This window comes from Scophthalmus maximus, chromosome 14 (genome assembly GCF_022379125.1).
Source record: "Scophthalmus maximus strain ysfricsl-2021 chromosome 14, ASM2237912v1, whole genome shotgun sequence".
Classification (NCBI taxonomy): Eukaryota; Metazoa; Chordata; class Actinopteri; order Pleuronectiformes; family Scophthalmidae; genus Scophthalmus; species Scophthalmus maximus.
In genome coordinates this window covers 9,203,930-9,275,053 of record NC_061528.1, presented here as the reverse complement: position 1 = coordinate 9,275,053, position 71,124 = coordinate 9,203,930, and the positions used below count along the sequence as shown (strand labels likewise).

At 44.3% G+C, this 71,124-nt stretch overlaps 5 protein-coding genes across 6 annotated transcripts in view; 2 read left to right on the top strand and 3 right to left on the bottom strand.

Annotated features, from left to right (window-relative positions):
* LOC118283035 (protocadherin-17-like) overlaps positions 1-2,925 on the bottom strand; it is a 13,363-nt gene extending 10,438 nt beyond the window's left edge. The window contains exons 1-2 of the mRNA XM_035604670.2: positions 2,168-2,925; positions 1-1,838 (exon numbers count right to left, since the gene is read on the bottom strand). The exon at positions 1-1,838 is cut by the window's left edge and continues 913 nt beyond it. Of these exons, the coding sequence (XP_035460563.1) occupies positions 1-1,556 (1,556 nt within the window). The 5' untranslated portion in view covers positions 1,557-1,838; positions 2,168-2,925. The remainder of the gene's footprint in view (positions 1,839-2,167) is intronic.
* Positions 2,926-16,797: 13,872 nt separating this feature from the next.
* pcdh8 (protocadherin 8) lies at positions 16,798-20,620 on the bottom strand. The gene is made up of 4 exons (XM_035651425.2): positions 18,026-20,620; positions 17,825-17,895; positions 17,487-17,620; positions 16,798-17,323 (listed from the first exon to the last, which is right to left on the bottom strand). Exons 1-4 carry the CDS (start codon positions 20,387-20,389, stop codon positions 16,974-16,976), a joined length of 2,919 nt encoding a protein of 972 aa, XP_035507318.2. The 5' UTR covers positions 20,390-20,620; the 3' UTR covers positions 16,798-16,973.
* Positions 20,621-42,774: 22,154 nt separating this feature from the next.
* Positions 42,775-47,833, top strand: si:ch211-199f5.1 (protocadherin-8). Of its 2 annotated transcripts, none has more exons than XM_035651423.2 (3): positions 42,775-45,368; positions 45,473-45,674; positions 45,897-47,833. In XM_035651423.2, exons 1-3 carry the CDS (start codon positions 42,936-42,938, stop codon positions 46,208-46,210), a joined length of 2,949 nt encoding a protein of 982 aa, XP_035507316.1. In that variant the 5' UTR covers positions 42,775-42,935; the 3' UTR covers positions 46,211-47,833. The 2 variants fall into 2 exon arrangements, with proteins under 2 accessions (XP_035507316.1, XP_035507317.1); XM_035651424.2 differs by having other exon boundaries at positions 45,476-45,674; positions 45,897-46,210.
* cnmd (chondromodulin) lies at positions 47,640-51,018 on the top strand. The gene is made up of 7 exons (XM_035651435.2): positions 47,640-47,765; positions 47,907-48,050; positions 48,569-48,709; positions 48,841-48,954; positions 49,086-49,239; positions 49,591-49,784; positions 50,328-51,018. The coding sequence occupies exons 1-7, from the start codon at positions 47,640-47,642 to the stop codon at positions 50,553-50,555; spliced, it is 1,101 nt and encodes a 366-aa protein (XP_035507328.2). The 3' UTR covers positions 50,556-51,018.
* Positions 51,019-56,027: 5,009 nt separating this feature from the next.
* Positions 56,028-61,445, bottom strand: ednrbb (endothelin receptor type Bb). Its single transcript, XM_047337507.1, has 7 exons — positions 59,995-61,445; positions 59,781-59,893; positions 59,439-59,643; positions 59,042-59,182; positions 58,797-58,930; positions 58,608-58,716; positions 56,028-57,782 (listed from the first exon to the last, which is right to left on the bottom strand). The coding sequence occupies exons 1-7, from the start codon at positions 60,409-60,411 to the stop codon at positions 57,612-57,614; spliced, it is 1,290 nt and encodes a 429-aa protein (XP_047193463.1). The 5' UTR covers positions 60,412-61,445; the 3' UTR covers positions 56,028-57,611.
* Between the last annotated feature and the right edge of the window lie 9,679 nt (positions 61,446-71,124).

Here is a 71,124-nt window from a genome sequence, read left to right as displayed (position 1 = left end):
TCGTAATTGAAAGAGCGCGAGGCATATATGGCTCCGTTGGTGGGATTAACAGACACATAGGTGTACACTGAAACATCTCCTATATGCGACGGCAGAATGGAGTACGACACTGTTCCGTTTCGACCCACATCTGGGTCGTGGGCCAGAACTGAGCCCAGATACTCCCCCGGGATGTTGTTCTCAAGCACCTGTAGCACATAAATAGTCTTTGTAAAGCGCGGCGCATTGTCATTCTCATCCAAGATTTTCACAGTAAAGGACTTGGTGTAGTTCAAAGAAGGGATCCCATTATCTCTCGCCACTATTGTCACATTGTATTCTTCTTTCATTTCCCTGTCCAGGGGTCTGTCTGTGAGCAGCGTGTAGAAATTGTCATTGTTTTCCTGCAGTCTGAAGGGCACGTTCCCCAGCACCCGGCACTGGAGTTGACCATTGCGGCCCGAATCCTTATCCGTCACCCGGACCAGCGCTATGACAGATTCTGGGGGCGCCGCCTCGCTGATGGCTCCTTGTCGGACAGAAACAAAACTTATTATTGGCGAGTTGTCATTTTTGTCAAGCACTTTGACAGTAATTTTACAGTGGCCTGGTATCGGGTTGGGCCCCAGATCCTTAGCCTGCACGTCAAACTCTATGATTGGATTCTCCTCATAGTCAATTTCCCCCTGGACCTTGATGATGCCCGTATTGGGGTCAATGGAGAACAAATCTTGGATTCTCTCCGATGCATATCCAGTGAAGGAATAGACAACCTGCCCGTTGCTCCCCTCGTCTTGGTCCGTGGCATTCAAGTCTATAAGCACTTTTCCAGGCGGCGAATTCTCTGGGATCTCTATGACATAGGAGGATTTCTCAAAAACCGGGCTGTTGTCATTGGAGTCAGTCACCCTGACGTTGATCTGCATGGAGCCTGATCTCGGATACTCCCCGCCGTCGATCGCAGTGAGGAGGAGGGTGTGATGACTCTGATCCTCTCTGTCCAGAGGTCTCTGCACCACCAGCTCGGGGTATATCGTGCCATCACCCCTCACTTTTAAATCCAACGAAAAGGTATTGTAATCGTCTCTCGTGACCTGGTAGGTCTTTATCCCATTCTCCCCAGAGTCCGAGTCATGGGCAATGGTCAGGGGGAAGCGTGTGCCGGCGGCCGCGTTCTCCGAGATGTCAATGTTCACGTGATCCGAGGGGAAGCCGGGCGAGTTGTCGTTGATGTCCTGGATGTCAATCTTGATCATGCATATCTCCTTGTCGTTGGCGAACACCTCCATGGAGAGCTGGCACTTGGGGTTCCGCCGGCACAGCGTCTCCCTGTCGATCCTTTGTTTGGTGAAGATCAGTCCACTCTCCGGGTCCACGTCCACCAGGTGTGGTGCGGAATTCTCCAGCACCCTGAAGTTGGATTTCTTCCCCCTCTCCATGGCCCCGTACCCGGCGTCTTTGGCTATGTTGCCGATGACGGTGCCCGGTCCTTGCTCCTCCGGGACGGAGTAATTGAGGTTTTTCAATGTCAGGGCTTCAACCCACAGCAGAAGGAAGATGGGCACAGAGAGACGCATCCCTTCAGCTGGACGCGCGGTGCCGGCAGGCGGAGAGGAAGAAGAAGGTGAAGGAGGAGAAGAGGAAGAAGAGGAAGAAGAAGGACAAGGAGGAGAAGAAGAAGAAGAAGAAGAAGAAGAGGAAGAATCCTCGTTGACTTTCAACCTGTTGATTACTGCGCAGACCAGGGAGACTGAGCCCAAACCCCCGCACGCGTGGCCGGGACGCCGATCGATCCGTGCGCCGTCGTCTCCTCCTCAGCGGCTATATGATCATCTTCCACATGCCACGACGAACTCTTTCTGTAAACAGAGATGACCACGCGACGACACACAATGCATGAATTAAACATCGAATTCAACATAGTGCCCGAGAAAATGCTTTTGTTTTTCCTCCCCCCCCCCCCTTTCTCTCTCACGGGGCGACTTAATGAATAATCGATGACTATAAAGTATTAATATTCCCCACTGCTTCCAAGGTTAAAGCGTTCTCGGATCCTCCGTGGTGAAGGTTAGACCCGTGGAGCTCACAAAAAGCGCATTGCCCTCATGCGACATCTACACCTACAAACACTGACATGCCCCTTTCCTCAAAAAAAAAAAAGGAAAAATGCAGCATCGCCCGATGTTACCGTTCACAATGCATTCACTTTCCTCCTCCGGTGCGGCACACTGTTGCATATGGGCTCGTTGCCGTGCCACAAAGTGGGAGAGAAGCAGCTACTCGCGTCCAACCTCCTGCGTCCCCGTCACTCGAGAGCATCCGTGGCACGGCGGCGACTTCTTTGGCCCGACGGTTTGTCCTATGATCAGTCCAATGATAATCCCATAATCCAGTCCAATTGGAACCGGTGCTCTTACATCCTGCATTCGGACAATTGCTCGTCTGCCACTGCCCCTGCGATCGGGAGGAGGGAGGAGGGAGGCGGAGGGGGGGGAGGTCTCGGGGAAAAGAGAAAGAAAAAAAAAAAAGACCAGGGGTGCGAGGAAGATCTGAGCTGATCAAAATGAATCGCTTTTCCTCCTGCGCTCAGTTTCTCCCCCTCTCTCTCTCTCTCCCTCTCTCTCTCTCTCTCTCCGCGTCAACTGTTGCAACCCGCCGCCTGCTCCCTGAGACCCGAGCGGAATCCTCCCGGCGCCGTTACAACCGACTCCGGCGCATCGCTCGGTGCATTGAACATAGTTTTCTGATCGTCCTCCAGCAAATGAGTGACCGGTGACAGATCTATCTCGCCGTGAGGGGGGGGGGGGGTTCTCCGATAGGTCTCTCCGGCAAGATCGCATGAAGAAGGGCTGTTCTAGTGCTACGTGATTCATTTACTGATGTGCGCGCGCGGAGCACAGCAGCATCAGCATCAGCAGCAGCATCAGCATCAGCAGCAGCATCAGCAGCAGCATCAGCACCAGCACCAGCACCAGGGGGAGCAGCGTGCTGGAGGAGGTCGCTCCTCTAATACGTGTGGATGAGAAGCGGGGATTATGAATAGATCGATGCAACGTGTTGAACTGGGATGTAGTAAGAGCAGCGAGGGCTTGACAGGTGGTCGAGCCCAGGGAGGAGTGGATCACATGGGCAATTTGGTGTGGAAAAAAAAATGAAACTGTTTAAAGAATAACCGTGGGTGTATATGCCCCCCCCCCAGGTTGCTTTGCTCTCAGTGTCAATGGACATCTTTGAATATCCACAACTAAAGATTCTTATCCGTGATGAACCCCCCCCCCCCCCGCCACACACACACACACACCACCTGTCTTTTATATTAAACCTCTTTGTAACCAGTTTTTTTTCTTTCTTTAATCCTGTCACAAGGTAAAAAAAAGAAAAAAGAAAAGACAGACTGTGTACACCTTTATGATAATATCTGTAAAGGACATGAGAGAATTGCTTATTCTTATATAAAAAAAAGGCTTATTTCACAGCACAAATATCACAGCTGTTGATATAACCTGACTTCTATCACACTTGGCTTCAATAGCCTATTCACATCAATCTCATATCTCATATCGAAAAGATGGACTGACATTTAGTTCACTTACTATTTCAACAATATTTTCAGCATTTGCATTTCTACTCTCACTCGACCGGGTGTCAGTGGCGCATCTGGCGCCTTGGTGATGCCGGGCATGCCTTCTGCTGGAGCCATGTTGAGCGGAAGCTGTGTCAACATTAGCAAGATCAGTGTGGCCCAGTTCCTCATTTAATTTAATGTTGCCCGGGATCTAAATCAACCTTGAGTCGTCCCCGAGTTCATTCCCATTGTCTGGAACATGGCTGCTTTCCTCCTCTGGGGAGCATCAACTTTGCCTGGCCCCAGTGCAGCCTGCATAAATTGGCCATTTCTGCAGGTATGAGATAAGGACAACAAAGGGAAACTAATTATCATTCAGTCTATGTTAAAACCCCAGGAAAGGATTGCTATTGACAATTGTGTCTGTATTGTCGCAGTCATACCATTTAATACTTGAACCCTGAATGAGATATCCATTATAAATAGGCCACATCTCAATGTGTGGCTTCAGCTGCGTTGTTTTTCGCAGAAACTAACGACTTTGTCACAGATAACTTCCTCTAATGACTCCACTGCACCTGCCCCGGAACGGTCCGCAGTCTGTGCTGCTTTATTGGCAGTAAAAAAAAAACACACAGATGCATCAGTTGTTTCATGACAAATGGATTTCTTTTTTTACCTGAAAGCACATTATTCTGTTGGTGTAAAAATCAAGTCTGCTGTAATTCCACAGACGCCGTAATGACAAACAGCAGCTAGGCTCATTTAAGCATACCCACAATATCTTGGCATCTCTTTCACTTACCACTCTTCGCGGGCATGATTAGAAGTGAGATTAACTTGTTTGTCATTCTGCTTTTGCGCCCCTTTGCCGGTTGCACCACACCTCAGGCTGCACACTGGAATACTGATGGTGGTGAGTGGGAATGATGATCAGCACCAGCAGCGGAGTTTTTGCCGCAGAATAGATGCATGAAAGAAATGCAAGTGGGAACGAAGTTCTCCGTGAGACACTGTGCGGACATGAGAATTACACGGACACAAGAATGTGTCCGGAAGGATTGGTGAAGGGTGACACAGGAGCTGAACATTATCCTCACTGGTCATGAGGAAAACTTAGTTTACTGTAACTGAACACATAGAAACAACACATCATATCAAGTCAATTGATTAAATACTTATCCCTCTACAAGTATGTTTCACGTACCTTGTGACAATAATCCATGTACATGCATAATCCATGTGTCATGAGTTTCATGCATTAGCATCCTCAGTCATTCGTCCAATTCACTCAACACAGACACACACACAGACACGCACACACACAAAGCCCTGTCGGTATGAAGTCATACAGAGAGTATTAGTTCTATGTGTCAAAGTTCCGAGAAATTTACCCCATGAAACTTCTGCACCACAGTGGAGGTGAAGGGAATTTCAATTTTGCTGCTCAGAGAACTGAGGAAAACACATTTTGAACAACTCATCAGAAACAATTTGCCAGTTACTGTTACAATTTCTTTGTACAATCCGGAGAACATGTTGCCCCCCCCCCCCCCCCCCCCCCCCCCCCCACACACACACACACACACACACACACACACTTTCTCAGTAGAAAGTATAGTTCAGATGAGAACTGGGCACAGAGGTCTGTGAATTACCCAGAGCGACGCAGGACATTATTCATAGAAAACTGTGCAGTTGCCGCATGCAATTTTTTTCCAATGCTTTGACCACATAAAAAGCATAAAAAAAATGAAAATCAATATACATCAATTTTGTCTTGGTGGTGACAGAATGAGATATTTCGAGAATGCAGCAGATAAGATGGACACTATCTGGTGAAGTGGTTGTTCTCTCAACCACTGGTTAAATATTACTTTGGCCAATCTGTGTGGTGGGAATTGCGTTTTTCTTAGATTAAAGAACAAGTGTGATGACATTTTATATTTTATCTTGATGTCAACAAATTGCTCATGAAAGAGCAAAACCAATAATGAATTGATGTTACGAACAACAATTGCTTGGATTGTCAAAGCCTGACATCATTGTCCTGAGCCTAGAGATCTGTTGATGACTGAAATTTATATAGATTTTTTCCCGATTCTGTTGTGGTGACAAATCACTGCTTTTTTTATGAGTAAATAAAGCACCACATTTGAGAACTGCACCAGACTTGAAGGCTGGTTGGTCTTGCTTAGGCAACCAAAGTAGGCCATGGTCAGTTTTTTTTAGTTTTAAAGCAGAATATATGAATAAAACATTATATTGCACAAGTCAGAACATCATGTGAACAGAAAAATAAATCTGTCCGGCGTGTAGTTGTGTATGTAAACACAATTTCTGGTGGACATTGTTGACGCTGTTGCACTGGGTGACATGTTCCTTCAAGAGGACGAACATGGCTGCTGTAGTTTATTTTTAGTGCATCCTATAAACACCATTCAGCTGCCATAACTCACTAGCGTATCAAATACTGAATGCATTAAGCCACAGCTGAAAATAATCCCCAATAAATACCCTATTTAGTCCTGTTTGAGTAACGTTTACATCAACTACAGTACCCCGGCTGTTTTAAGAACTTATTTAGCTTTTTAAAAAATGAAATAGGTTTTTATTGTTACATGTTTTAACAGTAGGTGAGGTGAAATGCAGGTTGGCATAAATAATATAAAATGATCTTTGAATTGGCTTATTGTTTTGGTGAGCTGTTAATAACAAAATATATAATACAGTCAGGTTCAAGTTTGGTTATTACACTAGTGAACTGATTTGTCTTATTTGTTCAAATGTAGTTTTCAAGGTATCTTTACTGAAATGTAATTAAAATCAAATCACACTGAAACTTGCAAGTCAGTCTCTCTGCTGTCTAGCTTCGTCCCCTTGTGTTGCAGGTAACTGTACAGCATCTAAAAAATAAAAGAAAAACATGCTTGTGGCACTACATATGGGACAGAAATCTTCTGATTTCGTTGGATTTCTTTATCCTGTTTGACCAGATACTGGCCTTTTTACCCATAACCAATGGTTGACAATCAGCATGTCGGTGTTGCACATCCACCTTTACAGGTGGAGCTGCTCGTCTGACTGTGGATGCAACAAAAGCAGCCGCAGACGTCTCACAAGCCTTGTTATCATGATACATGTTGAATAAATTATTTTTTGTTGCAGAACAGCTGTGGATTTGCATGTAAATGTAAATCCTCGGTGTGCCAGTTCCCTAACATTTCAATTCTAAATCAAGGAGTCAAGCCTCGCTCTCGTGAGTGCATGGGTTAAAAGCGGATGTTTTTTTGTTTGTTTTGTTTTTGGAAAAAGAAACTTTCTCACACCCCAGCAGCTAAAACATCTGTCCGCCAAATTCTATGAACTGGAAGGCCTGCAGTCTTCATAGCATCAGCGGTGTTTCAGTTTAGGCTCGGTGAAATGGGTTTAGTAAATTTGGAATTGAATCTGCATTTGAGGAGAATTGGCCACGAGTGTGACTGTCTGACTGACTGATTTATCTCTTTAAAGGGTTTATGCTAATATACATGTTAAAAAAACTCACAAATGACCTGCTCATTAATCAGCCTGGAAAACAAGCATGTGATACACGTCTCCAATCCAAACACAGTGAAACTAGCGAGCAGAATTCACATTCGTTTCACATCCAAAGTTTGAGGCCGATATCATGAATATAATAACGAGAAACAAGAAAACAAACCGCATTAACTTCCCCCGAGGTTCTGCACAGACAACGTGGGAAAGGACGAGTCTGAACATGTAGCGATGTTCGGTGTTACTGTACATGGGAACATTTCTCGCAAGTTTCGAAAATTGCTTTTAAATGAGCCGGAATGTAAGTAGGTCAAACATGTAAAACAATTATTGCTAGGATGCAAAGGAAGGTTTCTCTTTGTCCTGGTTTGCTGGTTTTATCTCCTGTTAACAGCACAAGTTACTACCTTTGTCACTAATTTGGTCTTTTTTTCAAACTAGTGAACACACAACGGTGTTAGCGTCTGCTCCTTGATAGGTGGTAAATGGTGACATTAAAGAAACATGCATTATAAATATTTAGGTGAATATTATTATATGTATTGATTCAAGTAGGTTTTGTTAAGGAATCTGCAATTTGTATTACAAAATGTAAATAGCCCGGGCTGCAAAAACTTAAGTATTGCAGCTGCAAGGAAGAATCGAGCCCATCCTGGAAGAATATTGATAATTCATATCAGTAATGACCTCTTGCTAGACTTCAGCACTCGAAAACTTGCCACACAGAGGTTCCAGGAAAAAAATGTACCGCTCACATTTAACAAGTTCACACTTACTGAAAGTGGCTTTGATGATAATAACAATATAATATAATATAATATAATATTTTAAAGAGTTATATATTTTTTCATCCAAGGCGTTCAACAATTCAGCCGAAGGCATTTTGTTTCTGTCTCACAAGCCTATTGTAACAGAAGATTATGTAGCCAAAGCAACAAGGAGTCGGCGCTGACCACAAATCATTCACCACCTCAACATCTGGTGCTGGTTCGCCCTAAAAATAGCTTGCGCCCTGAAGTGAAAAAGCGGAAGGCTGTATGACATTACATGTGACAACTCTGGGGACCATTACACTGATGAAATGGGAAGTACCCTGAGCTGAAGACTGAGTGAAAACCAAGAAAGAAAAAAAAAAAAAAGACATCGGGACCAAAAACAGACACAGCATGGACCAGGAAGAGGTCAAAGGTGACCGTCCAGGAGGCCGGAGGAAGACGACAAAGGCCGTCCAAACTCAACAGAGACAGGAATGGCGATTTCATCCTGCAATCGTGGGATGACAACTGGAGCTGGAAAACTAAAGCTAATGATAAAGATGATGTCAGTTGTAGTATGCCGGGGAAGGGGTTCTGGACCTCTTTTAATTTTTGGAACCCCACATTAGCCATTTCATGAGTCACCCTGATTTTTCACCTTCTGGGACTTAATGGAATAGTTTGACATTTATTAGCTTCCTTTACTGGAGGTAGAGGGAAAAGATTGATACCACTCTCTACTCTGTGTATTGTGTATGAGGCGATAAGCTTATAGCATGAAGACTCAGTGAACCTTTAACGTTCACTAAATAACACAGTGTATCTCGTTTGTTTGATCTCTACACAAACAGCGACGTGAAAAATCACAGACAAACGCGGTTTAAGAGGGAGTTCACGTGGCGCGGCGGTTTCTTCATCTATTTGCCAAGCATTTTCTGTGCAGCATCCTCACTGGTTGCCTGGCGACCTCGCCGTCATCGTAGCCAAGAAAAAGTCAGTGCAGGCAATTGAACCATTTTTACATCGCTGGTTGTGTAGAGATTAAACAAAAAGACACACTGCATCAGTTAGTGAGCTTTAGAGGTGCTGCTTGATGTATGTTTGGACAGATCTAGTTCTTCATGCTAAGCTAACATCATTTCCTCCTCGCTTCAGCTCCATACTGGTATCAATACGGGAACAAAGTTCCCAAAAAGTTAAACTCTTTTGACAATTATAATATCCATAAAGCCTATGTGTTTATTTAAGTTCAGAAAAATTGTGACAAAGACATATAAATGGCAAAATCTATTTGTATCTGTTTCCTCATATGTACTCGGTATTGGAGAGTGGGTGCGATCTGTCCCACAAAAGATCCATATATATCATCACGATAAATATAACATGTGTGCCACTTTTTATTTTCGGGGCCTCTGTCTAAGTATCGCTGAGCCGAACCTGGTGCGGTCTCACAAAGGTTGTGCCAGATGCATCGTCTCGCTCCAAGCGCAAGTGTCCCACATACAGTGTGGGAGAATTGCTGGTTACACTGCTCTTAGGACTGGCGGAGAAGCAGCAGGTTAGAAAAAGAAAAAAAAAAAACACCTCCCAGGAGAAATGATTCAGGGTATTGGAGAAGCGGAGAGGCGAATAAAGTGAATGCAATTTCAAAAGGGAAATAATGGAGGTCATGGCGTTTGATGTTCCTGTGCTGGCCATGAAAATAACTTGGTTGATGATGGAATCAATCACACCTCCGTGGCACTGAATGTTAATGAGCATATCCATATTTAGTTTTTTTTTTCTTCATTTTTAATTAAAGTTTCAACATTGAACCTAGTCATCCATTACTCCTTAAAGAATGAAGTGCAGCTATCTGCAGTTTGCCGGTTGATATCAGCTGACTCGAGGAATAATATTTGAAATGTGACTTTTTGGGGTTTTGTTTGTGCAGCTCCTCTCGCAGTTTTGTTGAGACGAGATCAAAATGGAGTTTATCCTCCATCACCCGCCAGTCTAGACGAGGGAAATGCTCACTCAATGTGACAATTCTTTGGCGTCTGTACTCAGCATGCCACTACATCTTTCATTTCCTGTGAGCTAAAAATTTACAACTTATCCTTTGACAGGAGGAGTAAACATCTCTAATATGACCCAGGCTGTGATCTTCCAGGGTAAACAAAGGAAAACCTGCCACAGCCTCTGCGATTCTTGACAATCCCAAGGAAAACAAAGCACAGTTTTGTTTTTGTATATTTCATATAGCAGACATAAGTCTTGAGCCCTTGAAAAAAGGGGGCGTTGAAGTGAATAACCACAAAATAAATGTGATGGTGACATTTGTGATGTGGATGATGACTACATTTCAGTCGCCTGTGTCGGGGTATTTGAAGGTGAGAGCCATCGAATGAGCGGCGCTTACGTATTCAGATGGAAACAGTGATAACAGCAGTGTGATTTGGGACAAGGCATGAAATGTCCTCATTCATTCTGCAGTGGCACTTTATCTCAGGCCCGGGAAAGTTATTTGGTATGCAATGGATCAATCACCGTCCTCAAAAAGTCATTTAAATTAACTTCTCGGACAGATATCTATCCAGAAAAAATGGCCGACAGAGGAAAGGGACTATCAGAAAATTAAAAAAGACACGACTCTTCTTTTCCCCGTGTGGAATTGAAACGGACCAAAACTTAGGAAAAAACATCGGCTACGCAAACATGCGGCGGAAGTTCTCGAATGTTTTTGTTTTTTCGTCTTTTGGATGTTTTCCCTTTGGAAGTTTTTCTCTTCACAAATCCGAAACCATGAGGAGCAGACTGTTTCCTCACATACGGGAGTCATCATTTCTTCGCTGACAACACATTCAGCCTTCTCTGACAACCCGGTGCTGCAGTGTGCTGGTGATTGTGTCCAGCAGTATGCCACTGATACGGCAGTCATCACAACCGTGACAGCTAAACTCATTTTTTTCCAGTGAAACACTGTCCAACTTATTAATTCTTAATAAGAACTGAAGGTGAAACCTTTGCGCCAAGTGTTGCTCGATCTTTCTCTCTCAAATTAACAGGGGTCCAAAGTGAATGTTTGATCCTCACTAAATAAAAATAAGCCCGTGGCCATGCAGTGCATGTCTAATTGCAGATGAAGCATCAAATTAAAATGTCAGGGACTACTTGAAGGAGCAGTGGCTACGCAGCTCCAGTGTTTAAATTTATGTTGGAGATCGTACCATTTTCAAGGAAGGTGTAATTTGTGCCGCAGTATTACCCGGGCAACACCATGTTATTAGTTTCGACAATTCTCGGCCATGTTAATGTCGGGAAGGAAGGAACACAGCATGCCACCTAGTGGGATGTGAACAACCCATATATCTCATGGCCAATTAGTATTAGGCCGTACTGTAAAGTGACAGGAAGCTAATTCATAAATACTGTAGCAACATGGAAGGGGTGGGAAGCCATCCACAGAAGAAAAATAAACTGTCAGTCCCATACAGATAGGGGGAACATCAACCAAGCCTTTCCAATTACTCCAAGGTTAACTGTGAACCGCTAATAACTTCAGGGAACCGGAGAAACAAAACATTGTTAGCTAATTACATAAGCAAGTCATTTAGACTGATTGATGCAGCATATTATTCTGTGCTCCCTTTCTGCCTCTCCCCTAATTTTCTCTTGCTTATAGTGAGGCAACAACATAAAGGCTCTGTTTTCTTTTGGCAGCTGTCTCCGTGACGGCCCACATCGACACAATGAGACGCTCTCCCCCTGCCCTGCAGTAAACCACAATCAACTGGTGGACAACCGGCGCAGATTCATCACCGTCATCAGCCGAGGGACCAGAGCTCCGCGTGCGAGCCGCAGATGGAGACGTTCAGGTAGCGATGTGACACTTTAAGAGAGAGGTCGACCAGGGTCTCACCACGTGTATTTATTCTGTTATGAACTGAATTAATATTCCCGTGGTTGATGAGGTGAAGCATTCTGTTTTTTATATAGTCGCCAAATTACAAAGAGGCTTAGAGGGAGATCAGTTATGTTTATTGTTGTTGTTGTTGTTGTTGATGTTTTTTGCCTCTTCTGTCACTGAAGTAGCACTCAGGGTACTCTGTTCAGTCATGCGTGCAATGATTTTTGTTGTTCGTAAAGATGCTTAATAACAGCTCATCCTGCTCAAGCCCAGCTGGGATTTGTGCTTTTGCTGTACAATATTGTAAATATGCAACAACAGTGAAGTGAATGAGTTGTCCCCAATGCCTTTATTGAGCCATGGATATGATTTACAGTAAAATTGGGGGAGAAATGTGGGATATTAATTTCTTTCTGTTTCGCAGAGTGTGTGTGGGTAGGGCTTTTGGTTCAGTGTGAGATAACAAGAGAAGAGCGGAGTATGGGATTTGTGTCAGTGAATCACGTGTAGATGTGCTTCAGCTGACTATTAGAACTAGACGCTCTGATTGCCAGAGCCCCATCAAAGTGAACTCACATTATTGGTATTTTTTTTTTTCTCACCCAGACTTGAATGCAACATCCCCACTAACAACATATTTAAATCTCTTGAAGCGCTTCATGGAATCGTGTAAACCGGACAATGGTCCTGTCGAGGACCTGTCACTGAATGCACTCGGCATAAAGAACGAACACGTCGCAGAAATGGCAGCTGGAATGTTAGAGCACTGACACTTACTCCTGCATTACCTGATGGTATTGTTGAACACAGGCCACCCCTGACACTCAGTGGAACTCCATTAAAACCGATGATTTGTAATGGCAATCCAAAGAGCTCGTGAATTACACTTCCCTGCTTTAGCAGAGGAATATTTTCTCTTTCTAATGAACCAAACCCAACCGCAATAAATCGAATAGGCTGTTTAATTTGTTCACTCACATTGTTCAGTTCACATCTAAGCCACCTCGCTGTATAAACATCCCAGGCCCATATGTGTAAAGGACGTTTGGGCGGCCTGTGATTTCGTTGAGGTTGCATAGCATGATGTTTCCCCCTAGTGGTATAAGAACCAAAATATAACACGGACAGACACTGGTGATATGATTAAGTGTTGCCATAGGATACATACAATACAGCTTCTACTATTAATCTCTCCACCTGCCTGAATCTAGGATTGCCAGACTGTTTGCTGAAACAAAATGCATGAGAATTAGGATTATTATTATTTCAAAAAACCTTGTGCCCAAGCATCACTGCATATCGGACTTTTTTATATACATTTGGGAAGAAACGACAATAACAACGATAATGTGAAAACAATAATGTTTGAGGGCGGAGATGAAATGGCTGCAAGACGCCTGCATCATGTCATCTGGCAACATTTCCTTTGAATGGAACATTTAGACAATTTTTTTTACTATCTTTGATGTTAGTGTCTAACCACTTCTCTCTCTTTTCCATCATCTGTATATGACAACCGATGGCTTAGATATGAAAGAAATTCAACACGTCGTATTAAAGCAATAAATTATAGTCTAGAGAGAATGTCACACGGCACCTCATTTGTTGTCTTCATGTAAATCATATTTGCATCTTTGTATGCTCAGAGGCTTATTGGGGTTTTTTTTCACTTAGAGTAAACTGAAACTATTTCTGTTTTGTGTCTTATGTATTGATGTTGTGTATTTAAAGCTATGTTTTTTTCACATTTAGCATTTAGTGGACATAACTACAGCATGTTGCACTTACATAGACCACATTTTCCATATGAAGTGTAGCTTTGTTGCATTACGATGTTAACAACGGTCACCAGACGTTTGGAGCCTTCGGAAATTATTCAAAACGTTGTGTCTTTAACTTACCAGAAGTCGTGTGTGACAAGGTGGTGACTATACAAATGACAGTGTGGTTCGGAGTTGGAACTTGGAGCTACGGCGAATCACAAATGAGCCGAGTGCAGGAAGAACTGCAGAGGCAGCACTGTGTCAGACCGGGGCTCTGACATGTCTCATGCAGTGGGCAGCTCGGCGGCTGTGATCCAAACACCCAGATTCCCACTTGAACATCCTTTTTTTCTATCAGGCATAAGCATATGGTATAATTTGGCATTGGGAGAAAACAATGCTCTGAGCTCAGATTAGCATAATTTGAATATTTTTTCCGAAAGATCCAAGTGTGCAAGGAATCAGAAGAAAGCATGACCTTGATAGGTGGATTTTAGGTAGGAAGACATTTTTTCGCGAAAACAACACTAATCCGAGTAAGCATATTTTCCCTAATACTGAATTATTATTCTTTTAATTACTTCCAATACTGTACGTGCACTGACCTGGTTAAAAACTTAGAAATAGGTTTGGTCCCCTCCACATATGCTGTTTGTTAAAGTGACAGAAACACATTAGTATGCAGGCGTCTCACAGAGGATAAATGTTGTCTACAACATGAAATTTAAGAGAAATTGTTGCTTTTTCCTCCCAATGTTTTAATCCTGAAGTATCAAGACGTTAATGGCATTAAATGTGATTTGATATAATTACTGGTAAATGAAAAATGTATTAAAAACTGTCAAGTGGAAAACAAATAGTGTGTGTGTTGTTTTTTCTGTATTTTGTATTTTATTTCACATGAGCCCCACAATTCAAGGCATCCAAATGTCCATATCTGCACTTGGCAGTTCAGATAAAGATGAAGATGAGACACAAGAAGTACAACATGTCGCGTTGTGGCCCGAAGCACCAAGTGATATTGACTCAGAGAAGCTCCGTCTTTATCTGCTGGTTATACAATGGGGAATTGTGCCCCAAAGTTGAGATGCCGAGAGGCCATGAAACATAATCACGGTCGTACACTTAGCCATTTTTCATAAACAAACCTAACGCCATCAGGTGCAGAGGCAGGAAAACGACATTTGCAGCTCTGACTCATTTGTCAGCGGACTACTGATGAGCTGAAAAGCAGCTCTAAAAACACTCTCTTTTTTTATCACCTTGGGAGATTTCAAATGTTCTGTGAGAGCCACTGCAGGACATCAGTGTGAAGTCCATTTGGACGTGAATAAACACGGTGTCCGGCAGCAGCGGCTTTTCAAACAGACACACAAAACCAAACCGTGCCAGTGAATAAACCTGGTGGCACAAATTGTCAGGTCATTGCACAACTATTTGACCTACAAGGAGCACATGAAGCCATGATGAAGGGAACGATATTGTATTGACTGATAAATGCATTTTCCCTCTGTGTACAATTGGCTATCTGTCAGAGCAGTGCACATCACTGGGGGCACAAATATGACCTTCTTTCTTATTGCTCGTCTTTTGTACCGTGTGGCCTTGGATCCTCCATGGACTCTGTGCCTAAAATAAAGGCAAGAACTTTTGCCAAACTGTAGTGACTTTGCAGAACAGAAATATCAAATACAAATGGTGGTCAGGTCAGCATCAAATATGGAAATAGTTTTGAACACAATCCTCGTTTCCTGAGGCATATTGTGGAATCATGTGAGAACTCTGTTTAGTGCTTTATAGTTGTGTAAAAGGCATCTAATCCACTCTATTCCCTCTTTTATCACAGCTATCTAAAACCACAAAAGCAGGTATTTATGCTTATGCAAATGAGTACAGCTCTTAGCCCTCTCTCCCTGCAGATGAACAGGAAAAAAAAAAGAATAATGGCTCATGCTGCCATCAGCTTCCACTGATAGCTCTTCCTTGGCAGCAGATTTGCAAAGTATTTATTTTCTCTTCAGGACTGGCCCCAAGACGGCTATTATGTAATGCGTAACAGCCCTTTACTTTTGTCTCATTTACTTCCACACACCGCAGGATCATTTAAAGTGACCTTAAAAGTAATGAGGACATAATACTGTGACAGACTTGTACATGAGAAAATTAAATTTAGCAGGGTGTGAATATTGTTTGAAATGCACATTTTCATTTAGTATCTCAGCCACTCGGCTCGATAGCCGACTCTGAAATGTTGATGAAACACAGTATTAAATCCGTCCTGTGCATTTGAAGTTGTTGATGAAGACCCTTACACTTCCCCATGGACATTGTCCCTTGAATGAGAGATGTATTTAATTGATTTTATTCTGCATAATTTAGTTGCAGACTTTCTAGCTTCTTTTTTTTTGCAACTGTGTGTCCTGGATTTACTTTCATCTGATCCTGCTGCTGCTGCTCTGTTTCGGGAGATGTAAGTAAAACATGCGTTTTAAGACGGAAAACACTGTGAATGCTGTGAAAAATTTTCTTTTTTTCTGCCAAAGCTACATATAAAAGATGGAGAACTAATAACCAGTATTCAGGCTGATGTTTGTCAGTGCTAGTTATGACTTTGGAGCTCATCGATAAATCATTTGGGACCGTGGGCAGTTCGCACTTAACCCACTTACCTTAATGACGGTGAACACGTCTGCAAATATGACAGTGCCGCTATTGACGAGGACGTTGATTTTTTTTAATGTCAGATTGCTCAGATGAAGAGTCACATGAGCAAACTGTACATCTGTCCCATTGGCTATAAGGCAAATTAATGTATGTGCAGAAACTGAACATTCAGCCCTAAAGGCTACAAAAGACAGTCGGGATTTTGTCGGGCGACACAATATGTGTTGTATTGTGTCCTGTAAAGTGATAACAAATCATCGCGAGAGACCTGAAGCAAGTGTGACAGCACCTAGTGTGATTTTTGTAGAAATACTGGTTTATGCTTTATTTTCCACCTCAGCTCTGCTCTCCCTCTCTTCTCATTTGCATGCAAGGAAGTCAACGGTGCAACCTAAGAGTCTTCAAAGCCCGTCTCCAGGTGATGGAGCAGCTTGAGAGTTCACATCTGATCATCTCTTGACTGGAGTTTTGATCATGTAGACTCAAGCTGGGCGAGGAGCTCTACATGTTTACAAATTCATACTGGGATTTCGGATTGGCAGGGGACTTATATTTCATCTTCAAAATGTCATGCTTCTCAATTAACACTGATTCCCGTTGCATTGCGTTTGAGAACATTTTTCACAACAATTAATGACTTTTTTTCTTTAATTAATTACCCTTTTATTGGAAAAAGAGACACCATCATAAAAACACAAAGTATAATGCAACATAATTAAACATTCTGTACATACTCATATATATTTATAGTCAGTTTTAACCAATTTCACAAATATTTACATCATCCAGGAATGTTCTTAATTTAGCTCATTAACAGTTTTTTAAAAGATAGTAGCAACCTCTAATGCCGTAGCCACAGTTACAAAATTTGGTCTCTGCTTGTGGATTTCCGCACCTTCAACGCCGGTGTCATGCTGTTGCTGAGGAAAGTAAGGAGGGAGGGTCCCGGCCCTGGAGAAGTTCTGCACGCCGCTCCTTGATTTTGGCCGATTTGTGCCGTAACCAGAGTCCTTCCAGGAGTAGGGATAGCCGAGAGGATTGTTGAACACCGGCATTGAGGAGAAGCCTATCGTGTACGCGTTGTCTCTGGGGGTCCTGAACCTCTGCGGCGGCGCTGCACAGTAGGTGGCTTGGCAATCCCCGGATAAGCTGTTAGCAGTGCTGGACGAACCTGACACAAAAGTGAAATGGATGGAAAATAAGGATGAGAAAATTGTTGACGCAGACATCCCATTAACCAACATTCATCATTTATGCCATTCTGGTGAATAGTTATGTTTTATACAACTTGTGTGTGTGTGATGTGAAAACGTCAAAACTCATGGAAAACTCACTTTTTAGCTTCGGTTGGAAGGTACTGAAATTCTTCTTGCCTCCATCGCCGCTGATATCAGAGTCACTGTCGTTGAAGTCACTGTCCCCTTTGCCACTGTCCTTCACGCTCAGCTGGTCAGTGTTGCCGATGCCACTGCAAATACAATCAGCAGACAGAGGATGAGCCACCACTGTACCACATTAGCTTGATTATTGATTTGTTTTCTACGTACAATTCCTGTTGCTGTGCTACCAATGTGACGCATGGTGCTTGTTAAGCATTCTGTCTGTTGAGTGAGATTGGACTGTTACAGTTATTCTCCTATCTGAGAGAAGCAAATGCATTTGGTCGTCTTACCTCACTTGCAAGCAGTATTTGTCACCTTGCCACACGGATGTTGGTTGGAAATGCTTGGAGGGCAGGAACATCTGAGGGAACATACAAAATGACAGCGCAGAGCTTAGTTTCCATTTCTGGCACAAAGATCAAGGCGGCACTCGGGAACATCGTATGCATATGAAAATGAAAGATGAGAGAAAGCGGCCGTGGTTCGCTCACCTTTGTCTCCGAGTCGCCGCTCCTCTCCTCGTACAGGCAGGAGTCATCCAGAGACGAGGAGGTCCTCTCGTGGAAGAAGCCTCGTTGACCCGTGTATATGTTTGGTTCTGCGGAGCCGAGCATGGGCAGGGGCCCGCTGGCGAACAGGCTGTGACACACTTCTCTCTTGGCGCCTCGGCCTCTGCCCCCGCGGCTGAGTTTGCACGTGACGACAACTACCACTATTGCAATCAGCAACAATGCACAACCCCCGCTGAGCATGATGATGACAATTAGTGAGCCGTCGAGGATGGAGCCTTCCTCGCCACTTGACCGCAGCACGACGACGACCTGGTCGTCGGCGGGCTCCGTGTCTGACACGACGAACCTGACGGTGGCACTGCTAGAGAGCGGGGACCTGCCGTTGTCAATCACGGCGATTTGAAGTTCCAGCACGTCCCCGATTTCAGATGTCAGCCATTGTTTTAAAGCAATCTCTCCAGAGTCCTTGTTCATGGCAAAAAGCTTGGGGTCACCTTGCACAATTTGGTAGGAGAGCTCGCCGTTCACACCCTCGTCCCCGTCCTCTGCGGAGACACGGAGGGCGAGGTAGCCGGCGGGCGCATTGAAGGGCAGGGGGACTTCGGCCGAGTCATTCAGCAGGACAGGGAAGGTGAAGTATGGGTAGTTGTCATTCTGATCCACCACTCGGATCCTGATTGTGGATGTGCTGGACAGAGAGGGAGAACCTCTGTCTTCTGCTTGGATCACCAGCTCGATATGCTGCAGAGTCTCATAATCAAAAGACCTTAATGTGAACAAAGACCCCGAGAGCGAGTCCACAGAAACATAAGTGGACACCGGGGCCCCGGCCGACACCTCTGAATCTAAAAGTTTATAGGAGACCTTGGCGTTCTTTCCCACATCGGCATCTCGGGCAACAACGGTGGTCACGTACGAACCCGGAATGTTGTTTTCCAGGACTGAAACCTCGTAAAGGGCCTTGCTGAAGAGAGGGGGGTTGTCGTTCTCGTCCGTTACACGGATGGTGTAGTGGCTGACGGTTTTGAAAGGGGGGCTGCCCAGGTCCTCGGCGACCACAGTCAAGTTGTACTCTGGCACCCGCTCTCTGTCTAGCGTGGTGCTGGTGATTATCATGAACGTGTCCCCGTACGCCTGCTGCAGGCTGAAGTGCTCGTGCCCGAGCAGGCTGACGCGCACGTACCCGTTGGAGCCGGAGTCTCTGTCCGAGGTGCTGATCAGGGCCACGAAGCTGTCCGCGGCCGCGGCCTCCGTGATGTAGGCGACCCCGTCGCTGCCGGAGGTCATCGGCTTGATGCGGATCTCGGGCGCGTTGTCGTTCACGTCCACCACGTCGACCACGAGCCTGCAGCTGGACGGCACGGCGCCGGCGCCCAGGTCCGAGGCGCGGACGTGCAGCTCGTACGAGCGTCTCCTCTCGAAGTCGACCGGCGCCTTCAGGGTCACGTCGCCGGAGTGCGGGTCGACGTGGAAGAGGCGCGCGGCCTCCGGCGACGAGTCGTCGGCCAGCGCGTACGTCACCTCGCCGTTGACGCCGTCGTCCGGGTCGAACGCGTGCACCGTGGCGACTCGGTGGCCCAGCGGGGCGTCCTCGTTCAGCTCCACCTTCAGGGAGCTGCGGTCGAACGTCGGGCTGTTGTCGTTGACGTCCAGCACCTTGACGTGCACGGTCATGGAGCCGGAGCGCGCCGGCTGCCCCCCGTCGGACGCGGTGACCCGCACGGTGTACGAGTCCTCCACCTCCCGGTCGAGTTCCCTCACCAGCACCAGTTCGGCGCACTTGGCCCCGTCCTCCGCGACGCGCACCTCCACGGCGAAGTGGCTGGAGGCGGAGATGTTGTAGCGCTGGATGTAGTTGTCACCCACGTCCTGGTCGAGGGCGACCTGCAGCGGGAACCTGGAGGCCAGCGGCGCGTTCTCCGCGATCTCCAGGCGCGTCTCGTTGCGCGGGAAGCGCGGCGGGTGGTCGTTGATGTCTCTCACCTCGATCTCCACGTGCACGAGCTGGAACTTCTCCCGCGACAAGGCCACGATGTCGAAGGCGACGAGGCAGCGCGGGGACCCGGCGCACAGCCGCTCCCGGTCGATGGTGTCCGCGACGCTCAGGAGTCCGTCCACCTGGCGCATGTGGACCACGGAGGAGTTGCTCTCCTGCATGAAGCGGAACGACGTGTGCGCGTCGTCGGCCGGGTCGATCTTCAGATCTCGGGACAGGTTGCCTATCTCCGTGCCGGGTGCGTCCTCTTCGTAGGTGAAGTACTTGGTCGTCGTACAGCGCACAGAGTGGAAGAGGAAAACAAGCGCCACGCACGGTCCGACTCCTAGGATCGTGCACGATCCCATGTTGAGGGGCTACAAAGTTCTGCCCGCCAGAGTCATGCACGCTGCAAAACACTCGCAGGTGGAGTCAACGCTGTGTCCAACTCTGCCTCTGCTGTGGGACTATAAGCCCCGGTATATGCAAATGACCTGGCCCCAGCGACCAATGGCCTTCCACTGGTCCACCAAAAGGAAACCGTCTGTCTGCAGCAAACTGCTGCGGACTCTTTTTTTCTTTCTTTTGTTTGTGTGTGTGTGGGGGGGGGTTGCAAATGGTTGAGTAGATAAACTGATTGTGGTACTTTAATAAGGCTGATAATAGTGTTGCTTGAGTAGATCTGCACATGGCAATTAATTAGCTAATAGACTGTACGTGCCCCATCAGGGAAGTTGAAGTCTGCCTGTTGGAACATTTGAGGGATTGACTGGCTGACTTCTAGCCACTGCAGTCAGAGGAAAGGATGCAGCAACTGCAAGGAACTAAAAAAAGATTACAAGAAGACAAGATCCAAGTCAAATTATAATAGAAGGTTAATTGCTGCAAAACATATAAGTCGAGCTCACATCAGAAAACATTAAAAGCACTTAGGTGCCCCTACATGAGCCTTTGCATACATTACCTCTGCCTTGTGTAAGGTGTGTAAGGTGCGGACGCAGTCGTGGAGAGAAAACAGAGATTCTACATTAAAACACTTTGTCCATGTACAAGTACAGAAACATGATCCGTAGAATGCACATGAAGTAAAAGTGGGAATAGTACAGATTGACTTCTGTTAGCGTTTTTATAATATTTATGATTTAACATGTGAGCAGCATCTTAATGGGGTAGTTGGCCAATGTTGAGCTAATTTGTACAATTCCTCATTTTATATGATTATCACATGTTTTCCATGTAAAATATTACTCTGCAAAGTAAAACATATTATAAAGTATGACGTATGACTTTAGTTGTGACTGAAAAATAAACTACTACATGTGTGAACGTCCCTCGGGATAAATCAAATATCTATCTATCTTTGTCAGACAATGTCAGCACAGTAAAAAGTATAATATTTCCCTCTGAGATGTAGTGGAGTATAGTTAATACATGGATTTAATGCCAATAAGTTCAGTACAATAAACTAAAACTATATTTCTGTGCATATTTCAATGTCCCCACTTACTTTCCACCACTGGATAAAAGCAGGAGGAAACTTGAAAAAACATGGAAGATGATATGATATGATCAGATAAGATAAGATTAATCCTTTATTTGTCCCACTATGGGGGACATTTGCAGTGTTACAGCAGCAAGAGGAATAATCAAAATAGAAACATCAGTATAAAAGTAATAAATAATTCAACATGTAATATAAACTGAAATATGAAAACTAGAAATAATGTATATATATATATGATACAATAAGAGAATATATACAGTGTGAACTAGGATTGTACAGACATTGAAATTGCACAGTGAAGTGAAATTATGTTTTTTATATAGATAATCATATGCAGATATTGGGATCTCACAGTGCTCATTCTGCTCAGTCTGGCATTTAGGCTCGAGACAAAGAACCCAAAACCACAACTCCATAATATTTATTTCAATACTGCTTTTATTTTCTCCCAATCATATCTGCTTCTGCACAATAAAGGAAAAGCAGAAGCCTATCTTCTTTCTGATGATACATATAAAGAATATCTGACTTCAGGAGGATAAATAAGTCAGGAGGAAAAACTAAAGTAAGTGGACCCCCCCCCCCTCCCCTCCAACACACACACACACACACACACACACACACACACACACACACACACACACACACACACACACACACACACACACACACACACACACACACACACACACACACACACACACACACACACAGCTACAGCTCCCATAGTGATAACAAAAGAGCACGAGTCAACCAGACCTTTGTCAACCATATGGGTGATTATCTTGTGCTGATTAAAAGGCGTCTGCAGCCCTTCAAAGGGCTCTCGACACCTCACGACAGTTCGGGTTAAATTTGTTGGAGCCCCCCCCACCCCAAGGGCGCACACAGGAAGGTGTTAAAGCCCACACAATGAAGAGCATCAGAGATATGTGTGACTCTGTGCAGTGAGGGGCGATAAGGGGCTCTGTTCTGCCTTATTTTAAGTGTTAAACAAGACCCAGAACAACAGGCAGTGTTAACAGATAAACCGGAATGTGCAGTATTCTCCCATTGAACTCGGAACACGCTTCAGTCGAACCACATGTGAAGCCGAATGCTCAGAGTTTGTTCTCCAATCCGACAAGTGGTTTTCCCCCTCAGCTGAATCCTGTGAGATGCCACAACTCATTAAATCTAAAGGGGTATTTCGGAGCGCTAGCTGATACAAAACTTAAATCGTTAATCTAAGAAGTCCAACGGCATTGCATCATCACTTGTGCTACTCAACACACCCAGTGAGAAATTATCTTAAACTGCGTTGACTTTAAACTCAAAATGTTGCCTCCGTCTCTCATAATCCACTTCTTTCTTGCTTATTTTTTCAGGCGCTCGCAATCTTTATTTTCACCCCTTATTACCAAAAAACAAGATTATGCTGAACATATGAACAACCAGCCAAAGGGGGATGGAACCTAAGATACTTTTCTGCCACTACCAGACACACAAAGCCTTCCTGACAACGGCCCCATGCTGGCTGGGTGTTGAAATCCAGGATTTTATGGGTGTGAGGAGTCAGAAGGTAATGCAGAATTATTAGCCAAATGAGTTGTTTGCCACTAAGAGGATTACACTTTAATCTTATCAAATGTCTCACGCACTTACCACTTTGTGTTGCAACGGTTTCAAGGTAACAATCAGCTGGAGAGGGAAATATTTCAATCTTAAAATGAAAGCACCGACATAAAGCTTAAAGCCGCAGCTGCACAGGTAGTGATAAGTTGTTCATCTGGGATTTCATACATGAAACCCATACGCTGCGTTCGAGCCTCCAATAGAAGAAATATCATTTACTCATGTCCAGAGTATTTTTCTAATCAGCACATCACCGCAAGGTCACCAGAGGTCCCACCACAAACAAAGCCCGGCTAACACAGGAGTGATACTTGTTTGTCACCAAAGTCAGGTGATTAATGCAGATCACAGCTTGATTAAGACGTGTGTGGTGACAGTAAGAGCATTACAGCAGAGTAATGGGTTTGGCCATCTGTTCTCTCACTCAGATGATTTTAATTAATGGTAAGAATATTGTTAATCTTGTCGTTGGCAGTCAACACCGCACTAATGACAACGGTGGTCAGGAATCAGTCCGATGACATCGTTCGAAGGCCATTTGAAGATTGTTTTTCTCCTCCTCACCCGCCGCCAGGTAGGGAGGCAGGAAAAGCATTTGGTGACTCTGGGAGCAGTAATCCTGGCATATGCCACTGGGAACAAATGTCTCAAAGGCCCACCCTTTGGATAACAGCCATCATGTCACCCGCCACACAAGAACATTGCATTCCTGCTTTTGTTTTTTTTATGTTTTTCATAGTTCCCAGGTCCCCCCCCCCGCTTTTCAGTAAGAAAAAAGGATTTAAGAGAATTCTATTTTTGTAGGTTTATTGTTTTCTCTTTTGATCGTCTCACAGTCTAATTCTGTCAGTCCCGCCGAGGTTATTCTGAGGGGAGTGACTCTGTTGCCACTCTTTGACGTTGTCAAAATATACAGTTATAGCAATCAACAGGTGAACCACTTAACAGTAGAGTTTTATTCATGACTTGTGGTTTGAATGGATTTTCCTGTCATGAAAACTAGAAACACTTACACGCCGAGAAAACGTTAACAAATTAACAAAAACACAGACACGGAGCAGGGACACAAAAATACGGTTATGTGCACAGACGAAACATATAAAAAAAACTAAAACGTGACTCTGCGTGCCAGCTACCTGTGGGTAAAATGTGAATGTAACACTGCTGTATCAAATGACTGTTGTGGCACAAATCTAGGATCATTCAATTTCCAATATTAAGACTGGGTTTGATCTTCCTTTTAAAGTCTCGTGAAGTGTTTTATGGAATTTGAAAATAATCATATGAAAGAAAACGTCGCCTACCAACGCCGATAGAATTCAGATGCAAAACAATGAGATCCATGAATTCTGTTTGAAATTTGATAACAGTACCGAGTGGTTGTCTGGTGTCTTGAACAACCTGTAGATTCCTCATACCAGTGTGTTCAAACATTTCCCCCGCTGCCAAACATCTAAATGGGGCTGTGATGATAACTGTACAACCCTGACGGGAGAGGGACTCGTATTCATGACACAGAATATGAATTTATAACATTTATGCAGGCAGAGACTTTCCTCGCTAAGGCTGGGAAAAACGCGTGCAGTCGTCCTCGGGTCTGCCCCTTATCAGTTTCCTCATCTCACTTTAACCTTAGGTGCTCCAATAAACTGGCGGTGTACATGTCACTGCCCTGGCCGTGAGGGTCATGTGGAGGGTTTAATCTCGGCCATTTAGGCTGTCTGAAAGGCAGATGAAACAAGATTATCCCGTGCTTGGTTGCTGGCCCGTGGTGAGACGAGAGGGCGGAGGCATGTGAGCAGCAGCTGTGGAGGTGCCAAATAGTCAGACTGGCTAGTGGTCTCTGTTGCTTTTGGCACCTCCCGCAGCATCGCAGACACAGACCCCCCCCCCCATCCTCGCAGCTTTCCAAATGATCACAACTGGCCAAATGTTTAACATACTGTCCCTAATCACACTTAACATTCTGTCACAATATGTTCCTGAATAGCTTTTAGGGCCACATAAATCACATTGGTACTTGTTGCCTTGATGTTATTAGGTCTAATTGCCTTTTCTTCCTGTTTGTGTGTGTCAGCTCTGTAACTAATGCCCTCAGATCATCTAAGGAGGGATGATATCTCTGTTTGCACTGCTGCTGCATGTAGGGACATGTGAGGGGCAACTTGAAAAGACATATTTGTAAAACAAAGATCAATTATGGAAATAAATGCATAACATAAGAAAATCATATAATGTCTTGACTATCTTATGATGAATGAATTAGTCTATTAGGGCTGAGCATGAATAGCACAGGGTTTCCCTGTAATTAGATCTCAGTGGACTTCACGTTTTAAACAAATCCAGAACATTAATATGGATGCCATGTAAACACGTTTCCAGGATTTTCTTCATGTTGGCCACAAAAGGCTGAGTCTATTAAGAAATTTGGAAAGACAGATTTTGTTGTTTAAATCTCCTAAAAGCCGAGGCAGATCAAAAGAGGCATTAGTATTCAGAGACAAATCATGTTTGGCTGAGATTCCTCTACCCCCACTCAACTCCTACCAGTCCCCACTGTGTAACTAATGCTCGCTGCCTCAGAACGATTGGAACAACAGTTGCTAGCTGCACTCCATTATGCACAAGCATTTCTGAATAAGCTCTGACCATATGTACAAACAGGTAGGCCACTGTTGCATAGAACATTTGTCATTATGATTTAAGCGTCGAGTCCAGAATGCAAACAATCCAATCTGAACGCCATTAGCAAAATGCCTGCAAACGAACCACGGTGACGAACAAAGCAAAAAAAAAAAAAAACAGGTCTCAGAACGGAGTCCAGTCATTTCAAAACAGGGAGTCGACCCTGGAGGTTTGGATTAAAACCAGGGAGGAGAGTGCCATCTGCAGGTTGAAACTTTGCCATGGTAACATCAGACGAAGCGCAAGGAATAACACATCCTGAATGAGCATGTCTACATTCTACCCAAAAATGATTTTCAGACATACCCAGATCTGTAACTTCACTGATGATATACATTTTATAAAAAAAGATATTTCAAGCAGCTCTGTCAGGAAATGTGTAATGAAAGTCAGGCCGAATTGGAACAGAGACTATCAACCTCAGACAGGTCCAGCAAACAATTGGACTCTACTTGAAATCCCCTCCGCTCCCCTCACAATAGAGCGTGGACTCGGTGTGTGTTTTCATACTTTCCGTTGGTAAAGGATCCACTACGGGTTTCAATCCAATTAGGATGACTACTCCACATTTCATGCTTCATATTGAATTTCACCGCCTTCAGCTACACGGATGAGGGCCACAAAAGATCAGCAGGCCTGCACATTAACCCCCAGTGATATTCTGCCTGTGACGATTGCAGGAGCATATTTGACTTGACATGTCCCTATCCAACTTTCACCTTGATTTTCATTCTCCACGTCACCGCTGAACTGGTCACAGAAGATATACTACACCGCCGGAAAGCTCCTTGTTTCCGTGCATCTGCAGGGGAGGATTGCACACACTTTGCTCTCCACATTGCCATGGCTTCTCGGCTGTTACTATATCAGGTGAAGTAAATACAAATTTGCTTGGTAGTCCAGGCACTGAATAAATTTGATTCTCTCTAGGACGGTTATGTTATTCAAAGCAGGTACGATTAAGTATAACCTCCTTGCTTGTGTGTGTGTGTGTGTGTGTGTGTGTGTGTGTGTGTGTGTGTGTGTGTATGTGTGTGTGTGTGTGTGTGAGTATAAAAAAAAAATATGTGTGCAAGGGTGTGTTTATATGTGCCTTGGATGTGTGTGTGCATGTGTATGTCAATGGTAATGTGTGCCTTTTCAAGGACCAGCTCCCTCCCTCTCCTCATCCTCATCCTCATCCTCCTCCTCCTACTCGTCCTACTCGTTCCTCCTTGAATATATTTCACATCTCCATACTGCCATCCTAGAATGTCGCCTCCTTGAAGCAATTTCCTCTTAGCCATTATCTGATGGGTAAGAACTGTTTCCCATTGGCAGGTGCAGATGACACTTGGGCTGGGCAGGAGCTGGCTGTTAAACGTAGGACTGGCTCCTTACCAAAGCTCCAGTCGGCCCAGTCCTGACAGCCCCCACAGGGCTGGCCACTGGGGGCGGACTGTTGGGCCAACTGGCCACTGAGGGGTGTAATCACTCCCCCTGACATATTTGGCACAAGCCATCCATTTGCTCCGCAACAGAGAGGACTGTGTGAATGACTTGCTTAATCCTGCTAGGCCAGGAGATGGCAACATTGAGGTGGGAGACACAAGCTGGAAAACCTTCAACGCTGAAATTATTCACACTATATAGATTTTAGAGCGTTGACAATTTATAATCAGTAGAATGACAGGAGGTATGATAAAATATAAAATGTGACACAATAACACTAGTGAACATGGGTAAAAGATTACAGCGATAAGTAAACACGATCCTAAATAAGTTTCAGAAATATAGTATATCGCCTATATCAGGGGTTATAGTCATTAGGTGTACACATACATTGTGAATACTGTGTGTTTAAAGGTACTCACTGATAGACAAGAGCTTGTTCCAATAGCAGTGATTCTGCAAAGAGACAGAAAACATGCTCCCTTATTCTTTCTGCCTTTACTTATGATAGTTTACAATTAGGAATGCAAAATTGCAACAAAGGCACTAAAACGGATCCCAAAATGTGTATGTGTGTGTGTGTGTGTCTATGTACGTGCGTGCACGAGTGGAGCAGGCAGATAGATTCATGTTGAGGGGCATCAGCTTAGAAGATGTTTTGTTTCCCCACTGTGTGCCGAGTGCAAAGGAGAGTTAAGGGATTCCAATCTGGTCGTCGAGTCCTGCGGTGCGAAGAATGTTTGGAGTGCGCTTGGTGATAGCGGACTCCATTACGGGGCTGAGTCTCAGGGTAGCCTGCCATTGTGCTGGCAAGCGAGGAGGTTAATCAGATCCCAGCTCCATTATGAATGCTTGCTATTTCTAAAGGGCTCTATGAATAGAATACTGTAAGCTCTCGTAAAAATGAATCTGGGCTCGGTGCTTTCACGGAACAAGGCCTGATAAAGAATAGTGTTGGTGTACATTTGAAGAGCTTCACATCCCCCGGAGAAAAACCAAATTAGTGTTTTATGGGAGCCTAGTTATTAATTATCTGAGATTAAGAAATTCTCATTCCGGCTCTGCGGCCATGTTTCCCGTGCCTGCTTTGTTTGCTTTAAAGGACAGATTAGCTTAATTGATTTCTTTTTAAATAATAAATTAATTTAATATTTTGAGTCATAAGCATGTGCTTTCACAAACTGATTAGTATTTTTATCAGCGTCTTCTCATTAACGCTGTTAAACATTCTTTTTTTATGCACTCTTGTTTCAGCCAAGGACTATAACGCTTTACATGTTGTAATTGTTGATAACCTGGGTTGGCAGTAGTAAGAGGGATTTATTCATGCACGCACGCACGCACGCACGCACGCACGCACGCACGCACGCACGCACGCACGCACGCACGCACGCACGCACGCACGCACGCACGCACGCACGCACGCACGCACGCACGCACGCACGCACGCACGCACGCACGCACGCACGCACGCACACACACACACACACACACACACACACACACACACACACACACACACACACACACACACACACACACACACACACACACACACACACACACACACACACACACACACACACACACACACACACACACACACACACACACACACACACACACACACACACACACACACACACGGCCAGTAGAGGTTGGGCAGGGTCAAACTCACCTAAACATGACTAAAAGGAGGAGGCCCCTACATGATGACACCACCGCCATACCCCCTACTCACACATTCAGCTGTAAATCCTTTAGATTAGGCAGCTGGTGAGTGCTGCTGCTTGTCTGATGGTCCTACAGATTTATGATAGTTATATCCCACTCATATGCTCAAAATTTCAAAGGTTCACACCGCTGATGATCATAACATGGACAATGTCAATGTTTTATTGCTTTTATCACTTTATTAATTTGTTTTTGTCCATTCCCAGATGTCCGCTCTTGTCTTTTTGTATTTTTTTTTCTTTTATTAGGGTGGAAGCACTAAAAAATACAATTTGAAAAGTGCACTATAAATAAAAAAAAATGGATTATGAAGACTACAATCGCATAATGTTTGCCATGAATCATAATCCTGTACTCATAATGTTGCATGTCTGAGTAGAAAAGTGAATGAGGAGGACAATAAGACAGGGCTTTGGGGATCATACAAACAGGAACATTCAGCAGTCTGCCATCAAGACCATATACTCTAACTGTGATTTAGTGGGAAACAAAACTAGGACTAATAGGACAGTTCATACTTCGCTCAATTTGCAGGAAATCTAATTTCTTTGCGAAGGCACAAAGGCTAAAATTCAACTAAGTTTTGTGGAACAACAGAGCACTTATCTGGAGGAAATGTGTTAATGGCCTAGACAGAGCTATTCTCAGAGAGGAAGGTATTTAAGTACTGAAGATGAAGTGAGATGGAAAATCTAATTTCCATAAGAGAACAGGGAAAACAGTCTGTCAGAAGGTGTTTTTTTCCCCTGTTGAATTGTCAGAGTAATCATGGTCGAGCCACAGTCAGGGCAGCAGACTAAGGGGGGGGCATTCTCTCCCAAAATACGAAGAAATGAACTTCAACAAGCACACACACACACGCACACGCACACACACACACACGCACACACACGCACGCACGCACGCACGCACAGCAGTAGATACACATAGATGCAGGGATGCACAAACAGTGCTTAGTCTCAGAGGAGCAGACAGTGAGCACATTATGCAAACAGAGGCTTTGTGTGCATGCCGCCGAATGCGTCTGTGTGTTGGAGAGAGAAATTAGACTGATTAAAAATCAGGAGGAAGGGGGAAAAAAATAATCACAAACTGTTAGATGGATCTCCTAGGGGCTAATTAGTATGTTGAATTTTGAGCCAGAAACACTGTTAAACAAATCTGAAAAAGTAGGTTTGTTCAATTGTTGTTTCCTGAAACCCATTTTTTAAAATGTTGCACATGTTTACATCTCGAATCCGAACCAGTGTTGCACGAGAGCAATAGAAATGTGATCTGCATTTCTGCGGCATCACATTTTTTTCTTTTTCTCCTTCTTCTGCTTCCGCATGATTTATTTCTTTGCCGTAGCGTGGCTGAATGTGAAATGCAAAGGCGTATGAGTTACAGGAGTTGGTATTGTATGCAGTGGAGTAGGGGTCACGGACACTGAGAAGCGGTCAGCGAGTCTGCAAGAATGAGATCAACTTTCATGTTGAAACCCAGGTAACAGTGGAGAACCACTATTTTTCGGCTTTGTAGCAGGAAATGAACTATTGTCAGTTTGTTTCCATTGTGAGGTATGCAATAGAAGGAGTAAAAGAGCCTGCAGGAGCAAAATGAAATGACCCTCCTCCAAAAAAAACAGAATAAATATTAAATTCCATCCGAAGAATAGACCATCGCAGGATGTTTTGTCCTTGACCATAAGCTGAGCCCTGAAGATATTAGTTCAAGGGAGAGAACAATAATCTGCGCCGGGGCCAATTCTGTTCACCTTATGAAAGGAAAATCTGCACATTACCCAGCTCTTCAATCTATCATTTATAAACTTAATTCTTTTTCATGCACCTGCTATCAGCAGTCAGCCAGCCCGTATGAATATATTCAACGTCAGACAAAGGCAGTGAACAGAAGGAGATCTGTTTTATGTTTCGAGTACAGGCAGATTTCTGCTTCAATATTTAAACCGTCTTCCCACAGTCTAAAGCTTTCAGTATACTACTCAGTGTTACTTGTCTTGTAGTCCTCAAGTTAAATAGAACAACGAGGCTTGGTAGGCAGGATGGCCATGACATGACAACTGCACAGACACATAAAGTGCAGATAAGAAGAAAAACTATCAGCTTTCATTCATAATCCTTTCAAAATCTGTCTTAATTATAGAGAATTTTAGGCTAGAAATTGAATGCATGCATAATAGGATTGACAGTTTTCTTTTGTTTCGGTTTCACTGCAACAGATACTGTGTGGATTTCACTGCGATGACCCTGCGGAGAGACCGGTCCAAAGCAGCAGCCCACATGAATTGGTAAACGCATATACACTGTTTTAGAGCACTGTTCGTTACCTGGTGCTGTACGCGGCGTATGGCTCGGCTTGTTGTTTCTAGAGAAAATCGCACGATTGCACACAGTGGTTTCATTTGGCTGCCTCGATCTTCGCTGGGAGCCGGCGTCTCTTTGCCTAAAGCCGGACGGCCGGCAGGGCGGGCATGCACCGACCGAGCTACCGACAGAGCCGCGAGGAATCCGGCAGCAGGTCAGCGAAGCACACCTGTGCCTAACTAACGCCTGTGCGTCTGCGCCTGCAGCGAGAGGAGGACCTCTCAGCACCGAACCAGGGACACGAGGACGTGCAAGAAGAGGTTAGACTTGACCCCACAAGAGGAACATGTATAGGTGAAAAGAACCGAGTCAACTATGTGGAAGAGGAGCGGAGATTTAAACATCAGCGGCTCGTGTAAAGTGACCAGGAACCAGTGTGCAGCCTGGTCTTGATATACCCGACTCAAATTCATCCATTTACCAATGAGTAAACCAATCAATGACCGCTGAAGCGACGGCACAAGCAGTTTTATCGATTAGGTGAAAAGGATATACCTGCAAATTCTTCTTGGTGAAAAAAGGTCAATGCACTCAATCTGATGCGTGACCCAAATCTACCCACCACACACGCCTTCAGGGTAACTGCCAAGTGCCACACCTGGATGGAAGTTGTCCTAAATGTACCCACAGCCCGCCACCAGGAGACCCGAACAGAAGAACCAGTCCTGAAATATTAAAAACCCACAGAGCTAAAAAAAGAAAAAAGAAAAAAAGAAAGACAAAAAAATCCCTATGTAGCATATAATAATCTGTGCTTGACTGGAAATGCCAGGCACTGACAGTTAGACAGGACTACAGCATGAAAGTAAATTATTTCACATGCCCTCTGGCTTGTACATACTGTCTGTTTCACAGATATTCACCCGGCCCAGACACCCACAGGTCTGCTCGTCCTCGGGGCACAGCTCCGGTCTTCACGAATCACTACACAGGAACCAAAGCAAAACACAACAACAACTAACGCTTCGTATTTACAACATACTGCATTAGACTTACACGTAAAAACCAGTGACCAAGCTCCGGTCGGGTTCAGCTTTTTCAAAACAGATTTTAAATTGGTATTAGCCTCCCAAAGCCTCTGAACTAATAGTTATTACTGGCATTAAAAAAAAAAAAACGTTGGTTAGGTCACACGTTGGGATGAATTAAACAATTATGTAAGCTTTCACCATGTAGTTGGTGTATTGTGTAGAACTGACTTCCTTCAGGAAAACACAAAGGTTTGAAATTGTAAATTGCATGAAACGTCCTGCAGCTTTTCCCTCCACACAGTCGTTCACCTTTCCCCTTTCAAAAATTGCTCTGCTGACAATACTGTGTATATCCAAAAGGTAACAATCCACACAAAGACCAAAATCATCAGTAAAATTGCCGACAAGTGTCTCTGTAGCCAAAAGCCCCCAAATACAGCTTTTCTCTCTTTGCAATGATCATATTACATGGAACTATTGTAAACATACAAGTGATGTTCCTTTATCACACAGAACATGGACACACTACAGTTTATTATTATGTTCATGCAGACAGGCACACTGCAGCAGCAGATGAAAACAGTCCCGGTCCACGATACTACTGACTTTGGTTTTAGTAGTTTTCTAAAAACAAGAGGTGTTTTATAAATTGTTGAGCCGAAATTGAAAATTAATCTATATGTGTGTTGATCTGTTTACATAGATTCTTGTCTTGACTGGGAATGAATGGGCTTTGGGCACAGAGCTACAGACACAGTTGTTGATTTTTGTCTCTTGGTGTAGTTCATTGACAATAACGAATAACATCATCAGCCTAATTCATGAAGAAATAGAAAAAGTGGGTTATTTGCTTCATGATTTGGGCGAACTGTCCTACACAGCAATTTCACTATACGTGTGGTTCGATGAAGTTTATTTTGTTGAAATGCTCGAAGCAAATTTCGCCACTGTTGTTTCCTACCTGCACACTCTGAGAACTGCCACAGCCTGTCACCGCGAAAAATCAAGCGGAGAACTTTCTTGTCAGCCTAAATCACGTTCTCTGATGCTCCCCCACGTTCAGAGCCTCTGTCCCGGTTCCATGCTTCCACACAAACGGCTGTGCACAGCGAGTTACCGCGGAATCTGTGTGGTTTGCTCGGGCTATGTGACACGCCGTCACAAGTGATGTGCCGGATCAAACTGACAATTCAGACGCATGAAAGAAAAGTTCCCCCGCCATTTTGTCGGTATAGGGCTGATCAGCTTCGATACTAGTTGGTGCAAATGCTGATGAAGTACTCAAACGGGGCTGGAGGAGCAGCTGTATGAACTCATGTCTGTTTGCCCTCCAATGTTTTCCCTCATAGCTTTTTTTTGAAGAGCACGCAAATCTCCTCAACACCGCAAGACATTTCAAATAAATTCTTCATAGGCCTGTCAAAATGCCTTTCCTCTCCCCTTCAACACCAGCAAGAGACTCCCGTGATCTACTATGAAATGGCCTCATTGTGCAGGGCATCAAAGATTCTCCCGCTCCATCTCCGGGTGTGCTCTGAACTGTGAATTTCAGATTCAGACAGCCCAAGGCCCAAGGCCATGAGCCGCGAGCGCTGCCGAAGCACTCTGTTGCCTCACACATCTGAAATTGGCTGACATGTTTAAGTTTGCTGTACCTTTGCTCAATCTTTGTGGGATTGCTCCGCGGAAACCATGCAAGGCCAAGTGACTCAAGACCTACATGTGTCAGGGCAATAACTTTCCCCCCTTTCTGTAATATTCCTCCACATGCACACATTTTGACGAGATTTATAGTATATGCAGGAAGACCGTTAGACACATCAGCGTGTAACACGGTAATCTGAGGGAGGATATTTGACAGATAGTTTTCCATTCGGTGCTGTAATCCCTTAATATCTTACCAATAACTATTAAGGGTTTAATGTCACCCACTCTGTTGGCGTTTGAGTTGATCCTCTCTCGGTTATCCTGAACCCAGGACACAGCTGAGACTGACTGAGCCCATACAATCTTCTTTAAAGTCTCCTCTCACAGGTCGCAGAATCCGCCGTGCAGGGACAGGACGCTCGGAGGAAGTCACGCCGACCATGTCGGGTTAACCTCCATCCACTTGCTTCTGTGGAATATGAGAGTGAGACACACCAGGTGATGTTCCACCGTCGAGGGGAGAAGTGGGGAAAAAAAAGACAACCGTTAAAATCTTGAAATGAAGGGATCTTAAAACCACTTCATTGCTGTTACACTGAGTGAAGCTTTCAGCCAAATTGTGCATATTCAAGCTCAGACTAAAGTCAGTCAGAGTGTGAAAAAATGTAGATCACACGATCTGAGAGACGGAAGGGGGTGGGGGGGAAGAAAAATCCACATTTTAGAGTCTCCTCAAAAATACCCCAGTTAATTTTTCATGGCTGCACCTTTTAAGAGACATGTCAGTTTGATTTAATGTTCGGCTGACAGTTATTGGTTTTTGGTGTTTACCTCTTATCACTTCAGAAAACTGGGGGAGGCCAATTTATACTCTGGATGCACATAACTCGGCATCAAAAATTAAGATCTTGACGCCCTAGAAACATTATAAAAGCTTTCTATAATGCCGCTGTGTGTGTGTAATTGGTTGTGTTCTCTCTCTCTCTCTCTCTCTCACTCTGTGTGTGTGTGTGTGTGTGTGTGTGTGTGTGTGTGTGTGTGTGTGTGTGTGTGTGTGTGTTAGGATGGCAGGGGCTTTAAAATTTATCAGTATTTTTCTCTATTCTGTGTTTAGACTGACGTACCGTCACAGAGCCCAGAGCCACTCCTAATGCCCCCGTTTTTCTTCCTAGGCCTCATCTGCAGCTTCACTCACTCACTCACTCACTGAACCGCAGACAGTTTGCATCTGGATGATGGAAGTGCGGGGCCCCGGCTGTTGTTTGCAAAAACTCCCCATTACCGGGGCCCGGAGTTTCGCTCTTGTCGAGCCCGAATTTAACATAACAAAAAACAATCAGGCGGCAATAAGTGTTCATTGACGCAAATGCTGGCACACAAAAGGAAATCTTTCAAAGGAGGCTTTACGGTGAGGAAATTGTCTCAAGTGGTTCAAAGGATTTGAAGTGGGAGAAGGGAGGATTGATGTTTGCGCCGCGAGCCCCTGAGTAGAACTGGCCCAGGGTCTAATCAGAGACCAACAAGCCCCCCCCCCCCACACACAAACACACACCTCCACAGCCCCCCTCCCCCCTCCACAGCTCCCCTCCCTCCCTACACACCAGCCATAGGATTTCCCCTCACTATTCAGGGGCTGATAGATGAGCCGCTCTTTGTATTTCACCCATGTACTTTCTTAAATCTGAAAAGCCAATTCATCTTGGGCAAACGCATGAGGGGGAGGGAGTAGAGGGAAAACTTCAAAACTCACCCCCCCCCCCCCGCCCTTGCCAGTGCTCAAGTGTCATTCACAAGCTCTCTATGCACTTTGTGTTTTTTTTTCTCTCTTGTCATTAATTGTTCTGGTGTTTCTCCCCCGTCACGTCACGTGCCTTGACTACAACCGAAATCCTAACTTGGCCATCGTCGTCTCGTCGTCCCCCCCCCCCAAGATAAGAAACAGTCTGCACAAGCTGTTTCGCCGAGGAAAGATTTCGCACAAAAGGGGGAAAAATGTATTTGTTTCCTGATGGACCGGATTAATCTTTGCTTTTCAGGTACAGTCCTTTTCAGACACTGAGGCAAAGAAGTTTATCTATGCTTGCTGTCAAATAGAATTCAAGCATTTAGCCAGCCAGACAAATAAGCAGTGTAATAAATCATCCCCCCTTCTTGTGTGTGTGTGTGTGTGTGTGTGTGTAGAAGGGCATCAGAGAGGCTGCAGTGTGGACAGCCTGTTTGAAGTTTAGGCACTTTCATTACACACATGTCAACAACCTGTACAAAGTTTAATGGTCCTGCAGTGAACTCGGGGGCACATTTTTTACACTCCCAGCAGCAAACGGAAAGCCTATTTTTTTTTCCAAGAAGATTATTTTTCAGCCAGAAATACATTACACACCCGAGTATTTTTTTCCTCTCTCTTCTTCTTCTAATCCCACAGTGTCTCACCGTGCCCATGTGTTGAGAGAAACGGTGTCATGTTTAATTAGCAAATTCTCACAGTGAATGTGGACACCTTGTTGACACATCCATTCCACATGAGCTATTGCTGATTCCTTTGAATGCAATTTACATAATTATACCTCATCCAGCCCTGTGAAGCACACGCCTCAAACACCATGTTGCTCGCAGCAAAACAGCATGGGGAGAAACAGCCATATTAATGCTCGTGGCAAGAAAACACTGCACGTTGAAGCCGCTTCCTCCATCTGCATTATATGAGACATGATGGTCTTTGCTGCATTACAGATACCCCCAACCCCCTCATATAAACACGCACACACACACGCACACACACACAAACACATAACACCGCCTGCTCTTAAAAACACACACACACACACACACACACACACACACACACACACACACACACACACACACACACACACACACACACACACACAGGGGGGAAATCTCAGTGCCTGAGAAAGATGACCTAAATTTCCACAATGCTCAGTACTTACTGTACATATTTAACTTGATCCGCCTTCAGTGTGCAAAACCTATCGCGTCCCACCTAATTTCAAACCGTAAATTCTCATTTAAATGCACAATGTTGCAAAAACGAGACTCGCCAATGGTGAGTGTATAAGCTCTACGGCAACATTCAAAGTCAAACAACACCCGTCCTCCCCAAAGAACAACGACGCATGACAGTCTGAATTGCCGGAACGCACTGTCAGAGGGCTCCTCCGAAGCTCCCGGCATCGAATATCCCTCTGAATGTTGTGCTGCTCATCTAATAACTTTGTTCATGTCTGCTGTGGGACACGTCTGGTGAGACACCTTGAACACTGGGATAAAGCTCTCAGTCCAAACATAAAGGGAGAAATGAAAAATTCACTTGCCTGATTGTCTGCAAACTCCGGGAGCGGAATCAATAAAACATAACATTGGCTCCTCTCTGAGTTTAAGGCCTCCGATGAGGTTTGAAACCCCCATGTGACGTCGGGGGGGCTTTACTCGCGCATATGAAAACACCAGAGTTTTATTTTGATGTTTGAATTAATCAGCGGAGAGCATCCTCAGAACAAAAAGATCTGATGTTGCCTGTGGGATCTGCAGTCATCGGAGATTTCACAGCCCCGTATTTAAAAGCATGTTTTGAAGAACGTATTTCAACAGCCCATAATAAGCCAGGGCGATCCAAAGTGCCTCTCATATCGGGTCCATAAAACTCAGTCGATTTTTTTTATTTTCCCCCTGTAAACTTTTTACTTTCTTTTATGTCCCGATTTATCCTTTTGGTGAGTAAAATTCACTTTCTAAGACGTACATTGAAAACAGTCTAGCAATGTGCAGCGTGTTTAAACGCGGCATTCGAGTGAAGGTCAAACCTCTGCCAAGTGTGTCACTCCTGACAATACAATGGGGCAATTGTGCGGACCGGGTCCACATATGTAGATACCAGCGGGGGACAAAGGACACAGCTAGATAGGAGGGGACGGTGACCCCATTACCGTGTTGTAAAAGAAATCCTTTCAGCCCCCCCGACTCTAAATAACTGTTTGGAGAAGACAGAAGCCGACAGCCCCTCTGCCTTTGGATCCCCCTGTTTCTTTAGTCCTCTTGTGTTAAGCTCTTTTTTTTTCTTTTTTCCTTTTTACGCAGACACGACCATAGCATCTCATCCTCCATCTCTTGGCAAAAAAAAAGGCACACCAGCGTATCTCCCAAAATGTCAACGTATCTAACAATTCCCTCCTGAGCGAAGAAGAAAACACTTAATTGAACACGTGCTACTAGCTTGTGCTGCGGTGTCAGAAAGGCTGCGCGTACTAAAAATGCAACTCAAATGCCATATTTGAATGTCAAGTTAAGACACGGGCAGAATAGCTGAAACACAAAGAGTTGGAGCGAGAGGGAGAGAGGGAGAGCAGCGAGTCTGGCTTCTGACAGACTCACAGTGTTGACTTCTTAAGGCAAGCGATCTCCCACTAGAGCAATGTTCGGTCGAGCTGAGCTCCACCACACTGTAATTTGCCTCCGATTTCTAATCTTTGCAAAAGAATGCGAGAGCTAAGTGCCGCGCACAACTGCAGACTATCATGGCATTTCTTCAGGCACATTATGGACCAGAGTGATTAGAGAACTTAAAATGCAAAGGCATCCCTTGAAACTGAATGCATTTACAATCCCATTAAATATGGAATTGTGTCTGTGGGCAAACAGTAAATTCAAAATATCTTTCCCTGCAACAGTTTTTTTTTTTTTTTTCATACATTTTCCATTTGCCACTTGCTTCCTTCACTCTCTTGGAGAATCTGTTTGAGGCTGTGAATAATGTGCCCCGTAACTTTCACGGAAATTGCTACACTCAACACAACTACATTGCATTAATCACAAAAAACACCATCACAATTTTCCATAAGCATCATGATGACATTTTCTCAAGACTGATGAAAGCGGCGGTCGGTCGCTTTCATTGCAAAAGAAAAAAATGGGAAAAAAAAGAAGTATTATAAATTGTCACAGAGATATAAAATCAAATATTAATATAAAATGTAGCTTGGATTCAAAGTCTTTCCGAGGAAGTGACCTTGAGCTCATGTAGTAGAAGATGTAGTTTTTTTTTAAGTATTATATTCCACTCTCTGTGTTATTATCATCTCCAGCTGAAGAATGTTATGTGAAACTCATATATTTGATAAAACTTGAACCTCTTGCAGGTCATAATGAGCAGAAAATCCATAGATGCAAAAACAACAACCATTGAACATTACATTTTAGACCATCAAACAACGCAATTACATGTAATATGTAAATGAAGCCACGGCAAACTGTGGAATGTGCACAACACAACAGATAACAACCATCTGCTAAATAACCATACAAACAACCATTTACGTATCATAAATTCACATAAACTCCTCCGCGTCCCAGTTCAAACTAATGCCGTATTGTGGTACAATAATCCATCTATCGGCGCAGCCATTTGACCTGGTTTAATGTAATCCAAAGAGAATCGCCCACACTGAATCTCTGATCACCTTTGTTCTCATTAGAGTAAAAATCCGCCCACGTAATGTGGCTCTGAATCCAACTGAGAGGGGAAACATCTGTTTAGCAACCTGTTTAATGAACCGTCCTCGGTAGTTCCCACTCTTCCCTCTGCCGCATTCGAGGCACATTACGATATTATTTTGACACTTTGAAACTGTGACACACTGATATGAAGTTTGTTTTGACATTGAAAAGTCTTATCTCAAATTTTGTGTAAAGACATCCATGGACGCAGGAGAGCGTTACCAACCGGCCTTTCCTCTGGTAAAGGGGCCGTACTTATATAACGCTTATTGACCAGCCAAAGCACTTTACAGTACAAGTCACATTCACCCTCTCCTACACACATTCGTACAGCGCTTCTATGTACAACGCTCTTTCCATCACACATAATTCATACACTGCCCGTGCAGCCGTCAGGGGCAATTTGGGGTTAAGTGTCTTGCCCAAGGACACATCGGCGTGAGGACTGGAGGAGCCAGGGAATGAACCATTGACCTTGTAGTTAGTGGACGACCCTCTCAACCTCCGGAGCCGAAGTCGCCCAGCATGAATACCACCACGAGGCTCACATCTGTGGGTTGTTTCGTCATTGGCTCATTAAACTAGATACAGATCAAGTGCTATGCTGCTTTCATCAGACATGACTGTTGCATCTGGGAACCATGGGCCATGAAAACCAAAAACAATTTCACATTTGAAAATATGCTAAATTAGGAAGGAAACACTCAATACAGCGTTTTTTTTACAGCGTTTGATCCATTGTTATGAAAAAAACTTAGCAGTTTTCAGTCGGCGACGGCAGAGCATTTTTCTCATCATCAATCGAAGCACCTTCACGTTCAGCCTCGTAACGGCAGCTCGAGATAACGACAACATAAAACATTGAAATGGACCCAGTGCTGAATGGGACCTTCACATAAAACGCAGTGAAGAGACCATGTGACAGGGGCAATAAATACATTTTTTTTTTTTTACCTTAAACCGATCATATGGTGAAAACTGTATCCATACATTTTACCCAGCATTACTCAGCATGGAAGAAATATTTTTTTAGGATGAGACAGAAATTGAATTTCATGCGTTTCACTCTGCCTGCATGCGTTCTCCCTATTTGTGCCACTTGGGAACGCTGAACTACGAAGTTGCTGAACTCCAGCTTGTAGGGATCTTCACATTGTTTAACATGCATTAACCCCTTCACACTAACTACACCACGTTCCCTGCAGCCTCGTCTATTGCTGTCCTTTTGGGCTTTTCACGGTGCTCCAGATCAGTATTGATAAGGCTATTATTATTGTTTCAGATTGTTTTTTAAGTGCTTTTCCACACCGGCACGCTGTGGACTAATCAATTCATGAGAGCAAAATGCCCACAAGATGTCATCTTCAACAGCTCTCTTCCACTCAGATGGAGGTTTTTATTATGACATAAATTGTTGGCAGATTTCTATTGAGTTGCTGGGTGAAGAAAAAAAAAACATTTATAGAGAGGTTTTTTTTATTATCCCTCAGTAATCCAGCAGAACAAAGAGGTGCAAAAAGTGTAATTATTCTGAAGAAGAAAATTCACTCTATCAAATTTATTAAGCTCTGCTGGAGATATGACAGAACATCTAAAACGGAAAAAAATGGGCATGCATACACATTTTGATAGAAACCAAATCGCATGGGGGGATTATCTCATTACAGGTTGAAACTGTTAAAATTGTGCAGACACTTAACAAAATACAACAAACAGGAGCACATGTTGCATCCAAATCGGTATTCCTGCAGCATGAGTGACGTCTTTACTGTTACATTTGTTCCCCCCATGAGTGTAAACCGTGTGTAGACTGTGGTGTGTCCAACTTTAGCATTTACACATATATGCAGAGTTCACGTGGCCAAAAGTATTTGAACTCCTGAACAAAGAATGATTTGAACAAACGGCTGAAGAACATGGAATTCGAAAAACCACTGGCTTCAATATTCTGTCTTGAACGCCCTCAGCCTTGGAGGATCTTTCCACACTACATGGGGGATACATGCAGAGATTCGATAGGTCGGGCAATGACATTGGGTGATAAGGTCGTCTCAGAGTCAACATTCCATCCCAAAGGTGCACGAAGGTTGAGGCGAGGGCTCGTTGCAGACCAGCCCACTTCTTCCAGACCAAACAGAAATCCTTCCCTAATGTAAAAAAAATCCTTCCTCTATGGACCTGGATGTGTGCATTGTCATGTTGACAAAGGGAAGGCCTCCTCCTGAATCTGTTGTCAGAGCAAACTGTTCAATCATTATCTACAATTATCATCGCTACATGATATAGCGGTAAGATTTCCCCTTACTGGAGTTAAGGAGTTTTGCCTCTGAGAAATACCCCCAAAGCAAAACTGCACAAAAAGTACTGGACACCCCTGTCCATATACTTTTGGCCATGTGGAGTCATCCCTCCCTCCTGTCAACCTGTGCATTCACGTTCAAGAAAAACATAAATGGCTCATCCAATATCAAAGGGTATATGCCGAGGTGCAAGTTGAATTTAATGTTATTTCAAATTCATAACAGCTGGGAGTCAGGCTATGTCGTCACAGTGGGGGGTCGAAGTCAAAACTCAGGAGAAAAACACATGCGTTCGTTTCCCGTTAATCAGGAGAGGTGGAGTTGATTTTGGTAAAACATAAACAATCTCTTGATCTACAATTTGAGAGAATTTACTCGCTGAGACCTTTTAGACTCGTTGATGCTACGCTTTTTTTGGGGGGGGGTGGGGCATATAACCAAAAGAGAAAAGAGAAAAAGAAGATGCTGCTGTTGTTATATCAAGAGATCGATCCGAACAACATCAGTCCTCCTTCAGACAAGGCTGTGCATGATGATTAAGCTTCTCTACAAATGCGCAGGGCGCACAAAGAAACCTCAGCTCACCATGGAAAACAACAACAACGGAGATGCTCTCGTGGACGCACACACACACACACACACACACCTCAGACAATAAACCGAACATCAAAAGAAGAAAGGGGGCTTTTGCTCAATAAAACCATCACTCGGTAATGGCTGTGGCAAGACGATAAAGAGTGCAGGGACTATCTCCAAGCACTGGCATATCTTTCTTTCTGCCTCTTTCCTGTTCCCATCTTCACATTCTGCAACTTTCTTCTAAAAAAAACCCCAAAACAGGCTTATGGCTTCTTCTTTTTTCTCTCCCCCCCCCCCCCCATAAGAGGTTATTTTTAATTCTAAAGTGAGGGATTGGTCACACTTCGCCTCATTAGCATGAGGAGCTGTATAAACCCCCCCGCCACGGCACAATTCGGGAGCTGTGTCGACGGCGAGGCAACGAGCGCGCCAGACTGGCTGCGCGCAAGCGGCGGCGACGACAACTTTCACTTTCAGCACACTCGAGCTTGGCACAGGCGCGAGCCGCATGGAGAGCTCGCGCCAGAGGTGAAGGGCTCTCATCCGCCGAAGGGGAGACCACCACGACGAAGATGCTGCGGGGGAAACGTGTAACTTGTTGGCGCCGGTGGATTTTCATATTTTGCATGCATCCGCTTTTGTTCCCCTCGCTGGCTCGGTGCGAAGGGAATACTATACGATACCAGACCAGCGAGGAGGACGCGCCGGGCACCGTCATCGGCAACCTCGCCAAGGACATGTCCTTGGGTCTGGCCCACTCCTCCAAGGGCAGTTTCAGGATGATGAAACAGTTCAACGACTCGTTCATCGGGGTGAGGGAGAGCGACGGGGAGCTCGCTGTGGGCCAGCGGATCGACAGGGAGCGGGTGTGCAGACACGCTGCACCTTGCCTCGTCGCCTTCGACGTGGTGAATTTCTCCAAAGACCGCTACCAGTTGATCCACGTCGAGGTGGAGGTGAAGGACGTCAACGACAACTCCCCGGAGTTCCCCCACAGGGAGTCTACCGTGGAGATGTCGGAGAGCGCGGCGGTGGGCTCCCGGGTCCCCTTGGACCCGGCCGCGGACGCGGACGTGGGCTCCAACTACATCCAAAGCTACCAGATTTCTGCCAACAGTCATTTCACCATCGACGTGCTCCTGAGAGCGGACGGGGTTAAATATGCGGAATTGGTGCTAATGAAGGAGCTAGACAGGGAGACCCAGTCGTCATACACCGTGGAGCTGGTCGCCACGGACGGGGGGAACCCGCGCCGCTCGGGCTCCACGAGGATCACCGTGAGAGTGACCGACTTCAACGACAACAGTCCCGTGTTCGACCAGAGCAGCTTCTCGGTCAGTCTGCCCGAGGACGCGCCGGTTGGCACCGTCATCCTGAGCCTGCACGCAGTGGACGCGGACGAGGGCTCGAACGGAGAGGTGGTCTACGGGTTCGGCAAACAGGTGCCCCGCGAGATCCGACAACTTTTCCAAGTGGACAACAAGTCGGGCCGCCTGACGCTCCGGAGCCCCGTGGATTTCGAGGAGAAGAGCACCTACGAGCTCGACGTGCAGGCGACCGACCTGGGAGCCAACCCGACCCCCTCCGCGTGCAAAATCGTCATTCACGTCGCCGACGTCAACGACAATGCCCCGGAGATCAGCATCAGCCCCATGAGCTCCACGGCGACGGGCACGGCGCGCATCAGCGAGGCGGCGGACAAGGACAGCCTGGTGGCGCTGGTCAGCACCTCGGACAGGGACGCGGGTGCCAACGGCCGGGTGCACTGCACGCTGTACGGCCACGACCACTTCACCCTCCGCCGCGCGTACGAGGACAGCTACATGATCGTGACGGCGGCCGCGCTGGACAGGGAGAGGATCGGCGAGTACAACCTGACGGTCATGGCCGAGGACTTCGGGTCGCCGCCGCTGCGCAGGATCCTCCAGTACACGGTCGGCCTGAGCGACGAGAACGACAACGCGCCGCACTTCGGCCGCGCCGTGTACGAGGTGTCCGTGGCGGAGAACAACGCGCCGGGCGCCTACATCACCACGGTGGAGGCGGGCGACGCGGACCTGGGCAGCAACGGCAGGGTCACCTACAGGCTGGTGGACGGCGTCGCCATGGGCTCCCCGGTGAACACCTTCGTGTCGCTCAACTCCGCGTCGGGCGCCGTGCACGCGCTGCGGAGCTTCAACTACGAGGTGATGACGCACCTGGACGTGCACGTCCGGGCCAGCGACGGCGGGTCGCCGCAGCTGCAGGGCGCGGCTGTCATCCGGCTGCGGATCGTGGACCAGAACGACAACCGGCCGTGCATCACGGCGCCGCCGCTGCACAAGGGCGCCGCCGAGGTGTCCGTGCCCAGGGACGCGCCCGCGGGCCACGTGGTCACCCGGGTCAAGGCCACGGACGCCGACGAGGGCGCGAACGCGCAGCTGTCCTACGCGATCGCCGAGGGGGCGCACCTGGGCTTCTCCATCAGCAGGGAGACGGGCGAGCTGCACGCGAGCAGACAGCTGACCTACGACCTGGCAGACAGTGTCAAAGTCACCGTGTCGGTGAGTGACAGCGGGTCGCCCGCGCTCACCTCCACGGCCACCATACACTTGAGTTTCGTGGAGGGAGAGCTGCCCAGCGCGCCTTCCCTTGGCCCCGGTGGCAGCGGGGAGCTCTTTGCGTGGGACACGTCCATTGCCATCATCATTGTGCTGGCGGGGAGCTGCTCCCTCCTGCTGCTGGCCATCGTCCTCATTACAACCATCTGTAGCCGCAGGAGGAGAGAGACAGGGGAGAGTGGGGGGTGCGATGAGAAAGAAGACGTGTCCAGTGTGGAGAAAGTGGAGAGCGGGCATATTGATTCAGTGATTGCCAAGCACAAAGGCAAAGTGTTTGATGCCCCTCCATTTCCGGAGAATCCTCCATTGGCCAGCAGCAACCCACCAGAGGCCCACTGCGAAGATGGCAGGCAGACAGCAGGCCTCTTTGAGTCAAACAGCAGGGTGGTGGAGGGTAAATTAAAGGTAGCTTGCTTTTTGTGCGTGTGTGTGTGTTTTTCAGAGATATTTGAAGTTTGTCGCATTCTGACTGGAGTCGACTCAACAATCCGTGCAACTTTCTGTCTCAGCAGGGTTACTCCACATTGCCAGGCTACGGGAAAGAGACTGTCAGACCAGTAACAATATGGAAGGGGAATTCATTCACCACGATTTCCGCGAGAGACCCCCACATCAGTGGCAAGGACAGCGGCAAAGGGGACAGTGACTTCAATGACAGTGACTCCGACTTGAGTGGAGATGTGCACAAAAAAGAGTCGCCGCCAATGAACAGTGAGTATCACAAATGCACAATGGGAAATAACGATGAAACAGAAATTCAGTTTGGTGTTAAATCAGAGTATGCGAAGATTAAATCCATCCAGTTTAGTCAATATAGTGCAAAATCTGAGCCGCACACCCAACAGATTGCATCTGCTACTGTGATATTTCCCCCCCTCCACTGGATAGATGATAGCTTGATTCAACTCCATGTCCACATCCTGTTTCCCGCAGGTCTCTGGGCGTGTACGAGCGAGTGCAAAGTGTTGGGACACTCGGACCGATGCTGGAGCCCTTCGGCTACAAGGCCCAACACGAGTTTGGCCAGTGGCCCGCACCTGTCGACGTTCTCCAAGACGGCGTCACTTCCCCGGGACACCAGGAGGGAAAACTACTACCCGGCTCACGTGACCAAACCCAGCGGCCTGCAGAGTGTGTACGAAAAGGTCCAACACCAGGAATTTGATTATATACTCGTCGGCCCACCGACGCCGGCCAGAATACAGGAAACGGATGAGATATCAATTCCAGAGTATGCAAACTCTTAAGATGAAAGATCGTGAACTCGTCAAAAGGGATTCTGTCTTTATACTGTACAGTACTTTTCTCTTAATTGACTCTATGTTGGATTGTCGCAGTGTTTTGTAGTATGTCATGTGTCTCTTGGCTCATGTAAGACTGTTCATTTTCTCATGTGTTATATGCAAGATTTTGTACATTAATAATATATTTTTCATAACGATTCAATGTAAAGAAGAATTTTATTATGGATTTCCAAGAGCATGCATTATTATTTAAAGGGCATGACCTATGGACATGTTGGCCCGAGGGGGGGGGGCTCTCTGCAGTGGGAAAACAATCAATATGAAATATTACCATGTTTGTGGTAGATTTTGTCACATTGTTACACAAATAAACGGCTTAAAGCAAATTGTTTTGCTTTCCAGCTACAGTTTGAAGCATTTAGTTATCTGCGTTTACAGGATTCAAATGTTATCTTACTGTCCTGGGGAAAATGCTCACAATAGACACAGAATAACCTCAATTAGCCAACTGAATGCATCTAATTTGCCTTAAAGGCTTATGAGCCACAATGAAATCAAATGGTCCTCCACAGCCACATTGATAGCAAACACAAGTCAGTGTCACATTCTGTTTCGCGGCACGGCGTTCTGTTCAGTGTAGTTACGGTGTAGACTCAATTTGTATGCAAATACTACATTTTTGATCAAATGCTCCAACAATCGCATATTTCCAAAGGTCAAACAGTCCCTTCACCTTTTCTGATTGCCTCCCAGCTTCGCAATTATCCCAAAAAATGTGGTTAAATCTGTTTCCAAGCAACAGCAGCGCCGCACGTTTATATCTTTTCTTTCTGCGTTCCTTCCTTTTGTGTAATAAGGACCAAGTATCCTTGACCAAAATATCTTTCTAACACTTTCAAATCAGGAAACTCACATTTAAAGTTATGTTTTTCTCTCTGTCTTTCTGTGTGTGTGTGTGTGTGTGTGTGTGTGTGTGTGTGTGTGTGTGTGTGTGTGTGTTTGTTTGTTTGTGAAAAGAGAGAGAGAGAAAGTGCCATGCAAGTTAGTACAACATACTGTAGGAATATGAAGATCAAAAAAGTCACAATTCTGCATAGAAGTTTGGCTACTGGTAGAGCAATCTGGCAACCTGTTCACTGCTGACACCTGTAACCAGCACTGGAACTGGAGGAAATCCTTATATCAATAATTTACGTGAGACATCATTGGCATTGCACTATTAGAGGTTAGTCATAAAAAGTATTCAAATATCTCTCTGACGCTGAACTGCTTCGAAAGTCTTGTTTTGGAGTGACACCACAGGATGGCCACCTTGCCTTGGGCAACCTGGACCTACAGGTAACAGTCAGACGAAGAATTTAGCCCAAAGAATTTATATCAACTCCACGTCATTCGCACTCAGACGTCAAAGAGTCCTCCGACGGATAACCTGATGCTCCAAAGAGAGGCAACAGTACTGGGGAGTGGGATTACAGACGACCATCGTGAGAGAAAGACTATGGAAAAAGTACAAAATACCACTAATGGATATGGCTGTTTTGAACACTGCACTCCTCTGGTAAGACGGACGTTAACTTTTTTTTGATTAGAAATGTAAGTAACATTTAAATAAAACTGTAAAATCTTCTTTTCTGTAAAAGTTTGTTTTTCTCTGTGGGTCACTGTGTCTTTTCTTATTTTGCTCACTCCGATCTTCAAGGGACAGAGCACGTCCAGCTCACCCACCTCGGCTCCACTCAGTCGCCTCCTGAGATGTGGGGCTCTGGTCCTTACTGTCGGCGTCGCGCTGTTGTTGTGTGCGTCCTTGGCTGCTCTCCACCTATGGAAAGTCAGCGATAAAAACGTGAGTGTCGACAAAGGGGCCGCGCCGTAGTTTTACAGTGCCTCTTCAATTATGAATATCTGAAAGTGAGCCTGATTGTAATTGTCGTGAGCTTGACATAAGAGATATTTGTGTTGGCAACTGACACTCCCTGTAAATAACCCACACAATTTGGAATTGCATCTTCAAATCTGTCTAAAATAAGCACAAATATACTTTTTTTTTACTCTGCTTCATCCTGCAAGAATTAGTGCTATGTTTATTTGTGTCCTAATGAGCTCACCTGTAGGGCGAACATCCCCATCAAGTGCTGCAAGAGCATCTCGTGTGGTGCTTTGCTCAAATTCTCAGCATGCTGCATCTACACAGGATTTCTGTAGAAGAAGAAGAAACAAAAACACTGTGCAGGGGAATAGTATAAGTAGCATAAAGCTTGTTTTCACCGCGCCCTGTATCTCACTTCTTTTTTGTTTGCTTCAGTGTGATTTACATAACTCGACTAATCAGTCGTTTCGACGTTCCACTTTGATTGCTGCCAGGTTTATAATGTTCGCTACAGCATGAACATCAATGGGGCGGTGAGGGAGGGCTCCGTGGAAATTGATTCTGACAACAACCTGGAGAGGTTTAAAACTGGGAGTGGAGCTGAGGAAGCCGTGGAGATTCATGACTTTGGAATTGTGAGTGAGCTTGTCCTTGTTCTCTCCTACCGAGTTGGTTCAGCTGAGACTTTTTTCTGCATGTTTAGAAAAAGAAAAGAGAAAAAAAATAGCTGTCAGTGTAAACACGGCATGTCTGTGATCTGGTGCAGGGAATTACAGGAATTCGCTTCTTTGGAGGTGACAAGTGTTACATCAAATCCCAAATCAAAGCCAATCTTCCGCACATGGGAGCTCACAACAAAGAGTCGCTAATGTTCGACCAGGTATGTACACACTACTCCATACAGAACGTTGCAAATTGGAGAAAGTCTTGCTGCTGTGAGCACTGTGATTTCTTTTTCCATCTGAGTAAATCAAAGGATGTTAACTTTTGTTTTTTCTCTCATCATTCCAGATGGATGAATTAATGCCGGTGAGGTTTGACGATGGCTTCCTCGTATGGGTCGCAGGAGAGCAGCCTCTAAAAGACACCAGTTTTCTGAGCCAAAAAATCCTGGGTCTTTGTGGAGAACTTCCCATTTACTGGCTCCAGCCTACCTATGCTAAAGGTTGTCTCCTTCCCCTCCCTCCGCCTTTTATGCATTGATACATTCCATCCCGCACCAAAACTGTCCCGCATATTGCTGACATAGTCTTGTCCGAGGAGTTTGGCCAAACACCTGAACATCTCGAGCATTCTGAGCTACATCCGGAGTCGCACACCAAAAAAAGACTCCGGCCCTTGTATTAAAAAAAGAATGATCTTGAAATATGCACGACTGCCTGATATCACTGCTGCTAATTCAATTATTCAGGACATCCGAGGCAGACCCGGCTATGTAGGATTGAGCTCTGAGGACACACATGTCGTCTGGCGGGTGTTGACCCAATACTCTCGCCTCTTGTGGCTGCTGTAACAGATGGGGAGAGGAGAAGGAGAGACACGCAGCGAGCCAAACGGCAGTTTAGCATGGAGGAGGTTGAGGCAGCTGCTGAGCAGAGGGACCCGGTGAGTCGCGCAGAGGACGACACCTCCAGGGTCGTGGAAGAGGAGGAAGGGGAGGGGGCACAGTCAACGGCGGGGTCTGCGTACAATCCCGAAAACCCCTATCACGTGAGTAATACGATCATCAACAACACTGTTTGTGATAAACAAGACTCCAGAGCTGGCAAACGGATTAACTACCAAGAGGCACAAACTGGGGCCTGAAGCAAGCCCTTGAAGTATGAAGTGAAGTTTCCCTGGTTTGTCAACAGATTTTTCAGATGAATACATAACGTCCTTAAGAAGCCAGCCTTGTTAAAAATGCATTCTCACTCGAAATAGAAGTGCACGTGTAGAAATGTGCTACTTCTCTCCGTCAGCTGGGTGGTCTTCGCTGTAGGGGGAGGAGTCCTATTAGTGGCCATAATCACAGGCCACTGGGGTGACTGCTGCCGTTCCGACGTGATGAACTTACGAACTGAAGTGAAAAAAAATTCCCAGCGGCTATAAAAATTCACGTTGCCTCAGAGACCTGCCGTCACGTGTTTGGGAGGATGAGACGTCTTCTGAAAACATTTGAATTGCAAATGTGAGTTTAAGTTTGTTTGAAAAAAAAAAAAAAAGGAAAAGAGACTGCTCTGCCAAAATTAATTTTTTGCTTCAAAACTGCAGCGCGGCGGAGCGGCCGGAGGGGAAGGCGCCATGACCTTTGACACCATGTTAGACCACCAGGGGATCTGCTGCTCAGATTGCCAGCGCAGCTACACTCACTGTCAGAGAATATGCGAGCCCCTGCGTGGCTACTGGCCCTGGCCTTACAACCACAGAGGGTGCCAGGTAGCCTGCCGAGTCATCATGCCTTGCCGCTGGTGGGTGGCGCGCATTCTAGGTGTTGTGTGAGACAACATGCCACATCCGTGAGGCAACATACCTTTATCTTCTTTTCTTTTTTCCCCCCAAAAAGGGTCACAACATTTTGTTGGGCTTTGATTCAGACATGCGTGCAGATATTTATTATTTCACAGTAAAAACCCTCATAGCTACACCTTAATGACATGAAATGCGGATCATTGTGTGTGATTATCTGAAAGGTAAAACAGACTATACAATGTATTTTACATAAACATGTTACATATAAACAGGTGCTCTCTCTTGGTAGGCACACTCTGCTTCTTCACGTATAGCCAGAGTAAAAGTGGGATACATAAATGGCATGTTCCTATTTGCAGCGACAGACTCACAAATGAGCACATTCATTTTTTTGCATATCGTAATGCCGAGGCTTAATGCACTGTACTGTGTATAATGGAGGGTATGGGACTGAATCCAAATGCTCTCCAGATCATGTACCTTTTCTGACTGAATAGGCTTCAATAAATTCTAATTACAGTATATGCTGGCTTTGATGCAGCTGATTTTGTGTGTGTGTGTGTGTGTGTGTGTGTGTGTGTGTGTGTGTGCGTGCGTGCGTGCGTTTGTGTGTGTGTGCGGTCTACTTATTACTCATGTTGTGGGGACATAAATCTGTTTACACGGCCACATTATGGAGACATGTCTTTCTTATGGGGACAAAAATGCAAGTCCCTATGATGTAGATCATTAAATGTCAACGTGGAAACAGGTTGGAAGGTTAAGTTTTAGGTTGAGGTTTAGGCGAGCTAGTTGTTATGGGTTAGGTTGGATTAAGTCTCCAGGAAAGGTAAGTCAATGTAATGTCTTCTGAAGTCATGCAGCCATGACTGTGTGCGTGGGTGTGTGCGTTTGTGTGTGTGTCACATGTTGTTTCCATGGTTCCACAGGGTGCTTTTCTGATGGAACTGAAGTGACAGCAATGGTTGCCATAACTTACATTCACAGCTCAGAATCAGTTTGAGGGCAACGCAATTTGTGCACACTGACATCTGCATTGATGTGATGTAATGTGAGATGTGTGTTATGGCAATAACGGGAACTATTTCCACAAAAGTGACATTTTTATTAAACAAATAAATCAGTCGGGGGTTTGTTTTAAGAAAAGAGGAGGAGTGTTGATGATACCAAATAACGTGATCACAGAGAGGGGCTTTTTTCTTTTTGTGGCACAGCTGTTATTAGGACTTGTGGCGAGGCCATTCTGAAAGCCTCGAAATCAAAAGAAATCAGATTACTATCTCCAAAGCCATATGCCAACTTTCTAAATAATTGAAAGGACCCATGTTGCGATCAAGACAATTTCACAGAGGGTGATCCAGGCACATCAAATTACAACAGATGTGAAATTGCACCATATCTGCCACTAAAGCCACATTGAAGCTATCAAGCAGTGTTGGGAAACAACACAAAGAGATGCTTGTCTCTCTCGGCTTGGAGATCTCTCCTGGTTTTCATGGGGGTAGAGGTGCTTATCACATCTGCAGTGCTGATAAGACGGCCTGTGTGCCTCCGTAGGCTATATAATATTAATCCCTCTCCCACGTCTGCAGATGCACTTAAAGGAAGGTGACAAGCATGACATATCCAGGACCTCCTGATGGCTCATGCTCCAGAGTGCAGCCGCTAAAAGAGCCCCAAGTACCCTCAAGTGATGTAAATTTGCAGGGGGGGTCCAATTTCCATCACAGCGCTGTCACTGCCATGGTCATTAAACTAAATCATCCCGCTGTGTCACACAGCTCCCATTTTAAAGTCCCCTCAATAATGGAGTTATACTTGGACTGCAGATTGCAGCACAACAGTGACTGACCTTAAAGCAGCCACAAGAGTTTCCTATATACATAATTTCATCTTCAGAAATCACAGACGGGTGGTTGAGAGACACCTAGAAATTATGAATTAATCGGCAGACGTTATGGAACCTCGGTTGCACCCGTTACAAGTTCAACAGGTCCGTTTCCAAAGTTAGCAAGTGCCGCTGGAATTTAAATATGACGTGTTATGTGCCTGTTGCTGTCGGCGGTTTCCTTGGGTTTCACTCGGAATATGTTGATACGGCGGCACAAGACAAAGAGCGCCGAGTCAGTGCTAGACAAAAGGAGATGAGAAGCACAAAGCAAAAGGCAAAAAACCCACAAAAAAACACAACACAAGCAACAAGTCAAAATGGCATTTAAACTGAGAAAAAATACATAGCTCAGAACAACAGCAGTATTGTTATCCCGGGGCCCCGTCTCTAAAAAAAAATAAAATAAAATAAAAAAAACTTGTTTCCTTTTACAATTCCTCTCCTCAGAAGAGAAACGTACCCCCGTTGAGTAGAAAAGACGAATGTGTCGGAGGAGCAGCTTCAGCGTGCGAGACAGTGGTGCCTTTTTGTTTGTCTCCCCTCTGGAGCCAAGCTTACCCAGGGAGCCCTGCAGGCCAGGGAACAAACATAGCTTTGTGAGCACTGACCCACTGTGCCCAGCAGCCAGACTGCAAACCTCCACTCCTGTGCTAATAGGAAACCACAGATGAGGAGACCGCAGCGGGGGGAGGCTTTCTCGCATCCACCTGTGCTTTCATCATTGCCCATCAAAACAAGCCAAGGCAGGCGGGGTGCCCTGGTGACCGCTGAATCAAAAGCTTTTCTTTTCCCCCCACCAACACCCCCTCGGCACAAACACTTGGCAGAATACATTTGGGATACCGTAGCTGGTGATTTATTTTGTGGCATGGATTTGTGCTAATCAAGCCTCTGCACCGGACTAGAGCTCCCTATAAACACGTCAACGCCCTGTCATAAATTTGCCTGCAGTTGCCCGAGAGGCATTAGAAGTGTGAATAGGAGTGTGAAGTGAACCACTCTAGTAAACGTGTCCTACATTTGATTGCATGTTTTCCATTACATCCAGACATGAATGAAATAAACAGTAGTGACAGTCCATTTTGCACCTTAACCAGAACACAGAAACCCTTTTAGGCCAGCTCATTATGTTTTTCTGCAAGAAAGCACTGCGATACGTTTATAGATGTTGGCGTTGTGAAAAAAAAAAAAACCTGTTACCCGCAGTTTTGCACCGGCAGTAACAACCCAGGCGCAGAATTTTTGTCTTTTCTTTTCTCCTGAATGGTCAGAAATAACACGGCGGGACGAGGGGGTGGGGGGTTTGGTACAAGGCTTAAATGCTTTTTAATCCCACGGTTGAGTGACCACTCGCAGCTCTGCCCAGTAGTCTGACTCCAGCCTGCCATTTGCAGGTCTCTCTGAAGTTTCTTTGCCATTGGCTCGAGTGTCTCCGCTTCAACCTCTCTCTTTCTCTTCCTCCTATTTAGTATGCGAGCTCCAAATGGCCATTAATTAAAAGACTGCTGGTACAGTACAAAGATCTCTGTCTTGTCTGTTTCACTGAGTTAAAACTGTAAACAGTCCATGCACCTACTTGCATTCAGTGAATTACACTTTCTATGTGATAAAAAAACACAATAGCAATTCTCCTGGGTGACTCAATTAGTCTGCACTCGCCGGATGTCTTTATATTGCACTTGGTTGCACGGTGTCCTCCTACACTCAAAAAAGAAAACCTGTAGTGCGGTGTAGGTCTAAATTGGTGTGTGCACCACTCTTCTTCTTTTCTTGAGGACACACTGTGTGTGTGACAGTGGTTGAGGCATCCAACCTGCAGAGGATGTCACCGGAGGTGGGCTAGTTATCTTTGCGGCGCAGCAGGCATTGGCTCTCCGAGAGGACACTGAATAATCAGCAACATGAATTATCATGCCGCACTCAAATCCTTTTATTCACCCTGTTGGTGAAATGCAATTTTGAAAAAAAAAAAAGCCGCAGCAATGGGATCAATGTGTAAAAGATTTCCCCATCCAAATATGGCATTTGTGAAAAGTTCAGTCATCCCAGGATGTAACCCAGAACGCACACATCCTCTGGTGGGGTGCTTAAAATGAGCTATAGTTAGCTCAAAGCAGAATCAAATCAAGACATCTACAAACTGTGAAGAAAAAAACATCCGCTCCTCCACAAAGCAATGTCAAGAGGCTTGCCACATGAAAGCAGAAGTTGTCCAAAGAGTAGCAGGAAGTACTGACAAAGTTTATGAAGAAAAAAAAGTAGTGTGTTTTTAATCCTCAGCAGCACATGCAACAATGAGGGAGCCCGAGTGCTTAGATATGCCACCCCGGGGGCAGGCTCTATACTTAAGGCTTACAACAGCCTCATTATCTCCCTCAACTCACATCAGATCCTAGCAGCAGTTTGTCACAGGCAGGCTCCTCGCTGCCAGTAGGCATCAGACCAATCCTTCTGCAACACTACTGTACATAATTGCCATATGGACAGCATTTTGAGCCAGACTGAAGACTAAAAAGCCCTCCAGGCAGATTCCCCAGATAACTAAATGAATATTTTATCTCATTTCCATCTAATTTGCACCACATTATTATACAGAACTGAAATTTTTAATTAATTGATAGAACAGATCAAACACAGGTTTACACTTTGATTTTCTGGAGCTGTTATTTTGATAATTTGCATGGCTCTTTTTTTTTCGCATTCCAAGCTTTTTAATCTCCCAGAAATTTCAGCATCTCTGTATAGGAACACTGCAATAAAACATACGGCAAATTAATAACTGTCACCGCACATGAAATGCCTGTCTCGGTTTCGTGAGCAGTTCCAGCGAGAAGTTCTTTTACCTGCCACTCGACTGATTAATTAATTTCACACTGTTTAATTAAATCCACAGTCTGGGGAGTCTGGGCAGCACTGTGGGGAGCCATATCTGAGCCTTGTGTGCACAGAGATTACTGTAGGAGGTCTCAGACACCCGCTCTCCCACTAATGTTGACACTGACGTCACTCTCCTCTGGATACCGGAGCCTGATTGTGTCAATGTCATCCGGCAGTGGTGGGCTTTTACTGCAGGGGACACGAGAGCACGTCACCATTTGTTGATTATCTGTTGACATTTACGTCGACAAGAGGACACACCGGGGCGTTTGGCTGCATTTGACACAAATTAGCAAACGACGAGAGGTGTCTCGTGAAATGTGCCGGCGCGCTGTGTGAACCCAGGATTCCATTAAGACTGTACAAATGCAAAAAAAAATTAATAACAACAACGCCCAAATAGCCGTGAATGCAATTGGCATCAGCGTTAAAGGAACATGATGAACTCTAGTATTCTGTCCAACGCCGTTGCATCCAACAATCAAAGCGTCGGAGATACAGGGACACAGTCTCTCTCATGTCAGAACAGAGAGGTGTACAAATGTGTAGCGCAGCACGCATTACGACTGTGTGGGCTGTGGAGCATGCATTTGACTTCCTCTGTTCCCTTCAAACATATTTTTGGCATCTCCAATCATAAAACACATTTGGAAAGTGGCTCACATCAAACCGTCTTTACAGTACAACTTTAAAAAAACAAGATGTTATTTAAATGTGATTTATTTGTTTTGCCGATTACGATATACTGTATGCACACACAAACATTTTGAAAGGATCGTATTGATTCCTGCCCGTTAATCTGTTGCAATAACAAACCAAAACCAGGTTCTTTGCTTCGCTGCATCTAGTGTTTATATATTGAGGGAAGCAAAGATAATCGATTAGGTACGAGAAGATGGCAGCCTGCTGGTCTGATGTGATGTGATGTGATGTGGAACCAGTATTTCCTTGTGCTCTCTATTTGATGTGCCAAGAGCTATTAGAGCAACAAACACATTGCACAATGGCGGCGATATGAAAAAGTGCATGATACAAAACAGAATTTACATTTTTATATGCATGGTTGGATTTCAAATTTAAATAAAGTTTTTAAATGTGTTACTGTCGAATTTATAATTGAAAAAAACTAAGTTAACTGGGGTTTAAATGGGGCCCTTTTTTTCTCTGTGTACGTATTGACACTGTACGTGGTTGAAAATAATAGAGTGTAGAAACTAAGTTTAACAGTTGAGTGGAGACTTTAATTAGCATCATTAAATATCGGTGCCGCGTCTTTATTGCAGATCTCTTCTGTATGAGCATCACAGGGATATTCAGACACATTTATTCAAATGAACTTTTGAATCTTCACAAACCGTTGAGAGTTGTGTTCTTTACTTAGACAAGGGGAACTTTTAATAGGCATTCCAGCACACAGCATCAAGACAGTTTTGTCAACTGATGCAGCATTAGCTGGGAGAACAGCCCTCTATTTGTGCTTGCCTTGTCCTGTGACAGGAAGACCTATCAGGTGCTCATCTCTACACCCCCCCTCCTCCCCTCGCCGTCTCCTCCTGACCTCATTCTGTCATCTTCGCTTTCCTTCTTCCCCACTCTCAGGTCTTTTATAAAGTGTCTCCATGCATTACACATTTAACAATGCATTAAAAATAGGCCACCATCAATCAGTCATTCAGCGGCGGAGACAGAATCTTCTCGTGGCACCAATTTGATATGTTTCTCAAGGTTCAGGAATGAAAAGGAACGCCGTAAACTCATGGGGAATGCTTATGGGGGAACGTAGCGGAGATGATAACACACATTTATGTGCTAATAATACACCGTATCCCATACAAACCCACCGCCATCATCTTTTTTGAATTCCCAATTGCCTGATTTCCTCTGGCACAGTGTCTTCCCAGAATCCAGGAACAGAATCAGAATAATATGCAGTCGGTAAGCCGTGACAAGATTCCTGTTGAAGGGTGCCAGGTTAACATGGTGCCCTAAACAATGGTTTGAGACCCGTGATGCATGATACAGGATAGGTACTAGGTAAAATCTGATGTAATGGTTGGGAGTGAGTCAAGCCCTGAGGGGAAAATAGTCTGAACAGTCTGACTCCAGGTAGCTCGTGCCAAAGCAGATGTTCAGCTGACGACAGCAGCACAAAAGACAGCGCCGCGCGTTATTCAGAAGGTATTTTGTATCATTAGGATGGCACATCAAGTTTTGCAAAGCCACCGATGCAGCTGCTTTGGAATATGCTTTCGATAGCACATTATACTGTATATTTAATAATGAAATACTGAAGAACTCACAGTTCCGCATGAGTTTCGCTAGCACAGTAAGACGTTCTCCTGCTCGGGCAGAGGTGTGGAAGTCTGCTTGTGAGCTTTGATGTTGCCGCTCTGCTCTGAGGCTTGATCCTGCACCCTGGACTTGGAAACAGACTGCTGTTCATCATGGGTAACAGCTTGAAGAGGTGGACACAAACTGCATAGACATGCCTGAAGGACCACACAGACACACACACACACACACACACACACACACATAAGGGGAGAAAACATATTTACTGTCAGCTTCAGATGGAGAAAATGGCTGCTTGGAAGAACCATTTATGTGTGGCGCACTGGAAGAATGGGAGAGGAAGGAAGTCTTGCTTATGTTGTATTAATATTAATCCAATGTACGAAGCCTTAATTAATTCACAGAGGGCAAATGTTTTATTTCTCTATGGCAGGTGATGTTGAAAGCCTGCTTTGGTTTTGAGTCTTTTTTTTATTGAAGAATTTTTTTTAATCTTAAATGAAAAAAAATTCCATGTACATGCTTTTTTTATATAAACCTTTTTGCAAAAAACATAATTGCAGAAAAGAAGAGTGGATCTTTATGAAATGTGTTGTGCAGAAAGCTGATGATAGCCGAAAGAAATCAAAGTACGCCTCCGAGCGAGTAATACAATGAAGGCTTTCAAATATCTTACCTTGAAAATTGCCTGGAATCTATGTTTTCTTCTTCTTCATAACACATCATGCTGATTCAGTGACAGACTGTCTGGTACATTGCAAAGTGGGTGGGTGTTGCTTTTCTCATTTTGTTCCTGACAATGTTTTTTCCAAACCATTTCTACTTATTACCCCCCCCCCCCCCCAGGTCATCACTTGCTCCAGTCTGGCCATTTTACAGACATGACTCCATATGTCCTTGAATGACACATGCAATAGCTCATTCAACGTGAATCAAATTGTTTTCAACCCCATTAGCTTTGTCTCAAATTTAATAGTGCCGTACTTAGGAAGAAAAAATATAAGAATAACAGTACATCTTACCTTAAAGCATAAATGGAATCGTTTGCTGACTATGTACAATGCAACAGGGTTGATGCACGAGTTGAGTGATGCCATGTTAATGCCAAAATAGTCCAGGACAAGGAAGGCACTGAAAAAGTAAGATGAATATTAAGTAAATCACACAAAAAAGCAAGTACTCAATAAAGGTGCTCGGTTTTTAATGCTCACCTCAGTAGTTGACACCTATTAGGATCTTTCTCATCATATATGGTTGATTTCAGGATCCTGCTCAGGTAAAGAGGCAACCAACAGAGCGCAAACACAATCACCAGGCAGAAGACCGTTTTTGCGACTTCCAGTCTCTTTTAAAGGAAAACATATAATCGTTATTGAAAACTTATGTTCTACTTCAAAAATGAGACAGAAAAAGAGGCTGCGAAATGCATTTAATAGTAGAAAGGTTAATCAATAACCTGCTTGGCGAAGTCGCTTAATATATTTTCCGTCTTTTTCAGCATTTTCCTGGTCATGAGTGTGTAGAAGACGGCGGTCCAGGCCAGAGGCATGCAAAAGTAAAAGCCAAAGAGCCACCAGTCCTTTACTGATTTATAAAACTGTTGATTAAACATGACAGAAGCCCACACACAGTCAGTGATGCAGCAATGATCAATGGTTGCTAGGTTAAAGCATGCACACATACACACACACGCAAAAGAAAAACCTTTGAGACACAAACGTAGGTCTACAAGGATATCTACTACAACTTGTTGGTATCTGCTGGTTATAAATATAACTGTATGCTGTATATGAAATTATAGTCAAATCAAACACGTGTTTCATCCCGTTGCACACCGGAGACAATTACATCACCTGCATGAACTGCGTGGTTTGCATGGGATGAAGCAGACATATACGCAGATGCCTGTCTTTATAGTTCATCGTTATCATGTCGAAGCCGACAAGTTCGGGCACGGCCAGCACAATGGAGACAAGCCATATCAGAGTTATTTCAGCTGCGGTCCACACAGAAACGCCGATGCCTTTCATCCTGTTCCAGGATACCACGGCTCGGTATCTGCGAAATCGATGACAACGTGAGGACTTTTTGTCTGCAAACTGTTAAACATGCAGAGTGCTTATGCATAACAAATCTGTGTCCTTGATGAAATACAGATAGTATAGCCTGCGAGAACTACTTTCTTATCTCCTTACCTGTCAACACTCAAAGCACATAGACTCAGCACGGTAATTCCAACAGAGGTTTTCTGGATGAAGGGGACAAGTTTGCACAGTACCAATCCAAATGGCCAATCTTCTGCCATGAGCTGAAACAAAAGCAAAGGACATTTGTTGTTAAATAAAACTAAGAAAAATGAATGTACGAAAGGTGTGACATTGTTTGTCTTATTGTAGGTGAATAACTCACCCTGTATGCGTTGATTGGAATGTCTATCACAATGTGGATCAGATCGCCCAAAGCGAGGCTCGCAATGAGGATGTTCGGTCCACTTCTCATGCTTCTGTTTACAGATATGATCCTCAGTAAGGCCAAGTTCCCCACAATTCCAACAACAAACACGAGCAGAGAGACCACGGTGTTGACATATTTGAACGCGTCTCTGATTCCAGCTGACTCCAGGCACATGGGAGGGTGTGGGCTTTTTGGTCCTGCCACGCGGGGCGGATGGATTGAGCTGTTGGCTTTCTGTTTTTCTCGTTGGAAAATACCAGGGGAGGCCGTTTCAGAGCGTTCGGTTACAGAGGAGCGCTCTGAATGCTGATCACTGGCCTCTCCTCTGATGAGAACATTTCCCAAACAAAGAGCAAGAACCACGGTCCACATTGTTGATGATTTTTTTTTCTCTTCTTGCCAGCACTGGATTGAAAATGAGAGTGAAAATAATTAGCGCGGCACCTCAGCTCCGCAAAACTACAACAAAAAAGCATTTAGGCGACGCAAAAGGATTTGTTTAGTTTACTGTTCAAAAGGAAACACGGAATACATTAACAGCACCCGTACAGTATGATACAGTGAATTACGCCAGCTTACCTCAGGATGCAAACTCAACTCTGCATGAAATGAATCTCTGTGAAAGCTACAAAACACGAGGCTGCATGTTTGAAGGCCCACTCTCTTGTGGCCGTGCCTGCTATAAATGTTAGAACCCAGCAGATGGAAATCAGGGTTTTATAGACGAAGGTACCGCTGTCAGCATTAATCATCGATTTGTCAGTAGTGACTGTAATTACTTCCCTTGATGCATCACCCCAAATGAAAGGATGGCGTTGAAGGGTATTGTCTGGTGGAGTGAGATCATTGTATAGGCTTCAGTAGGGATATTATTTTGCAGCTGTCCTTGTTGGCTTGTTCGAAATGAAGGTTCAACAGAAAATTGAAACCTTGCCAAAATGTGAGGAGAGAATTTTTTTTTTTTCCACTTAGAGTCACAAAACTTTCATCAGTAAGTCCTCAGTGAATGTGAAGTGATCTGGAAAAGCCGCCCTTCGCAACCTCTATGACATTTTGGATGTACATGAGCCTGATGCACTCCCACTGCCAGGCAACCGCGCTCGAACAGGAACAAAAATGATACAAATGGAACCGTGCATTGCTCAGTGAGAGTCCTCTCGAGAGTTTGCTCCAGTTGTCATATCACGTTTTTTAAACATGAGTCAGTCCTACATCCTGCCGGAGAGATGCCGCCTCTACATCTCTGGAGAGCCCTCGAGAAGGTGATTTCTCCCCTCAACAACTTGACAACCGGAAGAGCCTGGAGGAACAAGAGACATGTGAGGACCAGAACTTTCCCGTTGTTAATATCGTACCTGACAACGACTGCAGCTCTCTTTTGAACCCCCAGATCCGTGCTCCGCAGGCAACAAATGACCTTGAGTGTGCTGGCACGTTTCCACAAGAACAACGGATGAAGAAAGAGAAAGTTGGTTGAGTTGGACGCAAAAAAAGTATGACAACTGTTCACAGCCGGGCTATAAATTCCACATTAATAATAACTTGTTTTCCCCTCCATATAAGTCACTGGACAGAACCAAGATGCTCAAGTTCATCATCAATAAAACAGAAACGGTAAAGAACTGTGATTTACAGCAGCCTCTCTGACGGACCTATAAACATGGTGATAACTTTCAAGTAACGTTCCCTTAAGAAATCACTTTTTAATGACCATATCACTGACCTACATCTTTTGCAGTTTAATCTCCTGCCGTATTATTTTGTGGTTTTTACTTGGTTTTACGCACATTTTGATTTAACGTGCTATAAAATTGATGTGAAATCAGTTTGTGACGCTCGGCCTTTGGTCTCTGCCGGGTTTGTGATGACCATATAATGACATCCTGAAAGAGAAAGCTTTTCGTCCTGCAAAAAAGAAATAAATAAATTATATCACAGCTACAGTGACGCATTTATTATGACGCAGTATTTTAAACTCTTAAATGCTTACATTTATAACACTTATAATAATACTTAAACTGCAAGCAGCAGTTTAAGTATCCAACCAACCCAGTACCAAATGGCCGATTGATAAAGTTAGTAACTAGCTTGTCAAACTAACACTCGAGTTGTTTACTTTGCCCATGGAGCCTGGAAATAATGAGGGCCTTCCTCATTCTCTCGCTGTAATAACAGTGTGTGGAGGCTATAATGTCAGGGGTGGAGGGGTGATGGTGAATCCGTGCGTTGTTGCACCGCAGGTTCCAGAGGTTGAATCTAAACAGGCTGTGCATCTCGCTCCGTGTGTGACTGTTGCCGGCAGCAACCGGCAACAGTCACCTTCAGTGACCTCCATTCACCGCGAACTATTGGGAAAAATGAATCCGACTTTGAGGGGGTGAGTGTAGCTTGTTTACCTCCAACAAATAAATTGAAAATAAATGTATGACTAAAAAAAACGTGGAGACAGAATCATCTCCATTAGCGCTGGGTTCATGGGAGAGCGGTGCTGTGGGGGGGGGGGCTTTCTTTTATTAAGCTTCTTTGTTGTGAGCAAGCAAAACAAAAGGGGGTATATCCTGGAGAATAGGAAAACAAAATGGAACAGGAGTCATATGAAGAGAAAATTAGTGTGAACCCTCGTGCACTCGGCGGAAATGAGGAAGAGCAGGAAGCTGCTAAAGAGCAAACAAGGGAGAGGGGGGGTGACGTACGAGGTCCGTCCTGACATCATGCATGACGCGGCTTGTACTGCATATGTGTTGATTGTACAACATTGCACGCGATAACGAGACTGCATTTCTCTTTGTGTTTGCCATAGCGGAAAATATGAAGTGGCACCTGAATTGGATTCTCAACCTCCCCCTTCGATTTTTTTGCTATTTTATTGCACTTTTCAACTTATTTGTGGGCTTAGATGGAGAAAACCTTTTTTTTTTTTTAAAGAAACTTGAATACAGACTTACGTAAGTATGCAACCTTAGGGACCCTGGCCTAGACAAACTAGTACAAATGATGAACACACTGAACATGCCGTCTTTCATGCTTCTCATTGACAAAATATCAATAAGTAGTCATCCTTTTGTCTGCTCGGGCCATGTTGAGATCAAACATAAATCCCACTCCCACTGGCTGTTAAAAGAGATGCCCCACATCAATGATGAGCCTCACATCCCTCACTTAGATATCAAAAAAATGCTACTGGCATGTTTGCACCACAAGAGAAGACAGCTGGCGAGTCAAAAAAGTGTTTGTGCTTTCGCACCGATGGGACTGTTGCTTTGGTTCCCTCCTAAAGCAGAATGGCTGTTTCATCGTCAGTGTGTTTTCGCATTCATAAATAATCCGACCGCTTTTTTTGTCACGGCAAAAAGGAGGCTACTGAGAACTTCTACCACAAGCTGGGAATGTTTTCTGACCTCGTGTCCAGACGAACACAGGTAATGTTTTGTATCCTTTTAAGCGGTGCACAAAGCAGAGGATCAAGGAGCGCGTCAAAGTGCTAATGAGGGGGTACGCATTTTGTTGCCTATAATTAAAGGTTCTGCGCAGTGTTAATTATACTTAATAGACAAAGTTAACCTTGCGGGAGGGCAGCCGTGATAATATCCTCTGCAGAAGCTGCTGAATTCACAGGACGCAGCGCCCGGCATCAAAGACGTTTTTTACAACTAAAGGCCCCTTCCCCATGCTATTATCCCAATGGAATGATGTGGTCACCTTTCAAATATGACTATATAATACATTAAACAAAAGGGAAACCCTTTTACTATCAAGGTCCATTAAACTTTTTTTATAACTTTTGAGGGTCATGATAAATCAAACACACATCACACTAACCTCTCTAATTGAATGGTAGGAACTGTCTTTACTCTGGTGTGAAGTCTGATGTCAGATGATAGTGATGATGACAATGATGATGGTACGGATCACAGGGTTTTGGGGTTTTTTTTGGTCATTCTTGTGTGGAACCGAATCTTTGCAAGAGTCAGATTTTAAAAATAGCTGCTCACGGCAGTAGGTTGTTCCAATGAGATGCAAACATCACCTCATGTCACATCAGGAAAAAGGGGAAAATCCTAAGGACGTATACATACGGTTTTGCACTCGAGCAGAGGGATTTCATGTTGTGTAGGTTGTCAGGCACATAACGCATGGTCTCGCAATAAACGACGAAGCAAATATGCTCAGTTCCTTTTGTTCACTTTTCCTCTCGCCAAATGCCTGAAGGAGTTTTTCACCGGCATATCCGGGTGTCAACAGCAGGCTTTGGTTCTTGTGGGGTGGGAAACGTACCGCGTTCGCACACAAGGCCCTCCTTCACGAGTTATCCTTCTGAATGAGGTTTCAGACTTTTAGCTGTTAACCTGCTCACCACTATGTGGTCTAATAAAAGCCACTGAACAGCATTAACCTTTGGTCTTTTCTTCTGTCCTTCCTTCCAACTGTAACGATGCTCGAGATTGGCCTTTTTCATCACTGGTGAAAAAGTGGATGACCCCTAATTTGATACGCTGAGTTGTCCTTTACTTGAACAACAAAAATACAATAGTAATGGTCATTTTTTTTCTCTCGGAAAAACATGACATTCCACATCTATTTTTCTTTTCTTGACAGCCGCCATGATGCTTGTCAGTAATGTCAGCTCCATGTGCGTTTCCTTCACCCCGACAGTGACCTGACAGGCCAGCCCGAGGGACATGTTAGCCTACTATTTTCTTTTATCGCAGAAAAAACAACTACTCTCATAATTATTATTCTTTTTTGTATTTCTCAGTGGATTTTTTTGTATTTAAAAATTGACTCACTTTGTGTGTGGGGGGTTTACAGGATAAGATTGTATATGTCAAACTGCATGCAGCAGTCATAAATTTTGCTGAATGTGCACGGAAAACAGAGCAGACTTGAAAAGGACATGTTTTGGTTTTTTTTCTTTTTAAATCAACTCATTTTGTCCAGAGAGTCATGACAAGCCGAGGCAAGACGTTCTGGATATGACATGTCCAAATGAAGACGTCACAGTCTGAATTCTCGGCTTGGTCAGACACAGAACCTGCATGTGAAAACATGCAAAATGAAGCTACAAAGTCGCCGTTTCATTTCCCAGACACAGCAACTTAGTGGGGGCAAAAGAAGAAATCCCCCGAACAAGATAAAGACCTGTGAAAAATTAAAAGAGAGATAAAGAACTCATGCTGAGTTTTGCTCAGCAAATGCTGATATCATTTATGGCAGTGGTACAGTTTGCAGTCTTTCATCATTTAAAATATTTTGGGTATTTGGAACTAATAATATTAAAAGTTGGGGTTTTATTTTATTTTTTGAGACAATTGCAGACATTTCAGTGAACATCGGAAATCAGATCGTTTGGAAATCTGCTGCCAAGATCAAATTTGAAGAGAAATCCAGCAGGAGGAAGTAAGCAGCTTGTCCGGATTGTTTTAATGAAAGAGAAGCAGTACACCACAGAATTGAATGATGATTGAAAAACTCGAGAAATGCAGTTAATACGTTTACTCTCAGCGTGAGCAAGACCTCCAACACTCCAGGAGACCATTATTTCCAACACCTGATTTGATTTTTGCAGCTAGTTTTCATTTTTCCAAGCAGAAAAGCAGAAGTTGCAGCCATAAACAGACGCAAAACCGCAAATATACAGATTATTAACATGTGATTTTGCCCCCCTGTCCCTCTCTCCATCACATCGAATCCTCTCGGAAGGCTCCACTCGGGTCCCTTAAGAGAAATTACATGAGATCAACTATTTTTTTTGCTTAGACTCGCATTTCTAATTAATGAAGACACTAAATAGAGCGAACAGTATAAACTGTACTCAAGAGCTTTGGGCTTTTATGTTGTTATTTAGCCGACATTGTGGACGTTAACACTGTTAGAGCTGCAAAGCTATACAAACAGTTCCGTGATACAAACCTCATCAAAATGACTCACAAGGATTCTTTTGATGAATTAATGAGCTCTTTTTAAGAAACCATAGGCTTTTGAGTCACAATATTCATGCACTGTCAAAAGGAACTCACAGTAAATATACACAGATAAGAAACACGTTGAGAACGATCGGCCGCGATCTTCACTTCAATGCGTTCTCATCTTACATTTAGCTGATGGCAACATTCTTCTTAAAATGTCCTTAAACAGCCCAGTGAATCAGATACAGCACTTTATTTTTATTATCCAGATACTAAATACGGCCCACATGTTCATTAGTGTTATTCCCATGCAGACTTCTCAATTATTGAGCTCATACAGCCACTGAAAGTGGGTACGTGACGGAGTTACACTCACACTTGAGATTACAGAATTTGCTGATGGTAAAAAAAAGCCTCCTTTTTATTCCTAGGAAGGAACACTCCCCTTGCGCTTGCTTTCTTATAGTTAAATTCACATATGCTTTACTTGCATGAGCCTAATTAAGTAGTTTTGCCAAAGCCAGTATAATAATTCTGATCTTTTTACAAAAAACAGACAACCAATTGTATGTTTGTCACAACGCATTGCACAATCTAGTGGTCTATACCATCAGGGATCAGACTCATTCTGCGGCATGAAAAACGAGCTCGAACATGCAGCCGGAGTCATAAAGAACCATCTTCATCGACAAGAAAAACAAGGAGCCTCTTAAACAGATGGCGTGGCCCCCACAGAGTCCTGATGCCGTCATCACGGACTCAGTCTGGGTTTACATGAGGAGACAGATGACGATGAGGCAGCTGAATCTGAATCGACGTCAGAACTGAGGCAACTTCGTCGAGATATCAGGAGATATCATAAGCTTCCTGCCAAGTACCTTAAAAAACGTGTTCTAAAGTACTGTACACAGAGGAGAACTGGTCCCGTCAGAGGGCTGCGGGTGGTCACATCAAATATTGATGTGATTTAAAGGTTTCTTCTGTTTACAGCATCATGTACGGAGTTTTGTTTGAAGTTAACTGATAAAGATTAACATATTTATAGTACTACATACACTGTGTGTACATATATATGTATGTATGTATATATATGTGTGTATGTATATATATATATATATATATATATATATATATATATATATATATATATATATATATATATATATAGGCCAGGGTGAGAACTATAGATGCAAAGAGAATAAAAGAGGATGTGTACTTTGAGGAGAATCAGTGCAATTTGCTCCCTCTCTTTCTCTCATTTCTGTTTGTGTCTACCATAGAAACGGTTGCTTATTGTTCAATAGTTGCTAGGATACACTAGCATTAAAAATAAAATAAAAACATGTCTTATTTCACCAACAGAAGCAAAATTTTCTCCATTTGCCTCAAAATGTTTGTTATTATTTATTAGTGGTTTTCGCTGCTCACCTCTGTTTGATGAGTCAAGGGCGTCGCAGAGAAGATGAAGGTGCAAACACTCAAAGACTCAACAGGCAAATCAATCGAGATGGATTCGACAAAACAAATCCTAGGGAGGAAGAAAAAAAATAAAGAGGAAATGTTGACAGACCTTAGTAACAAGATTAGGAACTAAGCCCTGCAAAAAATGGAGACCCAAAGCAGAAAATCAACAGACAATCAAAGGATGAAAAAAATAAAGTTGTGTGTATATATATATACATATATTTCACTGTGTGAGTGTGTTAGGTATTCAGATAAACTTTTTTTTTTAAAGGGCATATACATGATTATAAATCTCAATAAATGAAGGTTATGCTACCCATACTTGTAGGTATAGGTAATGGGTTAATGCAGGGCAGATGTATTGCATGTCATTATATTGTACAGGTGTTTGAGTTATTGCGTCCACTCCCCTGCATGTTGGGCTTATTAAGCCGATAATGAAGAACCGGTTCCAGTGCGAGCTCTTGTGAATACCTGATGATCCGTGCGTTTGATGGGAGGCTCGTCGGCAGGATCGCCCATTGGTAAACAGACTGACTGGAGACATGAGGAGGAGGAGGAGGAGGAGGAGTGCAGTCAAGGTGCAGTTTCTTCACATTTCATGCTAATTATGGCTCTCTGACCTTGACTGGTAAAATGACTGTGAAAGCCCTGAGATTATCACTATTAATTATAAATCCCTGAACCCGGAAAAAACACAAAAAGCTCCTCAAGGGAATTCGACACACAATGGGAAACGGTTTACAACAACAAATTGATGTGTGCCTATGACGAACTATTGCAAATTATAAAATCTCTCCTTTTTAATTAAAGTGCTGGAATGTCATTGATAATTTAAAACAGACTGTCAGAGCAGATAACGTTTTTTTCTGAATTCAATATTCTAATTTTATATTAACATTCGTAAGGCCCTTTGAGGCGAGACCTTTTCGAAAACGGGTGAAATGTACCCACCACGAACTGCATGAGGTATTTTTTGTGATTTTTAGAGATAAAATTATGGTTGCTGAAGAAATAGTGAATACGAGTTTTCAAAGCCTTGTCTATCCTTGTCACAATGTACCTTGTGTCTTGTGAAAGATGATGCGACATGGTATCCAGGGACATGGATTTCAAAGCTTTTTTGATTTATTCATGAGGCACAAACTGAAGACCTCAAAGAATTAGATTATCAATATATATTTTCCACTTCAGAGCATTCCTAAAAACATGAAGTCTGAGAAGAGTTGGATTCACTCAGCAAAGGAAACCCCCTCAGCCTGCCAAGGAGAAAGTCAAGAGTCTTTGACTAATCAGGACAAGGTACAGAGGAAGTGACACTTTTTAAACTGCTCTTTTTCTTCTTCTAGTATTAATACTAATTTATTAATGGAACATGCAATTACTCTACGTTTGTCTCGTATCAAAACTTGCCTGTCACTGCTGCTGCTGCCGCCGATTCTTTTAAAACATGCCAGACAGTAACAGCGATTTTCAACACCCCATTAAGTGGAATATTTGGATAGTGACAGAGTCTTTTGAAGAAAGAATATAAGTGGAGACTGGGCTGCACGGTGGTGTAGTGGTTAGCACTTCCGCCGCACAGCATGAAGGTTCTGGGTTCGAGGTCCCGGTTCAAACCAACCAGGGCCTTTCTGTGTGGAGTTTGCATGATCTCCCCGTGTATGCGTGGGTTCTCTCCGGGTTCTCCGGCTTCCTCCCACAGTCCAAAGACATGCAGAATGGGGTTAGGTTCATTGGAGACTCTAAATTGACCGTAGGTGTGACTGTGAGAGTGAATGGTTGGTTGTCTCTGTATGTGGCCCTGCGATAGGCTGGCGACCTGTCCAGGGTGAACCCCGTATCTCGCCCAATGTTACCTGGGATTGGCTCCAGCCACCGCCCCCCCCCCCCGACCCTTAAATTGATAAAGCGGTAGACGATGGACGGATGTATAAGTGTTGAGACAGAAATAAAAAAAGTCCGATAATATTTTCAGATCCCGGCCTCAAGTGGATCAGACTCACCAGCTGCAGACTGTGTTGAACGTCGGCTGTGAGCTCTGCCGGCGCAGCTGAAGAAATCCCCTGTGATCAGATCAGCCAACAATGAGGTGAGGGAGTGAGAGAGCGCAGCTTACACTGAGCGGTACAGTTAATATAGTGACACGCACAGTTTAAATTCAAACCGACTGAGGAGAAAAACTAAAACATGCTCCAAAAAACTGTTCATTCTCTGTGTGTCTTTGAACGCAGGTCTGAGTAAGTTTGAGGAAATAATAGCCATCATAATTAGAATGGTTTGTTGGGAATGTGGAAATGGAAATGCCACTGAATCCATTGCATTTTAATATTTTTACAACAAAAGATGGCCAAGATGAATTTTAGGGTGGTTTGAACTATCCCTAATGAAAAATTTGAGGTTGACGTTTGGGGTTCAAACATATCTTGAAAACTACTGGATGGATTGCTGTAAAATTTGTACCAAGATAAATCCTGATCACTCTGATGACTTTTCCTGTCATCTAGTGAGTGCTATATTGTGTCTGATGACCAAATACTGCTGGTATTTAGTCATCAGACACAATATCAACCAGTGGCAACCCCATCGTGTTTTGTGCTAAATAGCAAATGTTGGCATAGTCACACTGTGACACATTTTGGCATGATGATATTTTATCATTTAGGTCAGAGCAGCCCTGAGCCTCACTATGATCTCTCTGCCACTAGCATGGCTGTTGTCTTCATTATGTTTTTCATTTATTTCAAATTTAATTTCAGATTGGCAACATCCAGTGGTTCAAACCAGAGGTTCTGACCTATGTTCTGTCAGTGTGCGTTCTCCTCTCCGTCATGATCCAAACAACAAAGAATAGATGCCAATTCTTTTTCTTGAATTTCAGCATGGGAATTTTGCCAAATCAGTTTGAGCAGCCTGATCATTTTTTACATAAGTCAAGATTCATACGTGAGAATTTGCCTCCTTGAGCTGCTGAAAGACTATTTTTCAAAAACGGAAATGCTTTTTTATGACATTTTCTGCCTGAGTTCGTAGAACCTTCCCAAAAGTCACGGTTTATCAAGCGTAAATTTAAAGTGCCTACTAGATTCAAAGAGGGGAATTTAACCCACATGACTTCAGATTGATGGTTCTCACATTTAAATATAAATAATGTTTAAATATTTTATTAAATATTTTAATGCTATACATTATTTTTACTAGTTTACAACTGCGGAATTATTTGCTTTCATAGCAGATGATTGCCAAACATAGAAATTTGCTTTAAATCAGAATTTAGAATCTTGTAGCATTCATTCAATAACATAATTTATTTATTTTTGCTCTCTGTCTTTTCGTGGCAGCTCTTCTGCTGTGAGGAGGCACGGCAGTTGTCAGAGGTGTTGCCGAGGGGATGCGGTGGTTATCATGAAAGCAACTGTGACTGATAGGGTCGCAGAAATACAGGCGGATCAAAAGGTCAAGACTGCTGGTCTATTATTGGCGCCTGCAACTTAATGGTTCTCAAATTAAATCCTGCGCCATTGATTTTCTGATGCGACATTTTCCTCGAACACAGCAGGTTGAAAGGTTTGGAATCAGACAAGCTCAGATCACTAAAGCAGCTCACATTCACTCACTCACACACACACACCATCTTCCACCGACAGATATCTCACCTAGATTAAACTATGTGCTTATCTCTCCCGCTAATTCATCCATGACGTGACACCGTTAA

What these genes read in the sequence shown, in the direction of transcription:
- pcdh8 (XM_035651425.2), bottom strand. Translation starts at nt 20,389, where the DNA reads ATGGGATCGTGCACGATCCTAGGAGTCGGACCGTGCGTGGCGCTTGTT. An exon ending in AAATACTGCTTGCAAGTGAG is followed by an intron (nt 17,621 to 17,824) that starts GTAAGACGACCA and finishes TTGTATTTGCAG; the next exon opens with TGGCATCGGCAACACTGACC. An exon ending in CTTCCAACCGAAGCTAAAAA is followed by an intron (nt 17,324 to 17,486) that starts GTGAGTTTTCCA and finishes CTTTTGTGTCAG; the next exon opens with GTTCGTCCAGCACTGCTAAC.
- si:ch211-199f5.1 (XM_035651423.2), top strand. Translation starts at nt 42,936, where the DNA reads ATGCTGCGGGGGAAACGTGTAACTTGTTGGCGCCGGTGGATTTTCATA. An exon ending in TGGTGGAGGGTAAATTAAAG is followed by an intron (nt 45,369 to 45,472) that starts GTAGCTTGCTTT and finishes TTTCTGTCTCAG; the next exon opens with CAGGGTTACTCCACATTGCC. An exon ending in AGAGTCGCCGCCAATGAACA is followed by an intron (nt 45,675 to 45,896) that starts GTGAGTATCACA and finishes TGTTTCCCGCAG; the next exon opens with GTCTCTGGGCGTGTACGAGC.
- cnmd (XM_035651435.2), top strand. Translation starts at nt 47,640, where the DNA reads ATGCTCCAAAGAGAGGCAACAGTACTGGGGAGTGGGATTACAGACGAC. An exon ending in TTGAACACTGCACTCCTCTG is followed by an intron (nt 47,766 to 47,906) that starts GTAAGACGGACG and finishes CCGATCTTCAAG; the next exon opens with GGACAGAGCACGTCCAGCTC. An exon ending in AGTCGCTAATGTTCGACCAG is followed by an intron (nt 48,955 to 49,085) that starts GTATGTACACAC and finishes TCATCATTCCAG; the next exon opens with ATGGATGAATTAATGCCGGT.
- ednrbb (XM_047337507.1), bottom strand. Translation starts at nt 60,411, where the DNA reads ATGTGGACCGTGGTTCTTGCTCTTTGTTTGGGAAATGTTCTCATCAGA. An exon ending in TAAGCGACTTCGCCAAGCAG is followed by an intron (nt 58,931 to 59,041) that starts GTTATTGATTAA and finishes TTCCTTTAAAAG; the next exon opens with AGACTGGAAGTCGCAAAAAC. An exon ending in GATTCCATTTATGCTTTAAG is followed by an intron (nt 57,783 to 58,607) that starts GTAAGATGTACT and finishes GTGGTCCTTCAG; the next exon opens with GCATGTCTATGCAGTTTGTG.